General features: G+C 45.5%; 1 protein-coding gene across 2 annotated transcripts; it reads left to right on the top strand.

The window, feature by feature from the left end:
- Positions 1-13234: 13234 nt before the first annotated feature.
- On the top strand, positions 13235-16078 carry LOC123093808 (probable low-specificity L-threonine aldolase 1). 2 transcript variants are annotated; one of them, XM_044515863.1, is made up of 10 exons: positions 13235-13358; positions 13804-14263; positions 14343-14454; positions 14565-14615; positions 14716-14787; positions 14883-15015; positions 15109-15167; positions 15263-15360; positions 15556-15622; positions 15894-16078. In XM_044515863.1, exons 2-10 carry the CDS (start codon positions 13821-13823, stop codon positions 15948-15950), a joined length of 1092 nt encoding a protein of 363 aa, XP_044371798.1. In that variant the 5' UTR covers positions 13235-13358; positions 13804-13820; the 3' UTR covers positions 15951-16078. The 2 variants fall into 2 exon arrangements, with proteins under 2 accessions (XP_044371798.1, XP_044371797.1); XM_044515862.1 differs by lacking the exon at positions 13235-13358 and having other exon boundaries at positions 13728-14263.
- Positions 16079-60948: the final 44870 nt, after the last annotated feature.

Below are 60948 nucleotides of genomic sequence, written 5' to 3'. Positions count from 1 at the left end.
TTCAGGTATTTCAGGATGTTCTTGACCGCTGTCCAGTGATCCACTCCTGGATTACTTTGGTACCTTCCTGCCAAGCTTATTGCTAAGCATACGTCAGGTCTGGTACACAGCATTGCATACATGATAGAGCCTATGGCTGAAGCATAGGGAACATCTTTCATTTTCTCTCTATCTTCTACTGTGGTCGGGCATTGAGTTTGACTCAACTTCACACCTTGTAGTACGGGCAAGAACCCTTTCTTTGCCTGATCCATTTTGAACCTTTTCAAAATTTTATCAAGGTATGTGCTTTGTGAAAGTCCTATTAAGCGTCTTGATCTATCTCTATAGATCTTGATGCCCAATATATAAGCAGCTTCACCGAGGTCTTTCATTGAAAAACTTTTATTCAAGTATCCCTTTATGCTATCCAGAAATTCTATATCATTCCCAATTAATAATATGTCATCTACATATAATATCAGAAATGCTACAGAGCTCCCACTCACTTTCTTGTAAATACAGGCTTCTCCAAAAGTCTGTATCAAACCTTGTGCTTTGATCACACTATCAAAGTGTTTATTCCAACTCCGAGATGCTTGCACCAGTCCATAAATGGAACGCTGGAGCTTGCACACTTTGTTAGCACCTTTTGGATCTACAAAACCTTCTGGCTGCATCATATACAACTCTTCTTCCAGAAATCCATTCAAGAATGCAGTTTTGACATCCATTTGCCAAATTTCATAATTATGAAATGCAGCAATAGCTAACATGATTCGGACAGACTTAAGCATCACTACGGGTGAGAAAGTCTCATCGTAGTCAACTTCTTGAACTTGTCGAAAACCTTTCGCAACAAGTCGAGCTTTATAGACAGTTACATTACCATCAGCGTCAGTCTTCTTCTTAAAGATCCATTTATTCTCAATTGCTTGCCGATCATCGGGCAAGTCAACCAAAGTCCATACTTTGTTTTCATACATGGATCCCATCTCAGATTTCATGGCCTCTAGCCATTTTGCGGAATCTGGGGTCATCATCGCTTCCTCATAGTTCGTAGGTTCATCATGGTCAAGCAACATGACTTCCAGAATTGGATTACCGTACCACTCTGGTGCGGATCTTACTCTGGTAGACCTACGAGGTTCAGTAGAAACTTGATCTGAAGTTTCATGATCAATATCATTAGCTTCCTCACTAATTGGTGTAGTTGTCACAGGAACCGGTTCTTGTGATGAACTACTTTACAATAAGGGAGTAGATACAGTTATCTCATCAAGTTCTACTTTCCTCCCACTCACTTCTTTCGAGAGAAACTCCTTCTCTAGAAAGGATCCGATTTTAGCAACGAAAATCTTGCCCTCAGATCTGTGATAGAAGGTGTACCCAATAGTCTCTTTTGGGTATCCTATGAAGACACATTTCTCCGATTTGGGTTCGAGCTTATCTGGTTGAAGTTTCTTCACATAAGCATCGCAGCCCCAAACTTTAAGAAACGACAACTTTGGTTTCTTGCCAAACCACAGTTCATAAGGCGTCGTCTTAACGGATTTTGATGGTGCCCTATTTAACGTGAATGCGGCCGTCTCTAAAGCATAACCCCAAAACGATAGCGGTAAATCAGTAAGAGACATCATAGATCGCACCATATCTAGTAAAGTACGATTACGACGTTCGGACACACCATTTCGTTGTGGTGTTCCGGGTGGCGTGAGTTGCGAAACTATTCCGTGTTGTTTCAAGTGTAGACCAAACTCGTAACTCAAATATTCTCCTCCACGATCAGATCGTAGACATTTTATTTTTCTGTTACGATGATTTTCTACTTCACTCCGAAATTCTTTGAACTTTTCAAATGTTTCAGACTTGTGTTTCATCAAGTAGATATACCCATATCTGCTCAAATCATCTGTGAAGGTGAGAAAATAACGATATCCGCTGCGAGCCTCAACATTCATTGGACCACAAACATCAGTATGTATGATTTCCAACAAATCAGTTGCTCGCTCCATAGTTCCGGAGAACGGCGTTTTAGTCATCTTGCCCATGAGGCACGGTTCGCAAGTACCAAGTGATTCATAATCAAGTGATTCCAGAATCCCATCAGTATGGAGTTTCTTCATGCGCTTTACACCGATATGACCTAAACGGCAGTGCCACAAATAAGTTGCACTATCATTATTAACTCTGCATCTTTTGGTTTCAACACTATGAATATGTGTATCACTACTATCGAGATTCAATAAAAATAGACCACTCTTCAAGGGTGCATGACCATAAAAGATATTACTCATATAAATAGAACAACCATTATTCTCTGATTTAAATGAATAACCGTCTCGCATCAAACAAGATCCAGATATAATGTTCATGCTTAATGCTGGCACCAAATAACAATTATTTAGGTCTAAAACTAATCCCGATGGTAGATGTAGAGGTAGCGTGCCGACCGCGATCACATCGACTTTGGAACCATTTCCCACGCGCATCGTCACCTCGTCCTTAGCCAATCTTCGCTTAATCCGTAGTCCCTGTTTCGAGTTGCAAATATTAGCAACAGAACCAGTATCAAATACCCAGGTGCTACTGCGAGCATTAGTAAGGTACACATCAATAACATGTATATCACATATACCTTTGTTCACTTTACCATCCTTCTTATCCGCCAAATACTTGGGGCAGTTCCGCTTCCAGTGTCCAGTCTGCTTGTAGTAGAAGCACTCAGTTTCAGGCTTAGGTCCAGACTTGGGTTTCTTCTCTTGAGCAACAACTTGCTTGCTGTTCTTTTTGAAGTTCCCCTTCTTCTTCCCTTTGCCCTTTTTCTTGAAACTGGTGGTCTTGTTAACCATCAACACTTGATGCTCCTTCTTGATTTCTACCTCCGCGGCTTTTAGCATCGCGAAGAGCTCGGGAATAGTCTTGTTCATCCCTTGCATATTATAGTTCATCACGAAGCTCTTGTAGCTTGGTGGCAGTGATTGAAGAATTCTGTCAATGACACTATCATCAGGAAGATTAACTCCCAGTTGAATCAAGTGATTATTATACCCAGACATTTTGAGTATATATTCACTGACAGAACTATTCTCTTCCATCTTGCAGCTATAGAACTTATTGGAGACTTCATATCTCTCAATCCGGGCATTTGCTTGAAATATTAACTTCAACTCCTGGAACATCTGATATGCTCCATGACGTTCAAAACGTCGTTGAAGACCCGGTTCCAAGCCGTAAAGCATGGCACACTGAACTATCGAGTAGTCATCAGCTTTGCTCTGCCAGACGTTCTTAACGTCGTCAGTTGCATCAGCAGCAGGCCTGGCACCCAGCGGTGCTTCCAGGACGTAACTTTTCTGTGCAGCAATGAGGATAATCCTCAGGTTACGGACCTAGTCCGTGTAATTGCTACCATCATCTTTCAACTTTGCTTTCTCAAGGAATGCATTAAAATTCAACGGAACAACAGCACGAGCCATCTATCTACAAACAAACATAGACAAGCAAAATACTATCAGGTACTAAGTTCATGATAAATTTAAGTTCAATTAATCATATTACTAAAGAACTCCCACTTAGACAGACATCTCTCTAGTCATCTAAGTGATCACGTGATCCAAATTAACTAAACCATGTCCGATCATCACGTGAGATGGAGTAGTTTCAATGGTGAACATCAATATGTTGATCATATCCACTATATGATTCACGCTCGACCTTTCGGTCTCCGTGTTCCGAGGCCATATCTGTATATGCTAGGCTCGTCAAGTATGACCTAAGTATTCCGCGTGTGCAACTGTTTTGCACCCGTTGTATTTGAACGTAGAGCCTATCACACCCGATCATCACGTGGTGTCTCAGCACGAAGAACTTTCGCAACGGTGCATACTCAGGGAGAACACTTCTTGATTATTAGTGAGAGATCATCTTAAAATGCTACCGTCAATCAAAGCAAGATAAGATGCATAAAGGATAAACATCACATGCAATCAATATAAGTGATACGATATGGCCATCATCATCTTGTGCTTGTGATCTCCATCTCCGAAGCACCGTCGTGATCACCATCGTCACCGGCGCGACACCTTGATCTCCATCATAGCATCGTTGTCGTTACGCCATCTATTGCTTCTACGACTATCGCTACCGCTTAGAGATAAAGTAAAGCAATTATAGGGCGTTTGCATTTCATACAATAAAGCGACAACCATATGGCTCCTGCCAGTTGCCGATAACTTCGGTTACAAAACATGATCATCTCATACAATATAATATAGCATCACGTCTTGACCATATCACATCACAACATGCCCTGCAAAAACAAGTTAGACGTCCTCTACTTTGTTGTTGCAAATTTTACGTGGCTGCTACGGGCTTAGCAAGAACTGTTCTTACCTACGCATCAAAACCACAACGATAGTTCGTCAAGTTAGTGCTGTTTTAACCTTCGCAAGGACCGGGCGTAGCCACACTCGATTCAGCTAAAGTGAGAGAGACAGACACCCGCCAGCCACCTTTAAGCGGAAGTGCTCGTAACGGTGAAACCAGTCTCGCGTAAGCGTACGCGTAATGTCGGTCCGGGCCGCTTCATCTCACAATACCGCCGAACCAAAGTATGACATGCTGGTAAGCAGTATGACTTGTATCGCCCACAACTCACTTGTGTTCTACTCGTGCATATAACATCAACGCATAAAACCTAGGCTCGGATGCCACTGTTGGGGAACGTAGTAATTTCAAAAAATTTCCTACGTACACGCAAGATCATGGTGATGGCATAGCAACGAGAGGGGAGAGTGTTGTCCATGTACCCTCGTAGACCGTAAGCGGAAGCGTTAGCACAACACGGTTGATGTAGTCGTACGTCTTCACGATCCGACCGATCCAAGCACCGAACGTACGGCACCTCCGAGTTCAGCACACGTTCAGCTCGATGACGATCCCCGGGCTCCGATCCAGCAAAGCTTCGGGGATGAGTTCCGTCAGCACGACGGCGTGGTGACGATGATGATGTTCTACCGGCGTAGGGCTTCGCCTAAACTCCGCGACGATATGACCGAGGTGGAATATGGTGGAGGGGGGCACCGCACACGGCTAAGGAATGATCCGTAGATCAACTTGTGTTGTCATGGGGTGTCCCCCTGCCCCCGTATATAAAGGAGGGAGGGGGGAGGTGCGGCCGGCCTAGGAGGGGGCACACCAAGGGGAGTCCTACTCCCACCGGGAGTAGGACTCCGTCCTTCCTTGTTGGAGTAGGAGAAGGGGAAAGAGGGGGAGAGGGAAAAGGAAAAGGGGGTTGCGCCCCTTGTCCAATTCGGACCAAAGGGGGGGGCGCAGGCCTCTTTCCTTTTGGCCTCTTTCCTCTATTCCCGTATAGCCCAATAAGGCCCATATACTCCCCGGCGAATTCCCGTAACTCTCCGGTACTCCGAAAAATACCCGAATCACTCGGAACCTTTACGAGCTCCGAATATTGTCATCCAATATATTGATCTTTACGTATCAACCATTTCGAGACTCCTCGTCATGTCCCCGATCTCATCCGGGACTCCGAACTCCTTCGGTACATCAAAACTCATAAACTCATAATATAACTGTCATCGAAACCTTAAGCGTGCGGACCCTACAGGTTCGAGAACTATGTAGACATGACCTAGAACTATTCTAGGTCAATAACCAATAGCGGAACCTGGATGCTCATATTGGCTCCTACATATTCTACGAAGATCTTTATCGGTCAAACCGTATAACAACATACGTTGTTCCCTTTGTCATCGGCATGTTACTTGCCCGAGATTCGATCGTCGGTATCTAATACCTAGTTCAATCTCGTTACCGGCAAGTCTCTTTACTCGTTCCGTAATGCATCATTCTGTAACCAACTCATTTGGTCACATTGCTTGCAAGGCTTATAAAGATGTGCATTACCGAGAGGGCCCAGAGATACCTCTCCGACAATCGGAGTGACAAAACCTAATCTCGAAATACGCCAACTCAACATGTACCTTCGGAGACACCTGTAGTACTCCTTTATAATCACCCAGTTACGTTGTGACGTTTGGTAGTACCCAAAGTGTTCCTCCAGTAAACGGGAGTTGCATATTTCTCATAGTTATAGGAACATGTATAAGTCATGAAGAAAGCAATAGCAATATACTAAACGATCAAGTGCTAGGCTAACAGAATGGGTCATGTCAATCACATCATTCTTCTAATGATGTGATCCCATTAATCAAATGACAACACATGTCTATGGTTAGGAAACATAACCATCTTTGATTAATAAGCTAGTCAAGTAGAGGCATACTAGTGACTATATGTTTGTCTATGTATTCACACATGTATCATGTTTCCGGTTAATACAATTCTAGCATGAATAATAAACATTTATCATGATATGAGGAAATAAATAATAACTTTATTATTGCCTCTAGGGCATATTTCCTTCACTCAGCCCCTAGTGCGGGCTGGGCATAGTTCGGCAACGATCCTTCTATAATGGCGAGAGATCGCATTAAGTCCAGAGCCTCGTTTAAGAATGGGGTCTTGACAGGGAAGCGAGAATCCATGGAGCGGGGCGGGACAGGAGTTACCTGGCCAAGCTCGTATAACATGGACCTCGAGAGTTCGGAGCTGGTACACGGAGGTGAGTCCGGCTCGATGAGGATAGAGGGAGCTTGGAGTTATTATGGGCCGGCCGATGAAACGATCCCCTCCGTATCTTTGGTGTTGAGATCTATGGTTGCGGAGAGTCCGGCGGGCTCTAAACTCCCGTCTTTGGACTCGGCGAGGAGTTCCGGATCTGAGGCCGGAGCTGCAGTTGAGGCCGCGGACCCTTGGAAGATCAAGTCTTCTCGGATATCAGTGACGTAGCTTAGGTTTCCGAAACTGATCTAATGACCAGGGGCGTAGCTATCGATGTGCTCCAGATGGCCAATCGAATTGGCACGCAATGCGAAGCCGCCAAATACGAAGATTTGGCCGGGGAGAAAAGTCTCCCTCGGGGCAGTATTGTTGTGGATGATTGGTGGAGCCATCGAGCCTTCTGGTGATAACACAGTGGAACTCTCAATGAAAGCACCAATATCGGTGTCAAAACCGGCAGATCTCGGGTAGGGGGTCCCGAACTGTGCGTCTAAGGATCAAAGGTAACAAGGAGGCAGGGGACACAATGTTTACCAGGTTCGGGCCCTCTTGATGGAGGTAATACCCTACTTCCTACTTGATTGACTTTGATGAGTATAGGGGTTACAAGAGTTGATATACCTCGAGATCGTAATGGCTAAACCCTAGATGTCTAGCTCGTATGATTCTCCTCGCATCTATGGACTAAACCCTCCGGTTTATATAGACACCGGAGGGATCTAGGGTTGTACATAGTCGGTTACAGAGAAAGGAAGATACATGATCCGAACGCCAAGCTTGCCATCCACGCAAAGGAGAATCCCATCCGGACACGAGGGAGGTCCTTCTATCTTGTATCTTCACGGCCCACCAGTCTGGCCCATGTCACATAGGCCGGTTCCCCGAGGACCCCATAGTCCAGGACTCCCTCAACAGTCCCTTAGTCATCACATTGGTGAACTGTTGTGCGGTCGAAACATGGAGGACCCGAATGCGTCCAAGGGCCACCTGCTCACGCACAAAGTGAATGTCCAGCTCAATGTGCTTTGTTTGGCGATGATGAACGGGATTGGCGGAAAAGTACACTGCAGAGACGTTGTCACGGTAGATAAACCGTAGCCTGGGAGACATCATGATGCAACTCTTGAAGTAGCTGTCATAGCCAGGTGCACTCGGCGATGGCATTGGCCATTGCTCAGTACTTAGCCTCCGCGCTGGAGCGTGAAATGGTGGATTGTCGCTTGGACGACCACGAGATGAGTGAATAACCGAGGTAGACGCAGTAGCCAGAGGTGGAGCGACGTGTGTCAGGGCATTCAACCCAGTCTTCATCGGAATAAGCCACCATGTCCAGTGTAGTGGACGCCGTGAGAGTGAGTCCAAAAGCATCATGCCACGGATGTATCGGGGAATCCGTTGATGAGTGTCCAATGAGAGTCACGAGTGGCGTGCATATGGAGACACACCTGTTGAACAATATACTGTAGATCCAGCCGGGTGAGAGTCAAATACTGAAGAACACCAACGATGGACCGGTAGAACGGAGCATCCGACGTGGGCGAGCCCTCAAGAGCTGAAACCTTGGCCTTCGTGTCAACAGGAGTAGCAACAGGGTGACAATTGAGCATGCCGACACGCTGAAGTAGCTCATGCGCATACTTCTTCTGATGAAGAAAGAAGCTGTCAGGTCGCCGAACGACCTCAATGCCAAGGAAATAATGGAGAGTTCCCAATTCCTTGATAGCAAACTCGTCACGCAGCCGAAGAGTGATCTGCTAAAGAAGGGCTGGGCATCGACATAAAGGAGCAAATAGACAATCGTGTCGTCCTGGTGATAGACAAACAACAAGGCATCCGAGCGAGTGACCCTGAAGCCAAGTGTTTGAAGGAATCCAGCAATACGCTGGTGCCAGGCGCGAGGTGCTTGCTTGAGACTGTATAGAGACCGGGACAACAAGCACACATGCCCAGGATGAGAGGCGTCGACGAAATCGATGGGCTGCTCACAGTAAACCTGCTCCCCAAGATGGCCATGAATGAAGGCGTTGGAGACATCCATCTGATGAACCGACCAGCCTCGGGAGACCGGCAGTTGGAGGACGGTGCGGATCGTGCCCGGTTTGACAACCGGCGCAAACGTCTCAGTGAAGTCAACGCCAGCGCGTTGCCGGAACCTACGGACCACCCAATGAGCCTTGTAGTGCTCAAGTGTACCAACAGAGCAGGTCTTATGATGAAAGACCCACTTGCCGCTGATGACGTTGGCGCGAGAAGGCCGGGGAACCATTGTCCAGGTACGGTTCCACTGAAGAGCGTCAAACTCTTCCTGCATCACAGCAAGCCAGTGAGGATCACAGAGGGATGCTCTGGCGGACATAGGAATAGGGGACGGCTCGATGGTGGAGGCAGCGAGGAGATACACTCGACGGTGAACGCCGGCTCGAGCCCGAGTGAGGGGGCGAGAAGGCAACTCCGGGACCGGCGAGGCTGCCGGCGATGACACCGGCAAGGCAGCCGGCGAGGCCACGGGCGAGGGCGCTGGTGAGGCGTCCAGCAAAGGAGCGGTGCCCGAGGCAGCCGGGGAAGGCGCCGACGGTGACAGTGAAGGCGGTGTGGGGACGCGAAGCGCAGCTCGTCCCATGACATGGGGACCGCCAAAGCCCGGAGGCGGTCCAAGAGCCGAGCAGGGCCGTCCACCTGATGGGGTCGCTGAAGGACCGCCGGTGGCCTGTGGCGACAGGGCAACGAGAGGTACCTACTGCTGAAAAGGGAACACCTTCTCATCAAAGTAAACGTGTTGGGAGGTGAATACTCGATGGGAGACAAGGTCGTAGCAGCGATAGCCTTTAGTGTTAGGCGGGTAGCTGAGGAAGATGCATGCGATGGAGCAGGGTGCAAGCTTATGTGGCACAATGGCGACGATGCTAGGATAGCAGAGACAGTCAAAAATGTGAAGCTCATCATAAGAGGGTGGTGCACCAAAGAGAAGATGATGAGGTGCAAAGTTCCCGCGAGTGTGACAGGGGCGGATGCTAATAAGGAGTGATGCGGTGGCGAGAGCGTCAGGCCAAAAGCGCGGAGGCACATTGGCATGAAAGAGAAGCGTCCGAACGCAATCATTAAGAGTACGCAGGACGCGCTTAGCGCGACCATTCTGTTGCGAAGTGTACGAGCATGTGAGACGAAAAGTCGTGCCATGTGTGGTGAGGAGAGTACGAACAACTAAGTTGTCGAACTCTTCCCGTTATCTGTTTGAAACGCAAGGATGGGACAACCAAACTGCATGAGAACATAGGAGTAAAATGCGGCGAGAGTGGAGATAACATCGGACTTACGCCGCAATGGGAAGGTCCACACATAGTGTGAAAAATCATCAAGAATAACAAGGTAATAAAGATAGCCCATATTACTTGCAACTGGAGAGGTCCAAACATCACTATGAATTAACTCAACGGGTACGATGCAACATGAGAAGACACCCTAAAAGGAAGACACACATGTTTGCCGAGGCAACATCCATGACAAGAGTGATCATCGATCTTATTACACGTGAAAGAAAAACTCTGAAATATATGACGAAGGGTGGCGGGGTTCGGATGACCCAAGCGAGCATGCCAGAGATCCACACCGGTGGCGAGGGCGACAGGGGCGACGGAGGTGGTGGAGGCGGTGGAGTGGACCGGGTAGAGCTCCTCGGGGCTGTCACATCAGTGAAGTACCATCCGGGTACAAGCGTCCTTAATAGAACCACACTCGACAAACTCTACAGTAACATGATTTTCAGGTGTAAAAGAACAAACATGATTTTTAATAAGATCAGGAGAAACTAACATGTTAGATAATGACAACAGAGTAGATGTGGATGGAAAAGATGCATGTCCTATATGAGTGATGGGAAGGGAGGAACCGTCACTGACGATGATACGAGCGGAGGTGTGGATAGGATAGGAGGTGTGGAGGTTACCGGGATGAGCAACCATATGCGCGGTAGCTCCATTGTCCATATACCAGTCGCACCGCCGGTGTGGGTGGACGGAGAGGGAGCGGAGCGCAGGGCCTCTAGGAGCGCCGGGTCCCACAGCACGGGTGGGAGGGCAGGCTGCTGAGACGGCGCCGTCAGGGGCAGCAGCGGCAGCCCTCCTGGCTGCGGCGGCTGTACGTCAAAGTGGGGCCCGTAGGGCGCCACGTAGGGCTGCGGCGCGGCGTAAAACGCCTGATGAGAGGGAGGTTGTGCGTCAAGGATACCCGAGGCAGGGGCACGAGGAACCTGCATGGAGTAGGCGTGCACAACGCCGGTCCACGGGTTCTGGCCGGCGTACCACGGGGCCGGCTGATACTGCTGCTGGGGCGGGCTGCTCCTCCCTGAGCCCCGGCGCCCTGTTGCTGCATGCGTCCACCGCGGTGACTCCCGTTAGCTGCGGGCGAGGGTGGCGGGAAGGGGGCGACCGACGCCTGGGAGTAGGCCGGTGCGGCCTGTGGGGCCAGCGCGGGACGCGGCGGCGGTGGCGCCGAGCCCCTTGCGGGTGCCAGCGACGAGGGCGGTGTGGGTCGCCCGAGTCCGGGCCATCTTCATTTGTCGCTCCTCCAATTTGAGATACACCATCACCTTGGCAAAGGTGGGCTCCGGGATGAGGGTGAGGTTGGAGGCGGCGTTCCCAAAGTCCACGTTGAGACCGGCGGTGAGGGTAATGATGAGGAGCTCATCACCGACCGTCTCGCCGAGATCGCGGAGCTCATCGGCAAGCTTTTTGAGGCGCATGCGAAAATCGTCGATAGACGAGTCAAGCTGCCGGCACCCGTAAAACTCGACATGGAGGAGGACCTTGCGCTGCAGTTTGTTGTCGGTGAAGAGGCCATTGAGCTTGGTCCAGACTTCGTAGGCGTCGTCGTCATCATCCACCACCGTGTGGAAGAGGTCCTTGGAGATGGTGAGATAGAACCAGCGGATGATGGTGGCGTCGAGGATCATCCACTCCTCGTCATGAATCATGAGGTTGGAGTCCACGGTGCCATCGACGTGGCCGTTGAGCAGGTACTCGCAGAACACCAAGGAGAAGTACCGCTTCCAAGCGGAGTAGGACGAAATGGATTGATCAAGCACCACCGGAACACGCTCGTGGATGTTCAAATCACGGACAAGGGTGACATCTGGACCGGCGAAGGGATTGGAGATGGTGGAGGAGGAGGAACTCATGGCGCGGCGAGGTGGGAGTAGGGAGGTGCGGCGCGGGTGGAGCGGCTAGGGATAGGGTTCGACGCGGGTTGGGGGTGGGGGTGGTGGGGAGGGGTGCGGAAGCGAGGAGGAGCGGCGGCGACCGGCGACGACATTAGCTACGGAGGAAACCGCGGTGGCGGCGGGTGGGAGGGCGGCGGCGAACGGAGGAACCGGCGGTGGCGGCGGCAACGGGTGACGGCGGCGAGGGAAGAAGCGGCGGCGGCGGCGGCTAGGTCTAGGAACGACATGCGATAAATACCATGTAGAAGACTAAAATAGGTTGTCAACACAATTACATTGATCGGTGCACCACACACACACACACACACACACACACGCGCGCGCACACACACACACACACACACACACACACACACACACACACACACACACATATATATATATATATATATATATATATATATATATATATATATATATATAATGTACAAGATGGGGCCACAACCTCAACTATACAGGATAACTAGGAGGTGGGCCCAAGGCACAATATACACGCACACAATATATTCAACATAAAGTAAACTACTCGCATCATGCAAGCGAACTCCGTCCAACAATTCGCGCCAACATGCAAAGAGCTCCTGTCATGCATTTTTTAATCAACCATGCATGGATTGTCATGAACAGTGTTCACAGATCAATTGTGTCGAGCGTAAGTTCGGCTGAACCATGACCCCAATATTTTCGACATATATAACTTTGAATAAATTACTTAAGGTGAAATGTCATGATCTGCACAAAACTAGCTAAGACGACCCTGCCCAAGCTCATCGCCATCCTCGTTCTCTCGATCGACATGGCAAGTGCGCATAACATACACAGTACCATTATTAAGGAAATACTACTCGTGGTGAGAATGGCACGCTCCGAATAAGACTAGCTAAGACGACCCTGACAAAACTTATGGTCACAGAAATATATAGGGATGTAAGTGGAGGCATCCATGATGTCCGCGAAAGCGAAAATAAGCTAGTCAATGTTTCTTTAAAAATGAAGGAAATACAAGAACCATATGAATGCGGACGTCGCGGATCCTGAGAAATGTCTGGTGGCCGGCTGCGGAACCCACGAGTGAGGCCACTGAAACCAACTGAATATCTGAGTATTCTGCCACTTGGTATACTATATCTTTGCGAGTGTGAACTGACCGTGACCGGTGGAGATGGTTGGGTATTGAATTTTTGTTAGACCCGATTGAAGAGTGCATTGGTGTGAAGTGAGCAGACCGACGTCGGAGATGATTGTAGCTCCATCATTAGAAAGCAACGGGCCACCGCTTTCCTACGTGGCTCTGCAGGAGCGCACGTGGAGACAAGCGACCTGTCAAAGCCGACGACCTCGCCAAGGTTAGGTCACGTCGCCTAGCTCGTCTTCTTCCTCCATCCAGCGGCGCCGCCGGCCTCTACAAATCACCGCTCCTCTCCTGCAACGTACGCACACCACCGCAGGGAAGCCACAGCTTTCCGCTCGACACCCCCCGTCCCCCGTCCACCTCGCCTCCCGCTACATCCGGATTCTGGTGCGCAAATTCTTCTTTTATCCGTTCCAGACTTCCAGTGACGATAGTGCTGCTAATTTCTATTATTTCTGAAATTCGTTGTACTGTCGTGATTGAAGATGAACAGGTTAATTTTTTTTTTAAAAAAATGGTCTGTGCTTATTGAACGGATAGAGTTGGCCGTATGTGTCGATCCTTGTTGGAGCCATCGCATCTGCACCGCACACATTTGGCGTGGAGCCGTGCAGCTCGTCGTCGTGTGTCCGAGTAGTAAGCTAGCTGCTGCAATGTAGTACAAAAACGAATCAAAAGCAGAGCCGTCCGCATGGCATTTTCTCTAGTCTAGAATATAAATCATGTCGCCATCCTTCAATATAAAAATCATGTCTGCTGGGAGTTTGAGTGGTTCACAGCTTCACAGCGCCTTCACAATTGATTGAGAGATCATTCCGTTATCCTACTCAAGCCTGCAGAGCAGAAAGGATGGCGACCAAGGTGGTGGACCTGCGCTCCGACACGGTGACCAAGCCGTCGGAGGCCATGCGCGCCGCCATGGCCGCGGCGGACGTGGACGACGACGTGCTGGGCGCCGACCCTACGGCCTGCCGCTTCGAGGCGGAGATGGCGCGGATCATGGGCAAGGAGGCCGCGCTGTTCGTCCCCTCGGGCACCATGGCCAACCTCATCTCCGTCCTCGCGCACTGCGACGCCAGGGGCAGCGAGGTCATCCTCGGACACGACTCCCACATCCATGTCTACGAGCACGGCGGCATCTCCACCCTCGGCGGCGTCCACCCCAGGACCGTCCCCAACAACCCCGACGGCACAATGGACATCGACAGGATCGTCGCCGCCATCCGGAGCACGGACGGGGCGCTCTACTACCCCACCACCAGGCTCATCTGCTTGGAGAACACCCATGGAAAGTGAGTGAGCTGCATTCTCTGTTAGTAGAACTCTGATTTTTCCCTGATTGATGGAGTATTTTTGTTGTTGTTGCTGCAGTTCTGGTGGGAAGTGTCTGACTGTAGAATACACTGACAAGGTTGGTGAAGTCGCTAAGGCTCATGGCCTGAAGCTTCATATCGACGGAGCTCGTATCTTCAATGCTTCCGTGGTAAGTAACAACTGCTATGGGATCAATTAAACGTCATGTGATGTCGAAGTACCAAGCATGTGTATCTTCTCCTGACATTTCTAGATCATCAATGTTATCCTGCCTGTCAGGCACTTGGAGTTCCTGTTGACAGACTTGTGAGAGCTGCTGATTCAGTTTCGGTATGTATCAATCTGCTTGGCACTATACTAAAATGATATTCCCTCCGTCCCAAAATAAGTGTCTCAATTTTGTATTCCTCTGTTAAACGTCGAAATGCAGGTATGCCTGTCGAAAGGGATAGGTGCTCCTGTTGGATCAGTTATCGTTGGCTCCAAGGCCTTCATACACAAGGTGATGATGGGTAGATATTCTGCATGCTAGTGAGTTTCACCTGCTTGCTTAAGAGAAGATGCAAGGGAAATCTGACAAATAATACTTACTTTCAGGCTAAAATTCTTAGGAAGACTTTAGGTGGTGGAATGAGGCAGGTAGGGGTTCTTTGTGCTGCCGCCGAAGTCGGAGTTCGCGACACCTTAGGCAAGCTTGCCGATGACCATCGGAAGGCTAAAGTTTTAGCAGGTTTCATGTTGATCTATCTTCTCCATCCTATTTACAGGCCCTTAACGGCATCGATATAACCCTGAATTTGGTTTTGTTTGTCCAAATGTTCAGATGGACTGAAGAAAATCAAGCAGTTCACAGTGGATTTGACTTCAGTGGAGACCAATATGGTTAGTCTGTTATTCCATATATCTACTGAGCTTGATGTGTTCTTTCAGATTAGCTATCATGTTTGTGACCTCCGGCGATGTATTCCCTTCGCTAGGTGTTCTTTGATATGGCGGATCCGCGCATAACGCCTGCCAAACTGTGCCAAGCCCTGAAACAGCGCAGTGTGCTTGCAATGCCAACAAGCCCCAAGAGGTTCAGTTCACTTCGCTCAACTGCATTTTTCTTTTTTTATCTGCTTATTCATATTATCAACCTCAACTCCTCACTATAAGAATCATTAATTATGTCTGTTTGGACTGGTCTCTTAACTAAAACAATATGCTGTATACTTAGTCAAAAGAAACGCACTGCTTTATTTGATTCCGAGCTCCCTTGATTAATTTGCAGCGTCAGATTCGTCGTCCACTACCAAATTTCAGACGGCGACATCCAGTATACTTTAAAATGTATCGAGGTACTACAGAAATCGTTCCAGATTTATATGTTTTCACCTTTGTACTCCCTCCGTCCGGAAATACTTGTCGGAAAAATGGATAAAAATGGATGTATCTAGAACTAAATTACGTCTCGATACATCCATTTCTTCGACAAGTATTTTCAGACGGAGGGAGTATCACCGTTGCTCTGATCGGGGGCTGCTACCGTATCCTTTCGAAGGAAAAAAAAATCACCGATGCTGCTGTGATTGGTGGGATATCACTGACATGTTGCTGCTCTTTTTCCAGGAAGCCGTGGAGGAAATGCTGGCATGCGACGCCAAACCGGAGCAGTTGCTAAGCTAGCTAGGCCACACTTCGTGAATTACTACGTGATTGCTATGCATAATGCACCATCCAGATCGTTTGTGAAATAATGGATTGCCTGTTTGTGCGCGCGCGCGGTGTCAATGTTGTGGGCATGTGGGCCGTGTTCTTCTGTGTTCTTCAGCTTGGATGGAGAGCATGCAATGCAATTACGGATAGTTGTGACGATACAGGTGGATCAATGGTCGTCTACTCTGTTTGGAGTATTGTTTGACCGTAGTAACCCTCGTCCGAATGATCGATCCACCTGTTCTGCGTTCCCCAAAGGCCCGCGGATTTTTTTTAAGGATAAAAAAAATCCATAATCTTGTGGGGAACGAGCGAAGGGTTAGAGCAAGTCTAGTAGAGCCCTCAAACTCTCAAACCCCTAAAAATAACTGTTTTTTTTTTACAGTTTTCGTCAAAAAAAGCCGTAGACTAAAACCTCCAAACCCTCAAACCCGTAAAAAAAATTAGAGGTCCAACCCTCAAACCGTTTGCAAACCTGTACAAGTGAGGGTTGAGAGGAAAAACTCCTCCCAACCCGCACTCCTCTTCCACCCTCGCGCGGGAGGGAAATTTCTGCTTCCGGCTCCTCGCGCCGCGCCCTCCCCCCGCCTCGCCTGCGCCAGCCATGGAGGCCTTCGCCGCCGTGCCCGCCTCGGGCCCCGCCCCCGCCCCCGCCCCGACCGTGGCCGACGTGGTGGCGGCGACCCACGTCGGGGCCAAGCGGCGGCGGGCGGGCCTCGCACCGCCTCCTTCCGCCTTCCCGGCTGCCGCCCCGGCCCCCGTCCCCGCCCCGGCGCCCGCCCCCGCCGCCGCGCCCGCCCGCAAGATGAGCCGGCCGAAGGCGACCTCTCGTGGGCCGTGAAGGGCGGCCTCCAAGGTCGCCGGCTCGTCCCCGGCCATGAACAAGCCGCGGAAGAAGCCCGCGGCGCGGAAGAAGCCGTCGCCGAACCTCCTCCTCCCGCCGCGCATGAGGTGTTCGAGGAAATGGCAACCCCATCCTCGTTCTTGGACCTCCTCCAAGATGCGGAGGTGGACCTCGGAGCTCCGCCTGTAGACCCCTTTAGGGTTTGTGATGACTTGGAGGAAGATGAGGAAGATGAGGAGGATGAAGGGGATGACGAGGAGGAGGTGGCCGAGATAGGGGAGGAGGCATTCACCGCCGCTTCCCACCCACACACGCGGTCGACAAACTACACCGAGGCGGAAGATATCCTCTTGGTTCGTGCTTGGGCAGCTGTGGGGATGGATGCAAGCACCGGCACCGATCAAACCGGTAAACGGTATTGGCAAAGGATCGAGGACACCTATTGCAGGATCAAGCCGAAGAATAGTGGGTTCATCTCTCGCAGTTACCGGTCGCTTCAAGGCCGGTGGGAGTTGATGAAGCCTGCTTGTGCTCGTTGGAGTGCGGCCATGGACCAAGTGAGGGATGCACCACCTAGTGGAACCGTGGAGAGTGACTATGTGAGTACATATCTCTTCACTATTTTGATTATGTGTGTGTACTATGCTATTGGTGGGTTCTTATGTGATTATGTGTGGTTGATAGGAGACAATTGCCGGCATGAGGTACAAGGAGATGGCCGCTTCCAAGGGCAAGCCATTCCCATTTAAGCATGCTTGGGCAATTCTTCAAACCTTTGACAAGTGGAAGTTGAGGGATAAAGAGACCGCACCCAAGAAGCCGTCAATGCTTACGATGGATGATAGTGAAGATGAGGGAAGGAACGAGCACAAGCCCGCTGGAACCAAGAAGGATAAGTTAAGGGTGAAGATGGAAGGAGAGGCGTCAAGCCTAAGGGAGAAGATGGAGCACATGATGAAGGCAAGAGAGGAATTGACAATGAAGACATTGGAGACGAAGCTTCTTATCACCGAGAAGAAGAAAGAGGTCAAGCTTGCACGAGTTGAAGCGAAGGGTGAAGAAGCAAAGCGTAAGGCTGACTTGGAGGAGAGGATGATCAAGCTCAAAGAGGCAAAGGTATGGAAAGAACTCATGGTGGAAGAGAAGGAGCACATGATGATGTCCAAGAAGGACATGGATCAAGACCAATTGCAATGGTGGAAGGACTACAAGGAGGACATCACGGAGAGGAAGAGGATGTTCCATGGTGCGTCCTCTACTTTTCGAGGTGACACTCCGATGAGTAGTTGTGGCGATGGCGGTGTGGACGACTCCGCCGGCGCCTATGGAGATGCTTGATGGAGCCCGAATGTGGTCTAGGAGATGGCGCCGAGGTGCAACTTTTTGGTGATGGTGCCGATGAGAGGGGGAAGATGATGATTTTGTGATGTAAACTATTAAACCATGCATCAATCATCTTCATTTCCGTGTTTGTTTGAAGGTTGATTATGTTTTCCTAATGAAAATTGTGATATGTCAAATGACAGTTTTAAGGGTTGGGGTTGGGGCAAAGACTAGAACCCTCAAACCCAATCCTTATAACGGAATATTCTGTTATAAGGGTTGGGTTTGAGGGTTCTAGTCTTTACCCCTATTTTTCAACCCTTAAAAATGTCAAAAATAGCCAATTCTCAACCCTTAAACCCAATTTTAGATTTAAGGGTTTGAAGGCTCTACTAGACATGCTCTTAGGATCTCGCCGTCGAGCGCATGGCGTGGCGTTTGGTCACTGCTCCTATTTCTTCGCCCTTAGCAAAGGGTTAGGAGGCAAAAGAGCTTTGCTACACCCAATATAGCTACGAAGATTTACGTATGATATTAGTTGGCATTTTTTTATTTGTTGGAAAGGGGCACACCCTGAAATTCAGGGGGAGAGATTAATGAGAGGAAGACACATGTTCATGTAAGGTAATTATCGCAACTTGCTTTCGCAGGTGTAGGATTTCCGGGAGGCAAAAGCTCTCTCAAGATGGCTCACACTAGCACGGCCTATTTTTTTACGTAAAGGGAAAAAGGCACGTCCTATTATTATTATTATTATTATTATTATTATTATTATTATTATTATTATTATTATTATTGTTGTTGTTGTTGTTGTTGTTGTTGCATGGAGGCACGTCCTATTAGCTTATTGCAAACATTACTACAAATAGTTATTCTACGCCCCTAAGTAAAACATTGTACATAATGTAGTAATACTGTTTACAAAACATAGCAATTTTTAAAATAATTATATACTATCCCGAATACTGCTACCCCTGTCACAAAATATAAGAACGTCTAAAACATAATACAATATAGAATATATAACAATTATTTGAAAACAAAGAATTATATTAGATGACCACAAAATATATTATGAATTAAAACATCTTATATGTTGCGATGGAGGAAGTATTTTTACTACATTAGTTGAAAAACTACTACGTTACGTATAGCTATACAATTATATTAGAACCTTTTTATTCAACAGAAAATATTCTTAGATATCTGATTAAAAAATAAGTTAGCAATATTGTTTACCAAACATAGTAATTTTAAAATAATTTTTATACTATCCAAAATACTATTTTACTACATTTTTTGAAAAACTACTACATTACGTATATCTATATAGTTATATTAGAAACCTTTTATTCAATAGAATTTCTAAATATTCTCAAAATCTAATCAAAATTAATTAAAAATCATACTATATAGCAAAAACAATCGTGCACGTAAGTTAGTATAAATGGTAATTTATTTTTTAAAAATATTTATTATATTTGAGAAAAATATGTTTTAAAAATAGTTGTTCATGAGGTATGAATATACGCTCATATACTTTCTAAAATGTCCATATATTTACCCCAAAAAGAGGGACAAATGTGGAAAATATATAATTAAAAATATAAAGAAATAGAAAATAAAAAACAAACGGTAAAAATGAAAAGCTTGATAAGAAAACCCAACTAAAATAGGAAAAAGTAGTAAGAAAGAAAAATAACTCCCTTATACTCCTGAAAAATGCCTAAGGAGTGGACCCTGGATTTTTCTTTAAAAAATGGTATTTCAATGTTTCTAAGAAATCTAGTTTTTTCTATGAGCACATACTAGAAAAAGCAACAAATTTTTTTTTGTGGGTGGAAATATTGTATTACTCAAGCCAACAAAGAATTACAATCAGCAGTGACTAGCTCAAGCACTCTCGAGGGTCCAGAGCCAATCCAAGTCATGGTTCTTTCCTCTGTACGAGCAAAGTTTGCTAGACTATCGCTAACCTGATTTTGAGTATGGTTTACATGAGTAATACAACTTTCACTGAGAGATAAGAGATATCTAATCTCTTTGACTAATGAAGCATAAATAGACCTATCTTTCTCTTGCCCTTGGATCAACTTTATAGCAACAAGTGAATCCATCTCAATGGCCACTGGACGATCACTTCGCTGGATCGCACGAGATAACCCCTCCATGCAAGCACACAGCTCTGCCTCCAAAGCTTCATGACACGAGTAAAGTGTTCTGCACGCTGAAAAGATTAAGCCTCCCAAAGGGTCCCGTAGTACCATACCTGCTCCAGCCCTGCCGGCATCAAAAGATCCGTCCTTGTTTAGCTTTACCCACCCCTCCGGTGGTGCAGCCCACTGGGGGATGGGCGGTGGGGGTGCTGTATCAGCCTGAAGTAATGTGCAGTCATAAGAGATGATTGATTTCCCCTTGGTTGGATCCATGTGTGTGTTACATTTAATAGCAATTAGAGACTCGAGATAGCTAACAAGGAACCTCGTTGATACTTCAAGAGAGGTGGCGGAATCTTGTTGTGCACTATCTCATTACGTATGAACCAACACCTCCAGAGTGTCATAAGAAGCATGGACCTCTCTAATTCATGTAGTGGTTGTAGCACATGGAATAACCATTCCTTCCCGACATTCGCCACAGTATCCACCGCCGAAAGGTACCAAACTTCCGCCATATACAGCCATAATTCACGTGCTCTAGGGCAGCGACATAATGGATGGAAGTTGTCTTCTGGTTCCACGCCACACACCTGGCATATATTGGTGATTTCCAAGGTCCTCTTATGCTTATTAACCCAATTAGGAAGGGAGTCTGAGACCACTCTCTGAAAGCACAAGTGCTCCCTGGGTGATTTTGGTAATTAATGTCAACATATCTCTTGTTGGACTAACACTTTTACCTAGTATGTTTCAGATAAGTTCAACAATGGAGTGGAATGGACTAGAGGATGTGGAACCCCTTCAAGATGCTAAGGAAAAAGGGTTGGCTCAAGCTTCAAGCAAAAGACTCTACATTTTCTATTTTAGTGATCCAAGATCACATTGAGTCTATAGGAAAAGCCAATACTATCAAGAGGGGATGAGGTGTTGCATAATGGCTTGCTTGCTCAAAGTACTTAGTGATATGCTCCAAAGCCCTCAACTACCTTCTCACATCCACATATGACCCAAACCAAAAGTCCAACTCGGCCCCACCGATTCTTCCTATTCGGCGCCACCGAGTTCAGATGTCATAGCCACTGCCACAAACCCTAGGCAAATCGGTCTCACCGATAGGGATCTCGGTCTCACCTAGATGGGATTGTAATCTCTCTGTGTATGTCCATTACCAAAATCGGTCTCACCGAGTTTGAGTAATCGGTCCTACCGAGATTACAATGCAAACTCTTTGTTCCTCTTCGTAACATTTTGGTCCAATCGAGATGAGAGAATCGGTCCCACTGAGTTTGCCTGACCAACTCTCTGGTTAGCTTATTACCAAAATCGGTCCCACCGAGTTTGTGTAATCGGTCTCACCAAGATTACGTTATGCCCTAACCCTAATCATATCGGTCCTACCGAGTTGCATGTCGGTCCCACCGAAAATCCTAACGGCCACATTATTTGCTAAATCGGTCCGACCGAGTTTCACGATTCAGTCCCACCGAGATTGGTAAGTTGTGTGTAATAGTTAGATTTTGTGTGGAGGCTATATATACCCCTCCACCCACTCTTCATTCGTGGAGAGAGCCATCAGAACGTGCCTACACTTCCAACCTACATTTTCTGAGAGAGAACCACCTACACTTGTGTTGAGACCAAGATATTCCATTCCTACCATATGAATCTTGATCTCTAGCATTCCCCAAGTTGCTTTCCACTCAAATCTTCTTTCCACCAAATCCAAGTCCTGTGAAAGAGAGTTGAGTGTTGGGGAAACTATCATTTGAAGCATAAGAGCAAGGAGTTCATCATCAACACACCATTTGTTACTTCTTGGAGAGTGGTACGGTGTCTCCTAGATTGGCTAGGTGTCACGTGGGAGCCTCCGACAAGATTGTGGAGTTGAATCAGCGAGTTTGTAAGGGCAAGGAGATCGCCTACTTCGTGAAGATCTACCCTAGTGAGGCAAGTCCTTCATGGGCGATGACCATGGTGGGATAGACAAGGTTGCTTCTTCGTGGACCCTTCGTGGGTGGAGCCCTCCATGGACTCGCGCAGCCGTTACCCTTCGTGGGTTGAAGTCTCCATCAACGTGGATGTACGATAGCACCACCTATCGGAACCACGACAAAAACATCCGTGTCTCCAATTGTGTTTGCACACTCCAATCCCATCCCTTTACATTCTTGCAAGTTGCATGCTTTACTCTCCGCTGCTCATATACTCTTTGCATGCTTGCTTGATATGTATTGTGATTGTTAAACTTGTGCTAAAACTCCACTTCAACCTAAAGAAATTAAAAATTGGAACTTTTTCACTTAGTGTCTAATCACCCCCCTCTAGACACCTCTTCTTGATCCTTTCAATTGGTATTAGAGCTTTGGTCTCCATTGCTTTGGTTTAAACACCATTGGAGGAAGATGGATGAGTCTACTTTGTGGAGTCTTAGACATAGAGTGCCTATACTTGATGGAGAGTATTTTCATGAGTGGAAAAATGAGATGCTTGTGATTTTCAATGAATATCATTTGAACAAGTACATTGCTAGCCCTTGTGCACCTCATGTTGATCCCATGCATCCTACCCTTGATGAGTCAATTGACATGATTCACAACCTTAGAACTGTTAATCTTATCACTAGAGGGTTGCCTAGAAACTTGATTGGATGTTTTCCTACTCTTGAGTGTGCCTACACTATATGGAAATTTCTTGAGGAACGTTTTCCAAATTATTTCTTGAAAAATCTAGATGAAATTCTCCATAAGTCTATTGCCTTGAGTAAGATGAATTCCAATGATCCTATGTTTGGTGATTGTCTATTTGAGCTTACAAACCTTATGCGTGCCAATGGAGATGTTGGAATTATTAGTGATATTACTTCCGAAGCTATTAAAATTCATAAAGAAGATAATTGTCAAACTCACTCTAACGAATCACCCTCTCTAGGAATCGATCCACCACATGACGATGTTGAACATGGATACTATGATGAGGATGATGATAGTGACTTTGATCTTGATGATGCAATGAGACACTTTGGTCTTATGGAAAATCTTCGAGGATATATGGCAGGAGGAAAGGAATGGGTTCTTGACAGTGGATGTACGGATCACATGATCGGAGATAAAGATATGTTTCGTGAGCTTGCTGAAAATGACGGTCCTCGAAAGTATGTCACTTTTGGTGATAACTCAAAGGGTAAGGTGGTTGGCCTCGGTAAGGTGGCCATATCACATGATAGCTCCATACAAAATGTCATGCTCGTTGAATCTCTTGGCTACAATTTACTTTCAATATCTAGACTTGCTGATTTCGGTTTCAATGTCCTATTTACTGAAGTAGATTGCCAAGTGTTTCGTAGAGATAATCATAAAATGGTCTTTACCGGTATACGTAGAGGTGATCTATACATTGTTGATTTCACTAAAAAGGCTCAACCTAGAACTTGCTTTATTGCTAAATCCTCTAAAGGCTGGTTATGGCATAGACGACTAGGTCATGTGGGCATGTGAAACCTTGACAAGCTTATTAAAGGAAATCATATCCTTGGCATTAACGATGTCATATTTGATAAGGATAGACTTTGCAGCGCTTGTCAAGCAGGTAAACAGGTTCGAGGAAGGCATCCCGTGAAGAACATCATGACCACAAGGAGGCCACTCGAGCTACTTCACATGGATCTTTTTGGTCCCAACGCTTACAAAAGTCTTGGTGGAAATTCTTTTGGTCTAGTTATAGTTTATGATTTTTCAAGATTTACATGGATTGAAAGATCGAGGATGTCGTCTAGAGGGGGGGGGGTGAATAGGCGCTTTAAAATAATTACGGTTTAGGCTTGAACAAATGCGGAATAAACCTAGCGGTTAATTTGTCAAGCACAAAACCTACAACAACTAGGCTCACCTATGTGCACCAACAACTTATGCTAAGCAAGATAAGCAACTATGTGATAACAAGATATATGACAAAGAACAATATGGCTATCACAAAGTAAAGTGCATAAGTAAAGGGGCTCGGGTAAGAGATAATCGAGGCACACGGAGACGACGATGTATCCTGAAGTTCACACCCTTGCGGATGCTAATCTCCTTTGGAGCGGTGTGGAGGCACAATGCTCCCCAAGAAGCCACTAGGGCCACCGTAATCTCCTCATGCCCTCGCACAATGCAAGATGCCGTGATTCCACTAAGGGACCCTTGAGGGCGGTCACCGAACTCGTACAAATGGCGACCCTTGGGGGCGGTCACCGAACCCGTACACTTTGGCAACCCTTGGGGGCGGTCACCGGAACCCGTCAAAAATTGCTCGGGGCAATCTCCACAACCTAATTGGAGACCCCGACGCTTGCCCGGATCTTTACACCACAATGATTGAGCTCCGAACACCACCAACCATCTAGGGCGCCCAAGCACCCAAGAGGAACAAGCTCAAGGGCACCAAGCACTCAAGAGTAATAAGCTTCTCAACTAGTAACTTCCACGTATCGTGTGGAGAACTCTTACCGATGCACCAAATGCAATGGCAAGGGCACACGGAGTGCCCAAGTCCTTCTCTCCCAAATCCCACCAAAGCAACTAATGCTAGGGTGGAAAATGAGAGGAAGAACGAAAGAAGAACACAAAGAACTCCAAGGGGTTCCCCTCACTTAGAGGAGAAAGTGATTGGTGGAAACGTGGATCTAGATCTCCTCTCTCTTTTCCCTCAAAAACTAGCAAGAATCCATGGAGGGATTGAGAGTTAGCAAGCTCGAAGAAGGTCAACAATGGGGGAAGAACACGAGCTCAAGAGATAAGTCTTAATGGGGAAGAAGACCCCCTTTTATAGGTGGGGAGAAATCCAACCATTATCCCCTCACTCAGCCCGCACGACGCGGTACTACCGCACGGAGCTGCGGTACTACCGCGGTTGGATGCGGTACTACCGCATGTGTAGTACTGGCCAGATGAAAACCTATTGCACAGGGCAACGAGCGGTAGAACCGCCGGAGCGGTACTACCGCGCGCCCCTACGGTACTACCGTAAGGAAGGCAACACTAGGCGCAGAGAAAGCACGGAAGTAAAAAATTACTTCCGTACCTACTTCCGCTGAGGGAGTACCTGCGCAAAACTCCGGCACGGTACTATCGCACACGAAGAGCGGTACTACCGCGTAGGGCGCGGATGTAAAAAATTACATCTGCCCCTACTTCCGCTCATGCTGCTAAGCCTGGCCAGAGCCCACAAGACTACCGCGCCCGCGGCACGGTACTACCGCGTAGGGTGCGGATGTAAAAAATTACATCCGCCCCTACAACCGCTCGAGCACCTGCGCCTGGCCTGAGGCCACGGTACTACCGCTCTCACAGAGCGGTACTACCGTGAGCACCTGCAGTACTACCGCAGGGGACTGTGGTACTACCGCAAGGGCCTGCGGTACTACCGCTCCGGAGAGCAGTACTACCGCATGCCCTAGATCAACAACACTAGGAGTCCTTCATTTTCGATGGACCACTGTAAGTGCTTCTAGTGCCCCTTAGTGATTTTGGTGTATTGAAGACTTATAGGTTAAGGGACTAATGTGTTTACGAGTGTACACAGGTCTATAAGTCTATGAGGAGTTTGATATTTACAAAGAAAGTCGACCCCTAAAAATGAATATCTTCGACTGAAGATTTTGGTATTCCTAAAGACTTTCATGAAGACTTTGAAAGTGAAGAAATTGGTGTGTCCGTGAAGACTTGATATTCATGCAAGGAATATGAAGCTTGAAGACTTTCGTTTTCATAGTTTTGTTTTTCTCTTTCTTGAGTCATAGGAAACATCGTACTGTTAAGGGGGGTCGAGGAAATACTAAGGAAAAATTTCCATGTGATGCTCAACTCAAAATCTACACCTACCAATCCCTTCGAGTGAAGCCATTGAAAATCTCATACAGTTCAGTCAATTTCTTCAGTGACAGAGACGAAGTTCTTCTGGTTGCAGAGGAATTTTTCCTGACCGAGGAGTTAGGAATTCGCCAGTGCGGATTGCCTACACAGTGAAGGAACATGATAGCACTGAGGAATTTGAGAGTCAAAATTCCGACCGTTGCTGTGCTGCGCGCCAGCTGTCCCAAAATATGTTATCCACCTAACGGTCATATCATCGAAGGGCATTTATGTCTTATCATGTCGGGCTGCTCCCTAGGCTATAAATAGCCGCCGCCTACAGCCACTAGCTGGTTGGCTGCTCCGAGAGAAACTGACACTTGTCATTTGAGAGCAACCATCCTCCGAGGGCTTTGAGCGAAAATCATCGAGTGAGGAAAAACCCAAACCCAAACACCTACAAACCCAAAGTGATTGAGCATCACTGAAGAGATTGATCCTGCGTGGATCCGACGCTTGTTACCTTTGAAGACTGTGCTTCTTCCAGACGGTTAGGCGTCATGGTCTAGAGCATCCAAGAGGAATTGTGGATCGCCGAGTGACCGAAGTCTGTGAAGGTTTGGAAGTCGCTTGAAGACTTACCACGAGTGATTGGACGAGGTCTGTGTGGCCTTAGTTCAAGGAGAATACGGTGAGGACTTGGTGTCCTGAGCTGCATGCTCAGCGACTGGGTGTCCGGGACTGTGTGTCCTCAAGTTTAAATACTCAGCTGCTCCAACCAGACGTACAACTGAGACAACCGTTGGAACTGGTCTACCAAATCATTGTCTTCACCAACCTTACTGGTTCTATTTGCTCAACTCTTTCATTTCTTCATTACTGTGTTGAGTGATTGTCCATATCTGTGTTTGAAGACTTTGACTGAAGACTTTCTCAATTTCCTCAGTTCAATTTCTTCAGTCTGTTTGTCTTCATCTTGAGTTATCTTGTGTTTACGCTTTCTGTACTCTGTGTTTGTCTTCATTTCATCATGATGACTATGCGTGTATTCTGTCATGCTTACTTCTGAGTACTTATTCCGCTGCAAGTAGTTCTTCGCTAAGGAATTTCCTCACCGGCAAATTCCTCAGTGAAGAATTCATAAAAATCGCCTAGTCACCCCCCTCTAGTCGATATAACGCACTTTCAATTGGTATCAGAGCAAGGTACTCCCTTGATCTGTGTGATTTTGGTTTAACCGCCTGGAGTTCTAGTTATGTCGACCGCAGGTATGATCAAGGTCTCTACTGGGTGTCCTACCTTCGATGGCACGGACTACCCCTACTGGAAGAATAAGATGCGAATGCATCTTGAAGCAATTGACAATGATCTCTGGTACATTGTGAAAAATGGTGTTCCCTCAGTCACACCTTCCCTGAATGCTGCTGTTGTGAAGAGATTCAAGCAACTCGATTCTCAAGCGAAGAATATCATATGTGGTCATCTGAGTAAAGGGCAGTATGGTAGAGTGAGTGCTTTGGAAACGGCTAAGCTTATCTGGGATAGGCTCTCCAAAGTAAACGAAGGAGTCTCAACTCAATGTGACTCTCGTGTTGATGTTCTTCGCAATCTCTTCAACCGCTTCAAAAGACTCGACAATGAAAATGTTCAGCAAACCTTCGATCGCCTCACTGATATCTCAAATGAGCTTCAAGCACTCGGTGCCACTGACATCACCGACCATGAGGTGGTGAAGAAATTGCTGAGATCACTCGATTCTTCATTTGACACTCTGGCACTGATGATTCAAGAGCGTGCTGATTACAAGTCACTAGATCCCGCTGATATCCTCGAGAGGCTAAATACTCATGAGTTCTAGCTTGCTGAAAAGAGAGATCTCTATGGTTCAAGCTATGGCAAAACACGTGCCCTGAAGGCCAAGGCAGTGTTTGAATCTGAATGTGAAGATTCTAGTAGTAGCCTTGGTGATCCTGAAGAATTGAGCTAGGAGCTAGCACTGCTCGTGAAGAAGTTCCAGAAATTCTCAAAAGGTGGTCGCTTTGGAAAATCTTCAAGGAGCAGTGATTCCTCATCAAGTGACTATAAGAGAAGGCTATGCCACAAATGCAAGAAGCCTGGTCACTACATTCAAGATTGTCCTCAGTGGGACAAGGAATTAAAGAAGAAGAAATACAAGGATTATAGTTCTGATGATGCCAAGAAGAAGAAGAAATCTTCAAAGTCTTCATCATCAAAATCCTCAAAGTCTTCATCCCACAAGAAGAGTAGCTCCAAGAAGGCTCGGGCATTCATTGGCAAGGAAATGGATTCTGAGGCTGAATCTGAGGATCATGAGGAAGAGGAGGCATCCGAGGAGTCTGAGTCAGGTGTGGCAAGTCTAGCTCTTGCTACCGCATTTGTCAGCAAGTCTATCTTCAACTCTGAAAAAAATGGCAACACCAACAACGCTGATGAAGGCAATGACGACTACGCTCCCACCTATTGCTTCATGGCAAAGGCTGCTAAGGTAACTAAATACCCCTCCTCGGAATCAAGTGAGGATGAATCTGATGAAAATCTTAAGCCTAGCTACTCTAAACTTGCTAAGATTGCTGTGAAACAACAAAAGGCTATTGAAAAACTTCAAAATATGCTAGACAAAAGTGATGATATGTTGGGTGATGAAATGGACCGCACTAAAGACTTAACTGAAAATCTTCAGAGACTTCAACCTAAGTTTGACAACCTTCAAAGTCATCATGAAACTCTCTTATCTGATCACGAGAAGCTTTCTTATGAATTTCTTCAAAGAAAGCAAGATCTTGAGAATCTAAGAGTGAGTTATGAAGATCTTCAGAAGGAGCGCGATTCATTACTTGCTCAACAAATCAGCGCTACTCAAGAAGAATTTGACCCTCCATGCAAAGTGCATTGAACGTGAATCTGTTAATTCTTCACCTGAATGTTCAAATGCTTCAAATGTTACAAATTCTTCACCTTCCTCTGCTATCACTAATCCCTCATCTGAGAACATTGCTAGTATCACTGACGATGCAGGGCTGAAGGAATTGTATATGACAGGCATGTACAAAAGCCTCAAAGGGCATCAGACTCTTTGTGATGTGCTTAAGAAGCAGATCCTCAACAGGAACCCTAGGAAAGAGGGTATTGCCTTTGAGAGGAAACTCAATGTTGATGGAACGTATTGGAAGCCTGAGCAGTACCCCAAAACCTCATGGGTTGCAGCAAAGGGACCTCCAGTTGATCCATCTAACTTATCTGGCTTTACATGTGAATCTCCTCATTCTTCTGATGAGTCATTTGACTCCAACTATAAACTGTTCAAAAATTAGAATGGTGAAGTATTTGCTAGATATGTTGGCACTAACTGCAGGAACGGTTCCCCTATGAAGAAAATCTGGGTTCCCAAAAGTTATGTTGAAAGTGTTCAGGTGAATGTCCTCACGACACCATCAGTGAAGAATAGGAACCCCAGATCAAACTCTTCATATGGACCAAATTCTCCATATGGATCCAAGTCCTCATACGGACAAAATTCCTCACGTAGATCAAATTCCTCAAATGGATCAAAGTCCTCATATGAACATCATCGTGCTAACCCTTCTGTTTCGCAGGGTAGAGCTAAGGGCTATGAATATGCGCATTATTCTTCAAATCATTATGTTCATAAGTCCTCGAAGAATTTCTCTGCTTATTCATATGCTTACCCTAACCCCTCTTATGTGAAGCGAAGTGGACTAGCTTCTATGCCACCTTTCTCATATGGTGCTCGCAGAGTGATGAATTCTTTGCCACCCCTTCAGATGTGGGTGGTGAAGAAAAAGAACTAACTTCTTCCGCAGGGTCAGGTCTCGAGACGTGCTTTAACGTCTGAAGAATTTGCTGGGGGCCTGACAAAATGCCTGAAAGGACGCAGGCGAATCATGATGAAATGAACTTTCATTTCACACGTCCTCACACTGCTTATCTGTGCTATTGCTTGATGAAATTGAACTGGTGAAATTGACGTCATATTCTTCACTGATGTAGTATATGAGTTCATAAGATGCACTAATTCATCTGCAGGATGATCAGCCCAAAGCAAACGAGTGGGTCCTCGATAGTGGATGTACAAATCACATGACTGGTGACAAGAACCTATTGATGGATGCTCCCTTAACACCGTTACATCTGAAGCATATCATCTTTGCTGACAAAGGCAAAAGTCAGGTATTGGGTCTAGGTAAGGTTGCGATCTCAAAGGATCGACACATGGACAAAGTCATGCTTGTCGAGTCCTTAGGATACAACCTCATGTCTGTCTCAATGCTTTGTGATCTCGATATGGTTGTTGTCTTTGGAAGATATCGTTGTCTTGTGATCATGGAAGCTGACCATTCCAAAGTCTTCGAAGGCTTTAGGAGAGGAGATCTGTATATTGTTGATTTCTCTACAGGACAACAACCAGCCGTGTGCTTACTAGCAAAAGCTTCAGAAGGCTGGCTATGGCATCGACGACTTGGTCACGCAGGCATGAGGAATTTGCACACGCTTGCGAAGAAGAAGCATGTCATTGGCATTGAGAATGTCAAATTCCTCAAGGATCACTTGTGTGGTGCCTGTGAAGATGGAAAAATGACCAAGGCCAAGCATCCAGCGAAGACTATCATGACCACTACTCGTCCATTCGAATTGCTTCACATGGATCTCTTCGGTCCTAATCATTATTCTGCTATGACGAATGATGCATCTCTATATGGTTTTGTTATTGTTGATGATTATTCTCGTTACACATGGGTAAACATTGTCACTTACAAACATGAAGTGCATGAAATCTTCAAATGATTTTCCTCGAGGGCTTCAACCAACTTTGGTGTGAAGATCAAGCACATAAGAAGTGACAATGGGACTGAGTTCAAGAATTCCGGTCTTGATGGCTATCTTGATGAACTTGGTATTACTCATGAGTTATCTTCTCCTTATACTCCTTAGCAGAATGGCTTCGTGGAGCGCAAGAACAGAACTCTTCTTGAGATGGCTCGCACTATGCTTGATGAATACAAAATGCCTCGTCGTTTTTGGATTGATGCAATTGATACCGCGTGCCACATCATCAACAGAGTATATCTTCACAATGTCTTCAAGAAGACTGCCTATGAACTCCTCACTGACAAGAAACCCAATGTGAGTTATTTCAAAGTCTTCGGTGCTAAATGTTGGATTAGAGATCCTCATCACAATGCTAAATTCGCACCGAAAGCACATGAAGGTTTTATGCTTGGTTACAGAAAGGACTCGCACACCTACAGAGTCTTCAACAACGCTCTTCACAAGGTTGTTAAAACTGTAGATGTGCGGTTTGATGAAACTAATGGCTCGCAAAGAGAGCACTACCTTCTATGATAGATGAACCGGCACCTAAGGATTCTATCAAGTTCAAGGCTACTGAGGATGTAATTCCTACCGAAGAATCTACTGAAGAATTCATTCCAGAACGCGAAGATCGTCGAGCTAATGCACCTGAGGAAAATGCTGAAGGAAATGGTGCTTATTGGCACTTCGGGGTTGTCAGATCATAACACATAATAGGTGACTATAGACTTGCAAGATAGGATCAAGAACACACATATATTGATGAAAACATAATAGGTTCAGATCTGAAATAATGGCACTCGGGCCCTAGTGACAAGCATTGAGCATGGCACAGTCATAGCAACATCAATCTCAGAACATAGTGGATACTAGGGATCAAACCCTAACAAACTAACTTGATTACATGGTAAATCTCATCCAACCCATCACCGTCCAGCAAGCCTATGATGGAATTAATCACGCACGGCGGTGAGCATCATGAAATTGGTGATGGAGGATGGTTGATGATGACGACGGCGGCTCCGTGTCGTGAAACACGATGAAACTTTCTCCCTAATTTTTTTCTCCACGAGACGGTATATATGGAGTTGGAGTTGAGGTCGGAGGAGGTCCAGGGGGCCCATGAGATAGGGGGCGCGCCCTAGGGGGGGCGCGCCCCTTCTCTCGTGGACAGCCTGTGGGCCCCCTGGCCTTGATTCTTTCGCCAAAAATTCTTATTAATTCTGAAAAGTCCCTCCGTGGATTTGCAGGTCATTCCGAGAACTTTTCTTTTCTACACATAAAACAACATCATGGTAGTTTGGCTGAAAACAACGTCAGTCCGAGTTAGTTTCTTTAAAATCATACAAGTTATAGTCCAAAACAAGGGCAAAAGTGTTTGGAGAAGTAGATACGTTGGAGACGTATCAACTCCCCCAAGCTTAAACCTTTGCTTGTCCTCAAGCAATTCAGTACATAAACTGAAAGTGATAAAGAAAAACTTTTACAAACTCTGTTTGCTCTTGTTGTTGTAAACATGAAAAGCCACCATTCAAGTTTCAGCAAATATTACGAACTAACCATACTCACAATAACACATAGGTCTCACAATTACTCACATCAATAGCATAATGAGCTAGCGAGCCATAATAATAAAACTCGGATGACAACACTTTCTCAAAACAATATTAACATGATATAACAAAATGGTATCTTGCTAGACCTTTATGAGACCGCAAAACATAAATGCATAGCACCTTTAAAGATCAAGGACTGACTAAACATTGTAATTCATGGTAAAAGAGATCCAGTCAAGTCATACACAATATAAATCAATGATAATGAATGAAAATGACAGTGTGCTCTCCAGCGGGTGCTTTTTAATAAGAAGGTGATGACTCAACATAAAAGTAAATAGATAGGCCCTTCGCAGAGGGAAGAAGGGATTTGTAGAGGTGCCAGAGCTCGATTCTAAAATAGAGATTGAATAACATTTTGAGCGGCATACTTTTGCTGTCAACGCAACATCTATGAGATGGCTGTATCTTCCACACTAAATGCATTATATGCAGTTCCCAAACAGAATGGTAAAGGTTTATACTCCCCCAACCACCAACAAGCATCAATCCATGGCTTGCTCGAAACAACGAATGCCTCCAACATACAACAGCCATGGAGGAGTTTTGTTTAATTATTTTGATTTGCTTTGATCTTTTTGGATCATGCGACTGGGCATCCCGGTACCGGCCATTTCTCATGAATGAGGAGCGGAGTCCACTCCTCTGAGAATAACCCACCTAGCATGGAAGATATAGGCAGCCCTAGTTGTTACATGAGCTGCTCGAGCATACAAAACAGAATTTCACTTGAAGGTTTGGAGTTTGGCACATACAAATTTACTTGGAACGGCAGGTAGATACCGCATATAGGAAGGTATAGTGGACTCATATGGAACAACTTTGGGGTTTAAGGAGTTTGGATGCACAAGCAGTATTCCCACTTAGTACAGGTGAAGGCTAGCAAAAGACTGGGAAGCGAACAACTGAGAGAGCGACAACAGTCGTAAGCATGCATTAATATTAATTCACACCGAGTACAGACATGAGTAGGATATAATCCACCATGAACGTAAATATCGTGAAGGCTATGTTGATTTGATTCAACTACATGCGTGAACATGTGCCAAGTCGAGTCACTCAATTCATTCAAAGGAAGATACCATCCCATCATACCACATCATAATCATTCTAATAGCATGTTGGCATGCAAGGTAAACCATTATAACTCATAGCTAATCAAGCATGACACAAGTAACTATATTATCTAAGTGTCATTGCAAATATGTTTACTTCATAACAACTGACTCAGGAACGATGAACTCATCATATTTACAAAAACAAGAGAGGTCGAATTCATACTAGCTTTTCTCATCCCAATAAGTCCATGATAATTCGTCATTATTGCCTTTCACTCGCAGGACTGAACGATGTGTATAATAATAAGAGTGTACATGCATTGGACTAAGTTGGAATCTGCAAGCATTCAACTCAAGAGAGAAAACAAGTAATATTGGATCTAAATTTAATAAACAATCATGCATATAAGAGCCACTAAGCATTTTCAGTATAGTCTTCTCGACCCCCAAAGGAAAGAAAAGAAAACAAAACTATTTACACGGGAAAGCTCCCAACAAGTAAAAGAAGAACGAGTAATCTTTTGGGGTTTTCATTTTAATTTCTACTACAAGCATGGAAATTAAACTAACTATTTTTTTTTGTTTTTTCTGAAGGTTTATCAATCACACAAGAAGAAAACTGGAAAAAGGAATTTAAACTAGCATGGATAATACAAAGAGAGATTATGAGCACCGACGACTAGTGTGTGAATATGAATGTAAAGTCGGTGAGAAATACGTACTCCCCCAAGCTTAGGCTTTTGGCCCAAGTTGGTTTAATACCAAGGACCGCCTGACTAATATCCATAAGTGAAACCGGGGTTGTACTGAGATGCAGCGGCAACCGCCTCCTGAGCTGCGTGTTGGCGAGCTGCCTCCACTCTCCTCTCGTATTCAGCTGCTTCCTCTCTGGTGACGACATATCTTCCTTTTGCCTGATAATCAAAAAGGTAGGGAGCAGGAAGAGTAACAGGGACGACGTTGCGTCTGTCATAGATTAGTCGATAATGGAGGAATTGTACATTCCTCTCAAGAAAATGATGACTAAACATAGCTTCTTTATCCAAATAAACAGGAGGTATTATCATATCTCCTTCTCGTGGGGCTATACCAAGAAAATTAGCCACACGGGTTGCATAAATTCCTCCAAAGAAATTTCCCTTTTTACTATTATTCTGCAACCTACGTGCAACTATTGCCCCCAATGTTATAGCCTTTATAACCTGACACAGCACTCTTGAGGACACAAAGATCGGGGGCACACATGTGGCATACCTCATCCTTACTGTTAATGCATCTACAAATAAAGAGAGCAAAGTAATGTAAAGTAGGAAAATGAATGCTCCCTATGGTAGCTTGTGCTACGTCCCTAGATTCTCCCACAGTAATATTCGCAAGGAAATATCAAAATTCAGATTTGGGAGGATCATTAATATTACCCCACTGCGGGAGTTTGCAAGCAGTTGTAAAATCCTCTAAGTCCATGATATAAGATGTATCATAAATATCAAATAGGGCACTAGGAGAATTACGCATACAGTTATATTTAAACCTCCGAACAAAGGAATCAGTCAATTGAGAGTACTGAGGACACTTATCTTGTAAGAAGTCCTCCAGCTCAGCATTACGCACATAAGCGTCAAATTCCTCCTTGAAGCCTGCTTCGACCATAAAATCATCGGATGGCCACTCACAAGCCCGTACACACTAGTAGAAAACGGAGCTTTAAAACCGGTTTGTAAGGGCCTTTAGTGCCGGTTATGGAACCGGCACTAAAGTGTGGGCACTAAAGGCCCCCCCCTTTAGTACCGGTTCGGCACGAACCGGCGCTAAAGTGCCACCACGTGGCGTGAGCTCGTGCCCTAGTATGGGGGACCTTTAGTACCGGTTGGTGTTACTACCTCTCGAAGGATTTTATTTTTTGAAGTTTTATCATTTTCTTTTGATTTTTTCAAAACTGAAATGGCGATACACAAGGGGGGGGGTAGAGTTTGAAAATTGGCCCCTTTAGTACCGGTTCGTGGCACGAACCGGTACTAAAGGCTTGTCCCCTTTAGTACCGGTTCGTGGCACGAACTGGTACTATAGGTTAGACCTTTAGTACTGGTTGGTAACACAAACCGGTACTAAAGGGGCTCGTGGGGACCCGGCCTGACGCCAGCCTGCCACTACCCCTTTAGTACCGGTTCGTGGCACGAACCAGTACTAAAGGCTCAACACGAACCGGTACTATTGATCGCAGCCACGAACCGACACTATTGATCACATTAGTGCCGGTTTTTTACAAACTGGCACTAATGTGCTTCACATTTGACCCTTTTTTTACTAGTGACATATGCATTCCTCGGCAATTCAACGTCTTGCTCACGTATAGCGATCCTTGGCCCTTTCTTTACCGAGGAACCACCTTGGTACATTCTCCTAAGCATATTTCTTTTTCTGAAAATTTCTGAAATTTTAGTAACTTCAAAATAAAAGTGCATAAAACTAAACAAGATTAATAGCAACTACTCCTACAAGTGCCTAGAGCCCATATCATGCATCGGAAATGCTTGGGACCTCAAAAATTTAACATGCAAGCTCAAGAACAGGGTCACCAAGACAGCAAGGATTTGCAATGAATAAAGCACTAGAACAAAAACTAATTGGACCAATGGAGGAGTCACATACCAAGCAACAATCTCCCAAAGCAGTTTTGTGAATGGAGCTTTGAGCTAAGAGATCGAAAATCGCAGCAAAACGAGCTAGAACTCGTGCTTGAGCTGGATGGGGATTTTTTTGGGTAGAAGATGAAGTGTGTGGATGCTGGCATAAGTGGAGGGGAGCCACCAGGGGCCCACGAGACAGGGGGCGCGCCCTACAGGGGGGGCGCGCCCTCCTCTCTCATGGCCTGGTGCTTGCCCCTCCTGCAGTGTTTTCAGTGCCTAAAATCCTCAAATATTCCAGAAAAAACATACTAAATTTGCAGGGCATTTGGAGCACTTTTATTTTCGGACTATTTTTTTATTACACGGATAATTCAGAAAACAGACTGATAATACTATATTTGCTTTATTTATTCTAAATAACAGAAAGTAAAAAGAGGGTACAGAAGGTTGTGCCTTCTAGTTTCATCCATCTCATGGTCATCAAAATGAACCCACTAACAAGGTTGATCAAGTCTTGTTAACAAACTCATTCCGAATAACACAGAACCGGAGAAATTTCGAATAATACTAAGTTACCTCAACGGGGATATGAAAATCCCCAACAATAAGAATATCATATTTTTTTCTTGACAGTTGGGAGAGGAAATTCAAAACCTCCAATAATGAGAGTTGGAACTTATTCAATAGAATTGATGCTATGAACTTGAGATTGTTTCCTCGGAAAGTGTACCGTATGCTCATTGCCATTAACATGAAAGGTGACATTGCCTTTGTTGCAATCAATAACGGCCCCTGCAGTATTAAGAAAAGGTCTACCAAGGATAATAGACATACTATCGTCCTCGGGAATATCAAGAATAACAAAGTCCGTTAAGATAGTGACATTTGCAACCACAACAGGCACATCCTCACAAATACCGACAGGTATAGCAGTTGATTTATCGGCCATTTGCAAAGATACTTCGGTACGTGTCAACTTATTCAATTCAAGTATACGATATAAAGAGAGAGGCATAACACTAACACCGGCTCTAAGATCACATAAAGCAGTTCTAACATAATTTCTTTTAATGGAGCATGGTATAGTTGGTACACCCGGATCTCCAAGTTTCTTTGGTATTCCACCCTTAAAAGTGTAATTAGCAAGCATGGTGGAAATTTCAGCTTCCGGTATCTTTATTTTATTTGTAATGATATCCTTCATATACTTAGCATAAGGTTTACTTTAAGCATATCAGTTAAGCGCATACGTAAGAAAATAGGTCTAATCATTTCAGCAAAGCACTCAAAATCCTCATCATCCTTTGACTTGGATGGTTTAGGAGGAAAGGGCATGGGTTTCTGAACCCATGGTTCTCTTTCTTTATCGTGCTTCCTAGCAACAAAATCTCTCTTATCATAATGTTGATTCTTTGATTGTGGGTTATCAAGGTCAACAGCAGGTTCAATCTCTACATCATTGTTATTACTAGGTTGAGCATCCACATGAACATCATTATTAGCATTATCATCAGGTTCATGTTCATATCCGGATTGTGTTTCAGCATCAGAGATAGAAGTTTCATTGGGATTCTCAAGTGTTTCTACATTAGGCTCACTAGAAGTTTGCAAAGTCCTATCATTCTTCTTTTTCTTCTTCTTAGAAGAACTAGGAACATCTAGATTATTATTCTGAGAATCTTGTTCAATTCTTTTAGGGTGGCCTTCAGGATACAAAGGTTCCTGAGTCATTCTACCAGTTCTAGTAGCCACTCTAACGGCAAAGTCATTTTTATTATTAAACTCATCAAGCAAATCATTTTGATCTTTGAGTACTTGCTCAGCTTGAGTAGCAACCATAGAAGCATATTTTCTAACGCGGTGAAGTTCATCTTTAACTCTAGCCAGATTATCACCTACGCATCCTATATTGAAAGAATTATTCTTTAACTCTCTACCAACATAAGCATTAAAACTTTCTTGTCTAGCCATAAAGTCATCAAATTCATCTAAGCAACGGCTATGAAATTTAGTAGAGTGTATTTCAACTTTATTGTATCTATAGAGAGAATTTACCTTTACTACCTGTGTCGGGTTATCAAGACAATGTGGTTCTTCAGGCGGTAAATTAAGACCATGTATATCTTCAATAGGTGGTAAATTCTTACCATCTTTAGCTTTAATGCCTTTTTCTTTCATTGATTTCTTTGCCTCTTGCATATCTTCAGGACTAAGAAATAAAACACCTCTCTTCTTTGGAATGGGTTTGGGAATAGGCTCAGGAGTTGGCTCAATTGGTTCAGGAATTACTTCAGGAACTGGCTCGAGAAGAGTCCAATTATTTTCATTAGTCAACATATTATTCAATAATATTTCAGCTTCGTGACTGTTCTTTCCCTGAAAACACAACCAGCACAACTATCCAAGTGGTCCTTGGAAGCATCGGTTAGTCCATTATAAAAGATATCAAGTATTTCATTTTTCTTAAGATGATGATCAGGAAAAGCATAAAGTAACTGGAGAAGCCTCCCCCAAGCTTGTGGGAGACTCTCTTCTTTGATTTGCACAAAGTTATATATTTCCCGCAAGGCAGCTTGTTTCTCATGAGCAGGGAAATATTTAGCAGAGAAGTAATAAATCATATCCTGGGGACTACGCACACAACCAGGAGCAAGAGAATTATACCAAGTCTTAGCATCACCCTTTAATGAGAACGGAAATATCTTAAGGATATATAAATAGCGAGACTTCTCATCATGAGTAAATAGGGTGGCTATATCATTCAACTTGGTAAGATGTGCCACAACAGTTTCAGATTCAAGGCCATAAAAAGGATCAGATTCAACTAAAGTAATAATATCAGGATCAACAGAGAATTCATAATCCTTATCAGTAACACATATAGGTGAAGTAGCAAAAGTAGGATCGGGTTTCATTCTAGCATTAAGAGACTGCTGCTTCCATTTAGCTAATAATTTCTTAAGATCAGATCTATCATTGCAAGCAAGAATAGCTTCAGCAGCTTCTTTGTTCATAACATAACCCTTAGGAACAACAGGTAATACATAATAATTGGGGGAACGTTCATCATCACTATCATCAATAATAGGTTCTTCAATATTTTCATTCCCCCTAACTCTAGCAAGTTGTTCATCTAGAAATTCACCTAATGGCAAAGTAGTATCACGCACAGAAGTAGTTTCATCATGCATAGCAGAAGTGGCATCATCAATAACATGCGACATATCAGAATTCATAGCAGTAGATGGTTTAGGTGTCACAAGCCTACCAATAACGAAAGGAGAATCTAGTGCAGAGCTAGATGGCAATTCCTTACCTCCCCTCATAGTTGAGGGCAAAATTTTGGTCTTAGCATCTTTCTAGTTCTTCATAGTGATCAACAGATATAAACCCCAAGTGACTCGGAGAATAGAGCTATGCGTCCCCGGCAACGGCGCCAGAAATTAGTCTTGATAACCCACAAGTATAGGGGATCGCAACAGCTTTCGAGGGTAGAGTATTCAAACCAAATTTATTGATTCGACACAAGGGGAGCCAAAGAATATTCTTGAGTATTAGCAGTTGAATTGTCAATTCAACCACACCTGGATAACTTAGTATCTGCAGCAAAGTATTTAGTAACAAGAGTGGTATGATAATAATGGTAACAGTAGCAACAGTAAAGACAAATGTTTTTGGGTTTTTGTAGTAGTTGTAACAGTAGCAACGGTAAAGTAAATAAGCAAAGAATAATATATGAAAAGCTCATAGACAATGGATCAGTGATGGATAATTATGCCGGATGCGATTCCTCATGCAATAGTTATAACATAGGGTGATATAGAACTAGCTCCAGTTCATCAATGTAATGTAGGAGGGTATTCCGTAAATAGTCATACGTGCTTATGGAAAAGAATTTGCATGACATCTTTTGTCCTACCCTCCCGTGGCAGCGGGGTCCTAGTGCAAACTAAGGGATATTAAGGCCTCCTTTTAATAGAGAACCGGACCAAAGCATTAACACATAGTGAATACATGAACTCCTCAAACTACGGTCATCACCGAGAAGTATCCCAATTATTGTCACTTCGGGGTTGTCGGATCATAACACATAATAGGTGACTATAGACTTGCAAGATATGATCAAGAACACACATATATTGATGAAAACATAATAGGTTCAGATCTGAAATCATGGCACTCGGGCCCTAGTGACAAGCATTAAGCATAGCAAAGTCATAGAAACATCAATTTCAGAACATAGTGGATACTAGGGATCAATCCCAAACAAAACTAACTTGATTACATGGTAAATCTCATCCAACCCATCACCATCCAGCAAGCCTACGATGGAATTACTCACGCACGGCGGTGAGCATCATGAAATTGGTGATGGAGGATGGTTGATGATGATGATGGCGACGAATCCCCCTCTCCGGAGCCCCGAACGGACTCTAGATTAGCCCTCCCGAGAGAGATTAGGGATTGGCGGCGGCTCCGTGTCGTGAAATGCGATGAAACTTTCTCCCTGATTTTTTTCTCCGCGAGACGGTATATATGGAGTTGGAGTTGAGGTCGGAGGAGGTCCAGGGGGCCCACGAGATAGGGGGGCGTGCCCTAGGGGGGGCCTGTCTCGTGGACAACATGTGGGCCCCCTGGCCTTGATTCTTTCGCCAAAAATTCTTATTAATTCTGAAAAGTCCCTCTGTGGATTTGCAGGTCATTCCGAGAACTTTTTTTTTCTACACATAAAACAACATCATGGTAGTTCTGCTGAAAACATCGTCAGTCCGGGTTAGTTTCATTCAAATCATGCAAGTTAGAGTCCAAAACAAGGGCAAAAGTGTTTGGAAAAGTAGATACATTGGAGACGTATTAGCCGCACCGGCACGCTACATTTAGATCGTCACGTCGATTGAGCAATTTCTCGACTTGGAACTCTCACGGTTGAGGATCTCGTCGGTGAAGGAAATATTCCCTAGAGGCAATAACAAAGTTGTTATTTATATTTCCTTATATCATGATAAATGTTTGTTATTCATGCTAGAATTGTATTAATCGGAAACTTAGTACATGTGTGAATACATAGACAAAACATAGTGTCCCTAGTATGCCTCTACTTGACTAGCTCGTTAATCAAAGATGGTTATGTTTCCTACCCATAGACATGTGTTGTAATTTGATGAACGGGATCACATCATTAAGAGAATGATGTGATGGACAAGACCCATCCGTTAGCTTAGCATTATGATAGTTACAGTTTCATTGCTACTGCTTTCTTCATGACTTATGCACGTTCCTCATACTATGAGATTATGCAACTCCCGAATACCGGAGGAACACCTTGTGTGTTATCAAACGTCACAACATATTTGGGTGATTATAAAGATGCTCTACAGGTGTCTCTCAAGGTGTTTGTTCAGTTGGCATAGATTGAGATTAGGATTTGTCACTCCATGTATCAGAGAGGTATCTTTGGGCCCTCTCGGTAATGCTCATCACTATAAGCCTTGCAAGCAATGTGACTAATGAGTTAGTTGCGGGATGAAGCATTACGGAACAAGAAAGAGACTTGCCGGTAACAAGATTGAACTAGGTATGATGATACCGACGGTCGAATCTCGGGCAAGTACCATACCGATGACAAAGGGAACAACGTATGTTGTTATGCGGTTTGACCGATAAAGATCTTTGTAGAATATGTAGGAGCCAAGATGAGCATCCAGGTTCTTCTATTGGTTATTGCCCGGACATGTGTCTCGATCATGTCTACATAGTTCTCGAACCCATAGGGTCCACACGCTTAACATTCAATGACGATTTGTATTATGAGTTATGTGTTTTGATGACCGAAGTTTGTTCAGAGTCCCGGATGAGATCACGGACGTGACGAGGGGTCTCAAAATGGTCAAGACATAAATATTCATATATTGGAAGGCTACATTCAGATACCGGAATGTTTCAGGTCGTTTCGGATAAGTTCCGGAGTACAAGGGGTTACCAGGACCCTCCCCGGGAAGTTATTGGGCCTCATGGGCCTAGTGGTGGAAGAGAGGAGGCAGGCCAAGGAGTGGCGCGCGCCCCCTAGCCCAAACCGAATTGGACTAGGGTTGGGGGGAGCCCCCCTTTCCTTCTCTCCTCCTCCTCCTTCCTTCCTTCTCCCACTAGGAATAGGAAAGAGGAGGGGAATCCTACATCGACTGGGGAGTCCTAGTAGGATTCCCCACACCTGGTGCGCCCCCTTTGGGTCGGCCACCTCTTCCCTCCCCTCCTTCATATACGTGGCCAGGGGCACCCCATAGACACACAAGTTTCTCTTAACCTTCTGCGGTGCCCCCCTCCAAAGTTACACACCACGATCATTGATGTCTACTACACAACCTTCTTCTTGTAGACGTTGTTGGGCCTGCAAGTGCACAGGTTTGTAGGAAAGTAGCAAATTTCCCTCAAGTGGATGACCTAAGGTTTATCAATCCGTGGGAGGCGTAGGATGAAGATGGTCTCTCTCAAACAACCCTGCAACCAAATAACAAAGAGTTTCTTGTGTCCGCAACACACCCAACACAATGGTAAATTGTATAGGTGCACAAGTTCGGCGAAGAGATGGTGATACAAGTGCAATATGGATGGTAGATAAAGGTTTTTGTAATCTGAAATTATAAAAACAGCAAGGTAACTAATGATAAAAGTGAGTGTAAGCGGTATTGCAATGGTAGGAAACAAGGCCTAAGGTTCATACTTTCACTAGTGCAAGTTCTCTCAACAATAATAACATAGATAGATCATATAACAATCCCTCAACATGCACCAAAGAGTCACTCCAAACCCACTAATAGCAGAGAACAAACTAAGAGATTATGGTAGGGTACGAGACCACCTCAAAGTTATCTGTTTTGATCTATCTATTCAAGAGTCCGTAGTAAAATAACATGAAGCTATTCTTTCCGTTCAATCTATCATAGAGTTCATACTGGAATAACACCTTAAGACGCAAATCAACCAAAACCCTAATGTCACCTAGATACTCCATTGTCACCTCAAGTATCCGTGGGCATGATTATATGATATGCATCACACAATCTCAGATTCATCTATTCAACCAACACAAAGTACTTCAAAGAGTGCCCCAAAGTTTCTACCGGAGAGTCAAGACAGAAACGTGTGCCAACCCCTATGCATAGGTTCATGGGCGGAACCCGCATGTTGGTCACCAAAACATCAAGTGGCACATGATATCCCATTGTCACCACAGATAAGCACGGCAAGACATACATCAAGTGTTCTCAAATCATTAAAGACTCAATCTGATAAGATAACTTCAAAGGGAAAATTCAATCCATTACAAGAGAGAAGAGGGGGGGGGGGACATCATAAGATCCAACTATAATAGCAAACCTCGGGATACATCAAGATCATGCCATAGAGAGAACACGAGAGAGAACATGAGAGAGAGATCAAACACATAGCTACTTGTACATACCCTCAGCGCCGAGGGTGAACTACTCCCTCCTCGTCATGGATAGCGCCAGGATGATGAAGATGGCCACCGGTGAGGGATCCCCCCCTCCGGCAGGGTGCTGGAACGGGCTCCCAAGAGGTTTTTGGTCTCTACAGAGGCTTGTGGCGGCGGAACTCCCGATGTATCTTCTCCTTTCATGTTTTAGGGTACATGGGACTATATAGGTGAAAGAAGTCGGTCGGGGGGTGCTCGAGGGGCCCACGAGACAGGGGGCGGGCCCAGGAGGGGTGGGCGCACCTTCCTATCTACTGGCCTCCTCGAGCATCTTCTGACGTGAACTCCAAGTCTCCCGAATGATATTCTTCCAAAAAATCACGCTGCCGAAGGTTTCATTCCGTTTGGACTCCGGTTGATATTCCTTTTCTTCGAAATACTGAAACAGGCAATAAAACAGCAATATGGGCTGGGCCTCCGGTTAATAGGTTTGTCCCAAAAGTAATATAAAAGTGTATAATAAAGCCCATAATCATTCAAAACAGATAATATAATAGCATGAATGCTTCATAAATTATAGATACGTTGGAGACGTATCAGCATCCCCAAGCTTAATTCCTGCTCGTCCTCGAGTAGGTAAATGATAAAAGAAAGAATTTATGAAGTGTGAATGCTAGCAGGTGCATAGGTTTGGTCAATTATAATTTCAATCACCTTTTCTAGCATGTTTATATGTCATAACAGTAGTTCATCTCATAAAACTTCTCACGATCAAATAACAAGCTATTCACATGTTAAAGCATAGATCATAAACTTTCTTGAAAACTAGCAAACTTCATTCTTAGTCATCAAACAATTGCAATTCATCTTATTTTCAGGAAGGGTCTATGTCAGAGCTTTGATTTAGCAAACTCCACATACTCAACTATCATATAGTCTTCTACAATTGCTAACACTCACACAATACTTGTGGTTATGGAGTTTTAATCAGACACAGAGAAAGATAGGGGCTTATAATGTTGCCTCCAAATGTATTCACCATTGGGTGATGTCAACAGTAATAGTTCATGCTAACGCACATCCAATTGAATATATATATCAGGATCACCCCAACAAAAAGTGCTTGCCAAAGGATAAAATGAAAAAGGGAATGGTGAAGATCACCTTGATTCTTGCATAAAGTAAAAGACATAAAGTAAAAGATAGGCCCTTCGCAGATGGAAGCAGAGGTTGTCATGCGCTTTTAGGGTTGGATACACAAAATCTTAATGCGAAAGAATGTCACTTTGTATTGCCCCTTGTATATGGACCTTTATTATGCAGTCCGTCGCTTTTATTGCTTCCATAACAAGATCATACATAGCTTATTTTCTCCACACTAATAAGTCATGCATATTTAGAGAGCAATTTGTATTGCTTGCACCAATGACAACTTACTTGAAGGATCTTACTCAATCCATAGGTACATATGGTGGACTCTCATGGCAAAACTCGGTTTAAGGATATTTGGAAGCACAAGTAGTATCTCTACTTAATGCAAGGAATTTTGGCTAGCATGAGGGGGAAAGGCAAGCTCAACATGTTTGAATGATCCATGACAATATACTTTAACTGAGATGTGAGAAAACATAACCCATTATGTTGTCTTCCTTGTCCAACATCAACTCTTTAGCATGTCATACTTAATGAGTGCTCACAATTATAAAAGATGTCTATGATAATATATTTATATGTGAAATCTCTCTTCCTTCAATATTCTTTCATGAATTCTTCAAATGACTAATACAATGCTTGCTAACCGTCAATAAATTTACAACCTCTACTTCTTAGATGTGAAGTCATTACTCCCCATGGGATAAGAAAATGAAACATATATGATTTCAGATTTATGACATTCAACTCATTCAACCATTTACTCATAGGATATATGTGAAGCACAAGAGTAAATGACAAACTACTCCAAAAAGATATAAGTGAAGATCAATGAGTAGTTTAATAATTATGTAACTATGTGAAGATTCTCTCCCACTTAAGAATTTCAGATCTTGGTATTGTATTCAAACAGCAAGCAAAACAAAATAAAATGACATTGCAAGAATAGCACAACTCATGTGAAGAAGCAAAAACTTAGGTTCAACCGATACTAACCGATAATTGTTGAAGAAGAAAGGTGGGATGCCTACCGGGGCAGCCCCAAGCTTAGATGCTTGAGACTTCTTGAACTATTATATTGGGGTGCCTTGGGCATCCCCAAGCTTGAACTTTTGTGTCTCCTTAATTCCGCTTATATCATGGTTTCCCTTTTTATCAAAAGCTTCATCCACACCAAACTCAACAAGAACTCGTGAGATAGGTTAGTATAAAACAATGCAAAACCTTATCATTTTCTACTGTAACAAATCATTAAAATTATTGTTCAACATTGGATACAAAATTTCTCTGCATATTTAATACTCCTATCTTAAAATAGAATCATTAAACAAGCAAGCATATGCAAACAATGCAAACATAACAGCAATCTGCCAAAACTGTATAGTCTGTAAAGAATGCAAGATTCATCATACTTCCCTAAGCCCAAAAATGATAAGAAAAACACTACGCTGTAAAAGATTTATCATAGCGCATTATGCAAAAATATTCAACATTATATCACTCTCTGACTTTTCTAGGGAATGTTTGCAACAGCGGTAAACTTTCTATTTTTAAACAGCAACATGTATACTTGCAAAATAAGCATGGTAAAGGCTATCCTTGACATTTTTATTGAAAATAGAGATGCAAAACATTATTATAAATAACATAAATAAAATACTAACAAAATAAAATAACGCTCCAAGAAAAACACATATCATGTGGTAAATAAAAATATAGCTCCAAGTAAAGTTACCGATGAACGAAGACGAAAGAGGGGATGCCTTCCGTGGCATCCCCAAGCATAGGATCTTAGTTGTCCTTGGATATTACCTTGGGGTGCCTTGGGAATCCCCAAGCTTAGTCTCTTACCACTCCTTATTCCATAGTCCATCGAATCTTTACCCAGAACTTGAAAACTTCAACCACACAAAACTCAAGACAAAACACGTAAGCTCCGTTAGTGTAAGAAAACAAACCACAACTTAGGTACTATAATGAACTCATTATTTATTTATATTGGTGTTAAACCTACTGTATTCCAAGTTCTCTATGGTTCATACCCTTACATACTAGCCATAGATGCATCAAGATAAGCAAACAACACATGAAAGGCAGAATCTGTCAAAAAACAGAACAGTCTGTAGTAATCTGTATCAAACGTATACTTCTAGAACTCCACAAATTCTGAAATAAATTGGTGGACCTGAGGAATTTGTCTATTAATCATGTTAAAATAGAATCAACTTAAAATCACTCTTCTGTAAAAAGTGGCAGCTAATCTCGTGAGCGCTAAAGTTTCTGTTTTTTACAGCAAGATCACAAAGACTTCACCCAAGTCTTCCCAAAGGTTCTACTTGGCACTTTATTGAAACAAAAGCTATAAAACATGATTAATACAGTAGAATAATCATGTTAACACACAAAAACAGTAAGGGTAAATATTGGGTTGTCTCCCAACAAGATCTTTTCTTTAATGCCTTTTCTAGCTAGGCATGATGATGACAATGATGCTCACATAAAAGATAAGAATTGAAACATAAAGAGAGAATCATGAAGAATATGAATAGCACATTTAAGTCTAACCCACTTCCTATGCATAGGGATTTTGTGAGCAAACAACTTAGGGGAACAGTAATCAACTAGCATAGGAAGGTAAAACAAGCATAACTTCAAAAATTTCAACACATAGAGAGGAAACTTAATATTATTGCAATTCCTACAAGCATATGTTCCTCCCTCATAATAATTTTTAGTAGCATCATGAATGAATTCAACAATATAACCAGCACCTAAAGCATTCTTTTCATGATCTACTAGCATAGAAATTTTACTACTCTCCACATAAGCAAATTTATTCTCATCAATAATAGTGGGAGCATACTCAAGAAAATAACTATCACGTGAGGCATAATCCAATTGAAAACTAAAATCACGATGACAAGTTTCATGGTTATCATTATTATTAATAGCATACAAGTCAACACAATAATCATCATAGATAGCAACTTTGTTCTCATAATCAATTGGAACCTCTTCCGAAATAGTGGAATCATAACTAAATAAAGTTGACACTCTTCCAAATCCACTTTCATAATTATCATAATAATATTCAACATCCTCCAAAATAGTGGGATCAATACTACCTAAAGTTGACACTCTTCTAAACCCACTTTCATCAATATAATCATCATAAATAGGAGGCATGCTTTCATCACAATAAATATTCTCATCAAAACTTGGGGGACTAAACATATCATATTCATCAAACATAGCATCCCCAAGCTTCTGGCTTTGCATATCATTAGCATCATGGGTATTCAAAGAATTCATACTAATAACATTGCAATCATGCTCATCATTCAAAGATTTAGTGACAAACATTTTATAGATTTCTTCTTATACCACTTGAGCACAATTTTCCATACCATCATTCTCACGAAAGATATTAAAAAGATGAAGCATATGAGACAAACTCAATTCCATTTTTTTGTAGTTTTCATTTATAAACTAATCTAGTGATAAAACAAGAAACAAAAAGATTCGATTGCAAGATCTAAAGATATACCTTCAAGCACTCACCTCCCCGGCAACGGCGCCAGAAAAGAGCTTGATGTCTACTACACAACCTTCTTCTTGTAGACGTTGTTGGGCCTGCAAGTGCACAAGTTTGTAGGACAGTAGCAAATTTCCCTCAAGTGGATGACCTAAGGTTTATCAATCCGTGGGAGGCCTAGGATGAAGATGGTCTCTCTCAAACAACCCTGCAACCAAATAACAAAGAGTTTCTTGTGTCCCCAACACACCCAATACAATGGTAAATTGTATAGGTGCACTAGTTCGGCGAAGAGATGGTGATACAAGTGCAATATGGATGGTAGATAAAGGTTTTTGTAATCTGAAATTATAAAAACAGCAAGGTAACTAATGATAAAAGTGAGCGTAAATGGTATTGCAATGGTAGGAAACAAGGCCTAAGGTTCATACTTTCACTAGTGCAAGTTCTCTCAACAATAATAGCATAGATATATCTTATAACAATCCCTCAACATGAAACAAAGAGTCACTCCAAAGCCACTAATAGCGGAGAACAAACGAAGAGATTATGGTAGGGTACGAAACCACCTCAAAGTTATCCGTTTTGATCTATCTATTCAAGAGTCCGTAGTAAAATAACATGAAGCTATTCTTTCCGTTCAATCTATCAAAGAGTTCATACTAAAATAACACCTTAAGACACAAATCAACCAAAACCCTAATGTCACCTAGATACTCCATTGTCACCTCAAGTATCCGTGGGCATGATTATACGATATGCATCACACAATCTCAGATTCATCTATTCAACCAACACAAAGTACTTCAAAGAGTGCCCCAAAGTTTCTACCGGAGAGTCAAGACGAAAACGTGTGCCAACCCCTATGCGTAGGCTCATGGGCGGAACCCGCAAGTTGGTCACTGTCGGTGTCAAAACCGGCGGATCTCGGGTAGGGGGTCCCGAACTGTGCGTCTAGGCAGATGGTAACAGGAGACAAGGGACACGATGTTTTTACCCAGGTTCGGGCCCTCTCGATGGAGGTAAAACCCTACTCCTTCTTGATTAATATTGATGATATGGGTAGTACAAGAGTAGATCTTCCACGAGATCAGAGAGGCTAAACCCTAGAAGCTAGCCTGTGGTATGATTGTTGTTCGTTCTACGGACTAAAACCCTTCGGTTTATATAGACACCGGAGAGGGTTAGGGTTACACAGAGTCGGTTACAATCGGAGGAGATCTACATATCGTATCGCCAAGCTTGCCTTCCACGCCAAGGAAAGTCCTATCCGGACACAGGACAAAGTCTTCAATCTTGTATCTTCATAGTCCGGGAGTCCGGCCAAAGGTCATAGTCCGGCCATCCGGACACCCCCTAATCAGGGACTCGCTCAGTAGCCCCCGAACCAGGCTTCAATGATGACAAGTCCGGAGCGCAAATTGTCTTCGGCATTGCAAGGCGGGTTCCTCCTCCAAATACTTCATAGAAGATGTTGAACACAAGGATAGTGTCCGGCTCTGCAAAATAGTTTCCACATACCACCGTAGAGAGAATAATATTCGCACAAATCTAATCTTCTGACGTATTCCGTAGCGTCACATCATGCCATAGCCAAGCCTTTATTCGAATCGTTTTACTGTCCCACCTCAGCGTGTCTAGCGAGGCGGTTTCCTTGGCATGTCTTGTCAAAGTAGAGATCGTGTCCCCTCATTCCGGGATTCTCATCAATACGGGTGTGGGTAACCCAACCGCGCCATTATTCGCGACGCTTGGGAGATAAGCGGGTTTTACTAGGCTTGGTGGGGGCATATAGTTTCGGCCGCCCATATAAGGGGATAAGGATCCGCCCTTTCAATCTACGCCTGCTTCCTCCTTTGCTTATCCATTTCCGCGCACTCGAGCTCCAGCGCCCAAGTCCACACTTCCCACCTCAACCTTCTCCAATCATGTCCGGAGCGGCAGGTAGATGGATGGCCTCCACCGTCATGGAGGGGCACATGAAAAAGTTGAGGAAGGTCGGATACTTGTCTAACGACATCGCGCACCGGCTCCCAGATGAGGGGCAACACATCCCCACCCCTAGGCCCCATGAGAGGGTCGTGTTTCTCCCCCATTTCCTGCGCGTACTGGGCTTTCCACTTCACCCATTTGTCCGGGGGCTCATGTTCTACTATGGCCTGGATTTCCATGATCTGGCCCCGAACTTCATCCTCAACATCTCGGCATTTATCGTCGTGTGTGAGGTCTTCCTCCGCATCCAGCCCCACTTTGGCTTATGGCTGAAGACCTTCAATGTCAAGCCGAAGGTCATGGGCGGCCGACAAGCAGAGTGGAGAGGTGTCGTGGTGGGCAAGATGGCCAACGTCACATGGCTCGAGGGCTCCTTTGTGGAAACCATCAAAGGGTGGCAATCGGGGTGGTTCTACATCACCGAGCTGCGTGACCCTGAATGGGCAGCGGCCCCCGAATTCTGATCTGGCATCCCCACACGGCTCACCTCATGGAAAGAGACGGGCCTATCGTGGGGTAATTCGGCAGAGGTGACCGGACTCCAAACCAGCGTCAAAGACCTGATCGACAGGAAGGTTAAACTTGTCACCGTAGTCCAGGTCATGCTCTTCCTCCGGATCCTTCCGTGTCAACGACGGGCTTTTAATTTGTGGGAATTCTACCCGGCCCAACACCAAACTTTGTCCAGGCTCTTCGACACAATGCACGAAGATGCCTGGAAGGTGCTTTTCAAGAGCTCCGAGGTTCACCCTCCCATTACCGAGGATCGCGGATTCTGCGCGAAGTGCCAAGCCAGCGCGGTAAGCTTAGTTTACCCATTATAGGGTACTTGTTTTTCATAGTTTGACTCCATGCGGGATCTAAACTCCCATTCCTTTAACAGAACTGGCAGACGAAGGCCGGACAGATCGACTGTCCGGCTCCTTTGACCGAAGGCCCAGCGGACGCCCGCTTGGCAAAGCTGCTGGTTCCGGCACCTCACGTGGTGCCGGAGAAGAAGGCCAAGAAAAAGTCCACGGGGACTCGAAAGAGTTCCCGGCGCCTGATGGTGTCGGATTCATCGCCCGACGACCCCGAAGCGCACTCCGCCTCCGAGGACGAGGAGGAGGAAGAAGAAGCCTCTCCCCTCCAACGGGGGGAGGAAAGAAAAGGAAGGCCGCCCCAACTGGGGAGGCCGGAGGGTCCAAGAAGGGGAAGACCCTTCTCCCGGACTACGCCATCGACGCCGAAGACGGCGGAGGGGAGTGGCCATCCAGGGCCAAGCCCCTGGCAAAATCGTAAGTATCCGGATACCAGAATAACTCATGGCATTCCTTTATTGTACAGTACCTTTTGACGCCGAATTTAATCATGCAGTCCGCCCAAGGCTCAGCTTGACGATTCGTCGAGCGGTTCCCTGGATTCGTCAGATGTGAATAGCGCTTCACTCCCGACTGCTACCTCCCCTCGCCCTACGGACAATGCCGAGGTGGAGTCCCAAAAGGGGCTAAACCAGGAGGAGGTGGTCCTGGAGGCGCCGCAAGGCGACCTCCCGGACTCCAGGCCCAAAGGGGATGAAGCCCAGGGGGATCTAAGTCCGACCCTGGGCCGGACACTGCTCCGGAACCTTCAGTGATTCCGGAGTCCGGCAGGCGGCCCCCTCGCAAGAAGAGCAAGCCTACGATGCCGGCGGCCTCCGTCCAACTGGAGGCGCCGGACAATTTGCTGGAGGTGCTTAACAGCGCCTCCATCAACAAGGAGCACCTCACTGTTATGAGTGCGGTGATCCAGAAGGTTCAGTCCACCAAGAGCGGGCTGACAGAAGCCTGTACCAGCCTTCTAACAGGTTTCGAGGTATGTATTTAAAACATGTAAAAATGTTACCGCATAGACAGTAGCCCCCGATGCTCAGTTTGGTGTTCGAAAAGAAAGCCCGGACTGAGGATCTAAAAAGATATACGCAGGAGTCTAACATAAATATGTCAATATGGGAATGCAGGCTGCGCTGCTGACCTTTGCCGCACTGACTGCGGAGGTTGATGCATTGAAGCAGAGCCTCGAGCGGTCCGAGAACAAGCTCGGCCGTGCCAAGAAGCAGCTCGAGGACAAGGAAGGTAGGTAGTACCTTATGTAAGTATATAAAAATACCTGGTTGCAAATAATGACAGGACCAACGTGAATATTATAGGGGCCACAACCGAGGTGGCGGCCCTGAAGGAAGCGCTGTCCAAGGCCAAAGACAATGCGGTCGTGGAGCGCACTGAGTGAGAAAAGCAGGAGGCGCAGGTGGCGGAGGTGCGGCAAAAGCTTAATGCTCTTGTGAAAAAACACGAGAGTTTAGAGCTTGACTCGAAGACTCGAGAGTCCGAGCTTGACTCGAAGCCCTCTAGGAAATTGAGGCGATGAAAAAGATTGCGGCGGGTAAGGCATTCTTTATGCAAAGAAAGCACGTGAAAGTAAATTACCTGTTACTTACCCGAATCCGGAGCTCTCCAGGAGCATTCGCAGATCTACCCCGTAGTGTATCCGACGCCGCCGCATTCTAGCGAGCCGAGGAAGGGAGCTCGATGGAGAAGGTGTTCTGGTCCCAGTATGCTGAGGCCGGACACACGGTGCCCCTGAGCGACCAACTAAAGCAGCTGGTCGAGCTCCATAAGGCAGCCGAACAGGGCATGAAGGGCCTTATAGGACGGCTGTGGCCTAGGGAGGCCGTGCTTGGGAGCTACTTTGGGCTGGTGCGGCGGCTGGTGGATGCCTGTCCATGGCTTGAAGTCATCAAGCGCTCTGTATGCATCGAAGGCGCCCGTAGGGCCCTTGCCCATGCCAAAGTGCACTGGGGCAAGCTGGATGCTGAGAAGCTGGTGAAGGATGGGCCGCCGGAGGGTAAGGAGCATCGCGGGCCCGAGATGTACTATGAGGGCGTCCTGAAGGGTACCCGCCTTGTGGCGGACGAATGTTCCAAAGATTTAATCTTTGAGTAAACTCAATTATGTTTGTCCTGTGCACTGAAAACTTGTTCATATGCGCTAAGCAACGCTTTTTAAATTTAAAATATTACCTTCTGTGCGGCCGTTTATTAAATCTGAGAGATGCAAGTCGTCGGCTTCTGCCCCCATGCCATGAGTGCTGGGGTGTTCGGGATAAACCTGAGCGCTCTTGTTCCCATTCTTGGGTCCTTCGAGGGAGGCGCTCAGCACAACGAACAAGGCAATCAGACTTATAATGCTTGATCACTCTCACTTAGCCATAGAATTCTATAATTTTAATTTCGGTGAAGCCCCTAGTATTCGGAAGACCGAGTTCGAGGCGCTATCCACGCCTAGGCCGGATAAATCCAGCTCCTCGCTCTAAGCGGCATAAGTCTTTAGGGACTCGAAAAACCTCTCGAACAGCGACCGGTCTCTCGCCCTATCATGACGGTCAGTTTTAGCTTTCTCTACGGAGGTGCTAACCCGCTCAACTGGGGCACAATCGCAGTAGTTCTCCCAGCACTACCTTAGCCAATATAACGGAACGTAAGGTACCAAAACATGGGAGCCGGGCAAACCCAACTATTGACCCAAGACATGATTCGGAGCTGATGCATATAATGCTATAAGTTCGGGGTACCACACTCATGAGAGTGTTCGATCTTCTCACACCGTATTCTGGGGTACTTAAGCCCCTGGTGTATTGGCCGTACCAAAGTGTACGGTTGCATAATGTCATGACTGAACATATTTACATGAAAAATGAATGCAATAATAGACAAGAGCTATGTATTGTTTATTAAAGGGCTGCTATGGAAGCAGCACGATACAAATAGTGCGATAAGCAAGAGATGGGATTCTTTATCATGTCCCCCTCCAGGGGAAAACTGCGAGACTTTAAGTAAGACAGGTATTTAGCTCGTTATAGAGACCACCTAGACTTTTGACGTGGTTTGCTATCTCCCTAGCTGTTGCATCGTGTGTTCGGCGAGTGTACTGCCGGACAGGCCTTCCGAAGAGTGGAGTCCTGAAAGTAAGAAAAGAGAAATGACAAAATCGGGAGCCCCTAGTGCGATTGAGCCGCATTCTGGGCATGCCGTGGTTGTGCCCCTCCCCTTATGCCCATGGTATTTCCAGAGCATAATTATGTGCGCGTGGTACTGGTTTCGCAATCTCGCGAGGGCTGGGGTAGGGGCCGCACTGCTATGCTTGCTTGGAACATGCCAGACGGTCTTGTTGTAGGTTACTCCGGGCGCGCTTGACGGTGTCCGGATGTTTAACAGCCGGACTGGAGAATTGCCTTGAGTGGCTACTTTGTACTTCCGCCGCGAGGGCCGCCGTGTGCTCCTCTGTTCGGAGAGAGCGTTCAGTGTTTCCACTGACCGTAATGACTCCTCGAGGGCCTGGCATCTTGAGCTTGAGGTATGCATAGTGCGGCACCGCATTGAACTTTGCAAATGCGGTTCTCCCGAGCAGGGCGTGATAGCCACTGTGGAACGGGACTATATCGAAGATTAACTCCTCGCTTCGGAAATTATCCGGGGATCCCAAGACCATTTCGAGTGTAACTGAGCCTGTACAGCTGGCTTCTACACCTGGTATGATGCCTTTAAAGGTTGTCTTTGTGGGTTTAATCCTTGAGGGATCTATGCCCATTTTCGCACTGTATCCTGATAAAGCAGGTTCAGGCTGCTGCCGCCGTCCATGAGGACTCTAGTGAGGTGAAATCCGTCAATGATTGGGTCTATGACCAATGCGGCGAATCCGACATGACGAATGCTAGTGGGGTGGTCCCTTCGATCAAAAGTGATCGGGCAGGAGGACCATGGGTTGAACTTTGGGGCGACTGGCTCCAACACATATACGTCCCTGAGCGCACGCTTCCGTTCCCTTTTGGGGATGTGGGTTGCGTATATCATGTTCACCGTCCGCACTTGTGGGGGGAAGCCCTTCGGTACTCTGTTGTTCGGCGGCCGGGGCTCCTCCTCGTCATCGCTATGCAGCCCCTTGAACGCCCAACAATCCCTGTTGGTGTGATTGGCTGGTTGTTCGGGGGTGCCGTGTATCTGGCACGAGCGATCTAGTATCCGGTCTAAAGTGGACGGGCCCGGAGTATTTCTTTTGAATGGATTTTTCCGCTGACCAGGTTCAGAGCCTCTGAATCCGGCATTAACTGCCATATCCTCAGTATTGTCGCTGTTAATGTGGCGCTTGTGCTTGTTGCGACGCGACCTGCCATTGTTGTCCTTGGTATCTGAATTACCAGGGCTCTTGGTCATGTTATTAGTACGAGCTAGCCAGCTGTCTTCTCCCGCTCAAAAGCGGGTCATGAGTGTTGTGAGGGCTGCCATGGATTTCGGCTTTTCCTGTCCAAGGTGTCGGGCAAGCCATTCGTCACGGATGTTATGTTTGAAGGCTGCGAGGGCCTCTGCATCCGGACAGTCAACTATTTGATTTTTCTTGGTTAGGAACCGTGTCTAGAATTGTCTGGCCGATTCCTCTGGCTGCTGAATTATGTGGCTTAGGTCATGGCGTCTGGTGGTCGCACATAAGTGCCCTAGAAGTTGTCAAGGAATGCGGATTCCAGGTCCTCCCAGCAACCAATTGACCCTGCTGGCAAGGTGTTAAGCCAATGCTGAGCCGGTCCTTTAAGCTTGAGTGGGAGGTATTTGATAGCGTGTAGATCATCACCATGGGCCGTGTGGATATGAAGGAGATAATCCTCGATCCATACCGCAGGATCTGTTGTGCCATCGTATGATTCAATGTTTACGGGTTTAAAACCCTCGGCGATTTGATGATCCATTACTTCATCTGTGAAGCATAGTGGGTGTGCGGCGCCTCTGTACTGGGCTGTATCACGACGTAGCTCGGATGAGCTTTGTCTGTTGTGTTCGGCCTGGCCGTATTTGCTGTATCCGGCGTGACGGTTATCATCACGTGTCGTGGGGCGCCCACGCGATCCGTAGATCGATCTTGTTTGCTTGGCCTTGTCCTCCAATATGTCTCACAGGTCTGGCATGTTACCCCATTCCTTGGTACGTTTTGAGTGGCGCCGGGGTGCGGCTTGAGTTGAGGGCTGAAAGGCCTCTCTGTCGCAGCCACGGGGTGGCCGATCGGCCGCATCATACACTGGTGATGTAGGTTTAGTTGCTTCCTCCTCTAGTTGCGGTAGCAGCCTGCGCTTTGGGTATCTCTTGGAGGGGCGTTCGAGTTTATACTCTTCGGCAGCGAGGACTTCCGTCCATCTGTCGGCTAGCAAGTCTTGGTCAGCTCTAAGGTGCTGCTGTTTTTTCTTGAGGCTGCTTGCCGTGGCCATAAGCCTGCGTTTGAAACGCTCTTGTTCGACGGGATCCTCAGGCACGACAAATTCGTCGTCGTCGAGGCTTGCCTCGTCTTCGAAGGGAGGCATATAATTGTCGTCCTCGACCTCTTTGCCTGCCACTCTCTCATGAGGGCTGGCTTCTCCATCCTCCTGCACCGAATCCTGCGGGAGGGGGTTGTCTTCGGCACTGTCCGGGGTGTTATTATCTCCGGTGCTGGACTCGCCGTTTTTGCTTTGGTGGGATTTAGAGCGGCGCCGCTGATGTCGGCGCTTAGGCTATTTCTTGGAGGGGTCATCCTCCATTGTTCCTTCGCCATCCCCTTCTTTTGGGGTGTCCACCATGTATATGTCATATGGCGAGGTGGCTTTCCAGTGCCCTATAGGCGCTGGTTCTTGGTCGTCTCCTTCATCGGCGTCCATACCGTCGATGTCTTCGAAGTCAAAGTCGAGCATGTCGGTTAAATCGTCAATAGTGGCTACGAAGTGGGTGGTGGGTGGGTTTTGAATTTCTTCACCGTCCGCATCCCAACCTTGCTAACCATAGTCCGGCCAGGACTCTCCTGATAAAGAGAGAGAATTTAGTGAATTCAGGATGTCGCAAAAGGGCGAGTGTTGAAAGATGTCCGCGGGGGTGAACTCCATGATCGGAGCCCAATTAGGTTTGATCGGGAGGGGTGCGGAATATTCGGAGTCCGAAAAGGAGTCCGGCACCTTGGAGTCACGAGCTCCGCGAAGGACGAGATTGGTGTTCGGCTCGATCGCCATAGAGATTGCAGCCCCCGAGGCGGCGTCTAGCCACCCGTCCTCGGCCGGTGCAGTCGGCTCCGATCTAAGGGTCGGAGCGGACACCTGAGCGGCGCTCTAGGCACTGTCCGGCGGTAGAGCTAGATCATGCCCATCGTGACAGTGCGGCGCGCTCAGCTGTGGCTCGAATCCGTCGAAGATCAAGTCACCGCGGATGTTAGCCGTGTAGTTTAAACTCCCAAATCTGACCTGATGGCCAGGGGCGTAGCTTTTGATCTGCTCCAGATGGCCAAGTGAATTGGCCCGCAGCGCAAAGCCACCGAATACGAAGATCTGACCGGGGAGAAAAGTCTCACCCTAGACCGCGTCGTGGTTGATGATCGAAGAAGCCATCGGGCCTAAAGGTGACGACACAGAGGAACTCTCAATGAAAGCACCAATGTCGGTGTCAAAACCGGCGGATCTCGGGTAGGGGGTCCCGAACTGTGCGTCTAGGCGGATGGTAACAGGAGACAAGGGACACGATGTTTTTACCCAGGTTCGGGCCCTCTCGATGAAGGTAAAACCCTACTCCTGCTTGATTAATATTGATGATATGGGTAGTACAAGAGTAGATCTACCACGAGATCAGAGAGGCTAAACCCTAGAGGCTAGCCTATGGTATGATTGTTGTTCGTCCTATGGACTAAAACCCTCCAGTTTATATAGACACCGGAGAGGGTTAGGGTTACACAGATTCGGTTACAATGGGAGGAGATCTACATATCGTATCGCCAAGCTTGCCTTTCACGCCAAGGAAAGTCCTATCCGGACACAGGACGAAGTCTTCAATCTTGTATCTTCATAGTCCAGGAGTCCGGCCAAAGGTCATAGTCCGGCCATCCGGAAACCCCCTAATCCAGGACTCCCTCAGTCACCAAAACATACATCAAGTGGCACATGATATCCCATTGTCACCACAGATAAGCACGACAAGACATACATCAAGTGTTCTCAAATCATTAAAGACTCAATCCGATAAGATAACTTCAAAGGGAAAACTCAATTCATTACAAGAGATTAGAGGGGGAGAAACATCATAAGATCAAACTATAATAGCAAAGCTTGGGATACATCAAGATCGTGCCATAGAGAGAACACGAGAGAGAGAGAGAGATCAAACACATAGCTACTGGTACATACCCTCAGCCCCGAGGGTGAAAAACTCCCTCCTCGTCATGGATAGCACCGGGATGATGAAGATGGCCACGGTGAGGGATCCCCCCTCCGGCAGGGTGCCGGAACGTGCTCCCGAGAGGTTTTTGGTGGCTACAGAGGCTTGCGGCAGGGGAACTCCCGATCTATCTTCTCCTTTGATCTTTTTAGGGTACGTGGGACTATATAGGCGAAAGAAGTTGGTCAGGGGGTGCTCGAGGGGACCACGAGACAGGAGGGCATGCCCAGGAGGGGTGGGCGCGCCCTCCTATCTCCTGTCCTCCTCGAGGCTCTTCTGATGTGAACTCCAAGTCTCCCGGACGATATTCTTCTAAAAAATCACGTTGCCGAAGGTTTCATTCCATTTGGACTCCGTTTGATATTCCTTTTCTTCGAAATACTGAAACATGCAATAAAACAACAATATGGGTTGGGCCTCCGGTTAATAGGTTAGTCCCAAAAGTAATATAAAAGTGTATAATAAAGCCCATAATCATTCAAAACAGATAATATAATAGCATGAATGCTTCATAAATTATAGATACGTTGGAGACGTATCAATCATACCATTGTAGTGCTTAGGCGAAGCCCTGCGCCGGTAACATCATCATCACCGTCGCCATGCCGACGTGCTGACGGAAATCACCCTCGTCCTCAACTAGATGAAGAGCATGAGGGACGTCATCGAGCTGAACGTGTGCTGAACGCGGAGGTGTCGTACGTTCGGTACTTGATCGGTTGGATCACGAAGAAGTTCGACTACATCAACCGCATTATTGAAACGCTTCCACTTTCGGTCTACGAGGGTACGTTGACACACTCTCCCCTCTCTTTGCTATGCATCACCTAGATAGATCTTGCATGATTGTAGGAAAATTTTGAAATTACTACATTCCCCAACAGTGGCATCCGAGCCAGGTCTATGCGTAGATGTTATATGCACGAGTAGAACACAAAGAGTTGTGGGCGACAATAGTCATATTGTTTAACACCAACGTCTTAATTTGATTCGGCGGTATTGTTGGATGAAGCGGCCCAGACCGACATTACATGACCGCGTTCATGAGACTGGTTCTACCGACGTGCTTTTGCACATAGGTGGCTGGCGGGTGTCTGTTTCTCCAACTTTAGTTGAATCGAGTTTGACTATGGCTGGTCCTTGTTGAAGGTTAAAATAGGACATTTGACGAAAAATTGTTGTGGTTTTTATGCGTAGGTAAGAATGGTTCTTGCTAGAAGCCCGTAGCAGCCACGTAAAACTTGCAAAAACAAAGTTGACGATGTCTAACTTTTTTTTGCATGCCTTGATGTGATGTGATATGGTCAAGGCATGATGTGATATAAATTGTTGTATGAGATGAGTATGTTTTGTAACAAAGTTATCGGCAACTAGCAGGAGCCATATGGTTGTCGCTTTATTGTATGCAATGCAATCGCCATGTAATTGTTTTACTTTGTCACTAAGCGGTAGCGATAGTCATCGAAGCAATAGTTGGCGAGGCGACAACAATGTTGGGATGGAGATCAAGGTGTCGCTCCGGTGACAATGGATATCATGATGATGCTTCGGTGATGGAGATCATGAGCACAAGATGATGATGGCCATATCATGTCACATATTTTGATTGCATGTGATGTTTATCTTTTATGCATCTTATTTTGCTTAGTACGACAGTAGCATTATAAGATGACACCTTACTAAATTCCAAGGTATAAGTGTTCTCCCTGAGTATGCACCGTTGCGACAGTTCTTTGTCCTGAGACACCACGTGATGATCGGGTGTGATAGGCTCTACGTTCACATACAACGGGTGCAAGCCAGTTTTGCACACGCAGAATACTCGGGTTAAACTTGACGAGCCTAGCATATGCAGATATGGCCTCGGAACCCTGGATACCGAAAGGTCAAGCGTGAATCATATAGTAGATATGATCAACATGGTGATGTTCACCGTTGAAAACTACATCTCACGTGATGATCGGACATGGTTTAGTTGATTTGGATCACGTGATCATTTAGATGACTAGAGGGATGTCTATCTAAGTGGGAGTTCTTAAGTAATATGATTTATTGAACTTTAATTTATCATGAACTTAGTCCTGATAGTATTTTGCAAATTATGTTGTAGATCAATATCTTGCATTATAGCTTCCCTATGTTTCTTTATATGTTCCTAGAGAAAACTAAGTTGAAAGATGATAGTAGCAATTATGCGGACTAGGTCCGTGATCTGAGGTGTATCCTCATAGCTGCATAGAAGAATTATGTCTTTGATGCACCGCTAAGTGACAGACCTATTGCAGGAGCAGATGCAGACGTTATGAACGTTTGGCTAGCTC

This window comes from Triticum aestivum, chromosome 4B (genome assembly GCF_018294505.1).
Source record: "Triticum aestivum cultivar Chinese Spring chromosome 4B, IWGSC CS RefSeq v2.1, whole genome shotgun sequence".
In the NCBI taxonomy this organism is placed as follows: domain Eukaryota; kingdom Viridiplantae; phylum Streptophyta; class Magnoliopsida; order Poales; family Poaceae; genus Triticum; species Triticum aestivum.
This window is presented reverse-complemented; position numbering and strand designations above follow the sequence as displayed.

Coding starts and splice junctions, on each gene's coding strand:
- LOC123093808 (XM_044515863.1), top strand. CDS start 13,821: ATGGCGACCAAGGTGGTGGACCTGCGCTCCGACACGGTGACCAAGCCG. Junction 14,264..14,342: donor TTGGAGAACACCCATGGAAA/GTGAGTGAGCTG, acceptor TTGTTGCTGCAG/TTCTGGTGGGAAGTGTCTGA. Junction 15,361..15,555: donor ATGCCAACAAGCCCCAAGAG/GTTCAGTTCACT, acceptor ATTAATTTGCAG/CGTCAGATTCGTCGTCCACT.